This window comes from Pinus tabuliformis, chromosome 4_1 (assembly GCF_031772625.1).
Source record: "Pinus tabuliformis cultivar Carrire ecotype Pingquan chromosome 4_1, CPIR1, whole genome shotgun sequence".
NCBI lineage: Eukaryota > Viridiplantae > Streptophyta > Pinopsida > Pinales > Pinaceae > Pinus > Pinus tabuliformis.
In genome coordinates this window covers 983,685,842-983,757,930 of record NC_142303.1, presented here as the reverse complement: position 1 = coordinate 983,757,930, position 72,089 = coordinate 983,685,842, and positions in this window count along the sequence as shown.

The following is a 72,089-nucleotide window of genomic DNA, read 5'->3' as shown; positions in this document are numbered from 1 at the left end:
AATAGAAAAATTTGATGAATCATTTAGTTTCTGTAATATCCCGTTTCATGGATATCCCTCAAACCCAATCAATCTCTAACCAAGTAATCAAACTCTAACTAGATAACACACATGATACAATAGCCGGAAAGCTCAAGAGACAAAAATAATAGTGATGCAACATATAATAATGTATACACGGAATATAAGCAGATACTCAAGAAATGCAGAGAGAAAAGCTAAGCCATTTTATTATACTGAGTAATGGAAAGAGTACAGGAGGTGATCAGAAAGATAGCACCTCGACTTGCACAAGGAAAGTGAAGAGATACACACAGAATAGTAAGAAAATGACCCTTCTCTGAACTACGTCCAAACTGTCAGAGAATTGATGTGCTACTGCTACTGCTGGAATCAAGTGAGGATTTGGGGCCGTTCCCCTCCTCAGAAAATGCTGAAACTCTGGAATCAACCTCTGCTCAATAAACCCAGAAAAGCCCACAAAGCTTTTATAAAATAGCCGACCCCCGAAAATGACCCTCTTGAGGATCTACGCTGTCCCTCAATGCTCTGCGCTGCCACTGAATAGAGCTCTCCAAAACTATACCCGAAACTCTGCCAAAATCCTCCAAGATGCAAGGGCTGATCCGTTGCTCAATCTCCCAGCTCAAATCCTCTACCAAAACCAAACCCGGAGCTCCTACCAAAAGAAACTGCGTCCTCCTCTCTCAAGACTGCGCAATCATCCCAAAATGCTCAGCGCCTCCTCAACTCCAAAGATCAATCCTCTTGCAAACGACTGATGAAACTACCTTGCCTAAGCAGGCACTTGAAGTCCCCCGGGACTAAGGGTGAGATCTCCGAATGGAGACACTTGATGCACTAAACAATGCTGCAGATAGGCTAAACAGCCAGCGTGCTCTAAGTCAAAGTGACTACCTCAAATGCAACATAATCGAATGCCAAAATGAGGAGGCTTCTCTCTCCTTTATAGCATTGGCCTCTCTCAAACCCTAAGCCCCACCTCCTCCAACATAGCCTCTCTCTCTTGCCACGTGCTCCTCTCCATCTGCACAGTCCCTCTAAGTGTCTACGTGGGCCCCCTTCTCTACGTGGTCTTTTGGCCCCCTTGGATCCCCTTTAAGTTATAACGTTGTGCTACTAGGGAGTGAATTTATTCTAAAAGTGAGTTATGTCCCCCCTTTCCTCACCATTTTATTTATAAGTAACTATAGAAGGAAAAATTTGAGAAAAATCGAATATTCCAATTAGCCATGGCTAATTAGGAATATTACAGTTTCTCTCCCTCCTTGAAGTATGGAGTGGACATTTTGACCAAGTCAAATAATCTCCTTCAAATCTCTTCAAAGGTTATTTATTTTCTCTTGTCTCCATGGGCTTGTCTTCACCTCAACTTTGATCCCATGTTAATTTTCTAGTGTTCTATGATTAACAAAATCACTTACAACAATTATTATTCAATTAACAATCACTTTATCCAATAAATTCAATCTTCCAATGATAGTAAGAGATTGTAGATAGAACAATAATTCAAATGCAATAGAAGACAACAAAGAAATAGAACAAGAGAGACACAATATTTTTCCAAAGACCAAAGAAAAACCCCACAAGGAGGAAAATCCTTTCAAAATTCTTCTTTTGTTAGATTGTCATCAAATGTTGAGAAGATAGATACAATGTTCCAATTCATCAACAATGAGTCAAAGTCAAACCTTTGACTATCCAAAATCAACCAACCAATATCCAATCAACAATGAGCCCGAAAGTCAAATCTCATCAACAAGTCAAGTCTACAATTATGGTCAAAGTCAATAGTAGAAGTAAAAAACCTAACCAGTCAATGGTCAATGGTCAAACCACCTCCAAATCAGCTTGGTCAATAATCAAATAACGCATATTTCTTTGCTAGTCAAAGTCTAGTCAAAGCAATCAACAAAAGCTTAGCCAAAGGAGAGATAAAATATGTAGTAAAACTGTAGCAAATATGCGATCAATTGAGGTTAAATTTTGCAGTCAACTTTGGTCAAATAGCCCATAAAAGTACAGTCTCTTGCTCTATTTTCGCTGCTACAACACCCTCTAAAATTTTGGCCTACATCTAAATTTTAAAGGCTACTTTGTCTTTGCATGCTATCATTTTTAGCAGTAAGAGTCATTCCATGTGTATTATCTAAGTTTTCAAGTCCCTTTTGGAAGAAAACCACAGTGTCGTCTTTTGGCATGGGAATCATCACACATCACAAAAGAAGAGTTATGGTTCATTTCAAGGGGTAACATTGGTGTCAATGAGTCCTATTTGTCATATAGACATGTATTAGACTCATTCCCAAAGTTTTATGCATTATCGCACAAGTGTCGTCACTATCATTACAAAGTGTATCTTAAGTGATGCACTTGGAGGAGGTTGTTGTATTGCCATTGCATTGAGGGGATCATGTTGTCCTTATGTAATGAGTGATCAATGTTGTGTCATCGATTGTTTTGTGTGTGATCATGTTTAAATTTTATCCTTGCTCACTTTGACCTCATTGATCCCACACTTAGTCAAATTCTGAAAAGTTCTTGCCCAAGCAACAATCCATCACTTAGCCCCCTCGAACTACACATTGCACAATGTCAACCGTCAAGATCAACAGTTTCCTCTTGGAAATGCACAATGCGTAGTTCTCGCCTCCAAGGAATGTGCATTGTGTAGTCTCAGTGCTCAACCCTGGCCCCTTGAGCTCCACAACTATGCAGTTCATCCTCCTAGTCAACCTCCTTTTGCGCATTGCGCAGTGGAACTATTCAATCTATCATCCTGACTCCTTGATCTACACAATTACGCAATACCTAGGCCTCTCTCTCCTTGTTAAGCACATTGGGAAATTTCAAGCCTCAAGATTTCCTCGCTGAGCTCCTCAACTGCATAGTCATCACATCTTGACCTCCAGAGCTGTGCATTGCATAGTCTCGAGCCTCATTCCTCCACTCCTGACCTCTAGAACTACGCATTGCACACTATCTAAACCTACCTCTCCGTCCAACATCCAACTCCATCTCAATCATTGATTTTCATGAAGAATGTTAGACTAGGAGTTTTTCGAACTAATGTCATCTTGTCATGAGTGGTTTTTAGTTGCAGGTATTATATCTTGTCATGAAAGGACGATGATGAATGAGAAGAAGAAGGAGACCATGTTAAAGGACATCTATGTAGCTGCAAGACAAGTTGATCATTGAAATAGAAGATGAAGGGATACTAGATTGCGACAATAGATGAAGATCAAGATCACAGTGGAAACTCCCTATCTTCAAGCCTTATGAAGGAGGAATTTAAAGAGCATGTACCATGTCTCAAGAAGACACACAAATAACAACAGAAAGAATGGCTTGACATTTCCACATCATCATTGAGTCCATGTCATCAATGTCATGTCATGTCTTATCAAGGTTTCATGTAAAGATGTTATATGAGTCATCATTTGCCACATCATTTGTGGATATGATTATGTAATTTTTAATATATGAGAAATGTAATGTAAAGTGGAAGTCCAAGAGTCACCTATAGAATGTGAAAATTCATGAAGAAGTCAAAAGGTCATATGGAAGTCAAAGAGTCATGAGGATAGTACAAGAGTCACAAGGGAGGTGAAGAGTCACCCCATTTTCTATATATACACCCTCATAGCTCAAGAAAAAGACGATTCACCTAGGCTCCTCCCACTAGGCATTAGAAAGGAAGATAGTTATTTTGGAGGAGCAAGTAGTAGCTCTAACGCTCCACTATTGGAGCTAGTGGTGTTCATTGTACCAATGTATCTTGGAACTTTTTCTTAATATTTGAAGCTCATTGAGGCAACACAATTTCATGCATATGTCGTAAATGTTGTAAGACTATTATTTGAATGTTTGTGATATATGTTGTTTTCATCTATAATAAATAAATTGAACTATTTCAGTGCCTTTGGTTCTTATATTATTGAAGGTGTGTTGTGTTTGTTTTAATGATTGTTGCTTCCATGTGAACTGTTTCGCTAGTTGATCAACAATTATTTCTTATAAATATGCTAATGTGTCTTTATTAGATTAGTACTATTACTCTTCTCTCAAAGGCTCACTTTTATTTCCCCTTAGATGAAAGAAATTGTTGGGAATCACGATTTTCGTTAGACCAAAACCTGCAGGTTTTAGTCAACGATCGCATCGCTAGAGTTAAGGATCCATGAGAGGTGGTTAATCCATGTCATGAAACACAAGGGGAGCGTTGGTTTATCCAATGTCCAACAATATCATCCCCAAAGCGAGCCAGGTGTATATGGAACTCGTGACCTATGCTTTGATACCGCTTTTTGGTAATCATGACTTCCGTTAGACCGAAACACACAGGTGTTAGTCAACAATTGCATCTACAGAGATAAGGATCCACAAGAGGTGGTTAGTCCATGTCACGAAACACATGGGGAGCGTTGGTTTATCCAATGTCCAACAAAACCTTGATAAATTCTACAACTGAACATTCCACAAGGCATACTCACTTGTTCTTTCAAAAGTACATGTATATTACTCTCTCATGCTCACCATTGCAGCCAAGGAAAATATTTAAGAATCATGGGATCCGGGCCTTAATTCTAAAAGGGATCCTATTCCAAACAGTGCAAAGTCTAATTGGGACTTTTCACTAACGAGACCCCCTTACATGTTGGTGGGATCCAACACCATCAAAATTCTAGAGATAGGAGAGAAGCCACCTTTTTATGGCTTATTACTCACCACATCCTAACAAGTAGACTTCCACACAAGGCAATAACATTCCCATTTCCACTCCAACTCATACTCCTGAGAGAGAGGAAATTTCTCAGCCTAGTTTGGGACAAGCATTTGAGGTTACTTACAATCAACTCCGGACTACCCAACCCATTACTCATTAGTTTGCGAGAGCTATTGGTTTACTCCCTGTTGCTACTATTCTACCTCATAAGTCTGTAAAGAAAAAAACAACTCCCAACAACACATTGGTTTCTTCGGTGGAATATTTGGTTATCGTGACCCTTGAGAAGTTAGTTGATCTCACGGAAGGAACAAGTCACCAAGGGGAACTTCCACCCATTGAGGAGAATTTGGATAGTGAAGGGGAATATTTTTCAGTTTTGACGAGGAACATCCTAATTATATTATAGATTTTAACAATGAAGGAAAAGCCTCTTCAAATTTAGAATAAGAGGAGGAGGAAAGAGACAAAGACATGGTTGATGCAAACTTGGATTGGATGGCCCAAGGGGCACTTATGCTTCCGAATAATCTTCACAAGAGGCCAAGACATCTGGAAATTCTGTTGTCAAAGATTGATCCCAATAAGCAGACCAAAGTAGTGTTGAAGAAAGTGTAACTAGGTTCGGTTTTCATAATGACATGATATTTGTATTAGATGTAATAAAAGGAAATAAATTATTTTTTGTAATCTTGCTACATGGATTTCATGAGAAAGAAGTGTCTCTAGGTAAAAAACTTCTTCTTGATGTCTTTAGGATTTATTTATATGTCAAAGAGTCATGTCATGCATATATAAACTCTTCATGAGTTCATGTAAATATGTACATGTCTTCAAAGTTGTGTAACAACCCTCCAAGACCAAGATCAATGGCTCAAAAGCTAGTCTATCAAAGTCTGCAAGAAAAAAACAAGGGATCTTCAAGTCGGCTAGAAAATGAATTAAATCAATCTCTCTCTCTCTCTCTCTCTCTCTCTCTCTATATATATATATATATATATATATATATATATATATATATCATTTCAGCTTGAAGAAAAGGTCACATCAGTTCAGAAGTTCAATACCCATGAAGGGTCAACGCAAAAAGACACAAAAAAATTCAGATGCCTCTGAGATTTCATATGGAGGAGTAGAGCCACAGGTAGGGTTTGACTGCACCTTGTTTGGGGTTTAGGTGTAGCCAAGACCTCAGATAAATGGAGCAAAATGATCTTAGGTAATAGACGCAATAGTGATGTGAGGTTTGGACATTCTCGACAATGCTATGAATGGAAATCTCGACATTACAGTGGTGAACTAACCTCACATGGCCAGGAGCAGTCTTGACATCAGATCTCGGTGGTTCTCCTGTAGTAGTCTAGGCACATTGGACAACAGTGATAGATCTCTCACTCGACAATCTAATGATGAAGATAATCCAAGTGATGTCTCTATTGCAATCTCGACATAATGAAAAAAGTTCTCAGGATTACACGAAGTGACAAGGGTTACATTATTGGCATCTCTGTCCTAGTATACATAACTATCTATATTGCAACAAGCATAATGTAATTCTCTTGGTCTTGATGTTATCATGATGATGAAATAAATCTTTGTAAGGACAATGGTGCTAGATATACTTGTGAAAGTAAATATATAGTCACAATGATATAATAGTACTTAGATCCACCCTCTAGTGATCTCTATGTGAACATATATCTTAGATGCAGTCCCAAATATGCAGTAATAAAAGAAACAATGATCACCAAAGTAAAGAGGGTTAGTCTCAAAAGAGGTAAAAGACAAGGATCATGATCTTTTACTGCAGTGAAGTGCAATCAAGATCTCAAGGAAGGGGCAGAAGATCATATCAGCCTCAAGGTGCAGCCATGGTGCATGATGCTCTCAAAAACCTTGCAGCAGTGATGAAGTTCTTGGAGGTGCAATAGTGATGACCTCATAGGTGCAGAAAGATGATGATCTCAACAATGTTCAAGCAAAAGGATTGATGTCTTGGTCTTGGAGAGGCAAAATGTGTCAAGGGTCATGGTCTTGGTATTTGTCAAAGGAATCTCTATAAGAAGAATTTACGCATGGGTTTTCCTCTCCAAAAGGGAGGGGTTTTGACCCTTGAAGAAAGCCAAACATTTGTGTTCTTGTCTCTTTTGTTTTTGATAGCAGTTTGATGAAGGAAACACACATACTCAATGAAACATTAAGCTAATATAAATTGTGTAAATGGCTCTCAAATTATTATCATGTTAAAGAAGAATCACCTTAATATGAAAACCCTAGATTCTTCAACATGGTATCAGAGGGATTGGTTTTAGCAGTCAAAGTAAGGGCAGAAAAGAGACATATAAGGAGTCAAGTTTCTACAAAGCATCAAAGCTAGCTGAAGGAATCAAGATCTACATTCAAAAGAAAGCCCTAGACCAAAGAAGCAACCTACAAGATCAGTCTACAACAACAAGGGTTTAGGATGACAACAGTCTTCAGATCTCAGGGGGAACTTAATTCAAAGGCTTATATAGAAGTACATATGGACAATACTCAAATCAGAAGCTGTACTATCTAATGGATCTCTATGCATCATGGCAAGTAACTTCAATTCATCATGTATCAGTAGTTTGTTGGAAGGAAATCTTCCTATCAAAGATCTCATTTGGTGGAAGCATCAAATCTTCCTTCCAACAACCATCATGATCAGGGTGAAGATCTCATCTTCACATATCAAGTAAGTACCTTTTCATTTTATAATCAAATTTGGTTTTATGAATTCATGATTGCAAGTAGACCTATACATTGGTTGGGTTGTCAAAGGTTCTTGCATGGAATGAGAAGGATTGTCATAATCCTTAGAGAAGTCAATACATCAAGGTCTCCTTTGAATTCATGAGAACTCTTAAGGTTCTATAAAGTAAGAAAGGAGACATAAGGATACATGAAATACTAGAGGATATACTCTCTGGAATCCAATGCAGAAGGTGGAAAAAAATTTCTTCATGGGATCTCAACTGAAAGATCTGGGAAAGTGATGAACAGACAATCATCATTGATAAGCAAAGTGACAAATGTCTATGAACAAGAAGGTCACCTCAATCGATACTTTTTGGTCTCTATGCCAGATAGAGAACTGTAAGTTGAAGGGACTCAACTACGTGCAAAAGGAAAGGGAAGTGTGGTCCTAAAACAAGACAAAATAATTAATTCTATGGGAAGATTATGGAAAGAAGCTCATATCTCCAGATGTAGGAAGCTAAAGAAAGGATCAATGAAAGAGGGAGTAATATATCTCAATTATGAATGAGATGGATCTTATCAGAAGTCCTTGCAAATATGATCATAGTAAGAAGATGCATCGTGGCATCATGAAAGCAAGAGCTCGTATGAATCATGAAGGATATAGATCTTGGGAATCTCATTGTACATTAAAGGAAAGGAAGAAGTCATCCAGGACAAATGAAGTATTTGTTAGATAGGGATATACCAGATCTTGAAGATTCTTGGATGGAAATCTCAGTGGAGGATCCCCTAAGACTAGGAAGGCGGAAAGTGATTCATCAAGGATTCCAACTTATGGAAATCATGAGATGAAGGATTGATGACATAATGAAGCAGATCAAGAGATTGAAGATCCATTCAATCAAGAGAGTTGCTGAAAGTAGCCTGAAGGGAAAATGAGGTATGTATGCTTGTATCTGTATTTGTATTTGATATCGTAATGTCATGATATATGGTTGTAGGTAAAATGGATCGAGCATCTCCTCCTCTGAAAGGATGCAAAAAGACATAAGTCAAACTAGATGAAATCAACATAATATTTCCTCATAATGAAGTATGAGGTAGTTGATTACAATTGAAGAACTCCGGGAACTCCTGGGAATGAAAGACACGAGGATGGAAGAGATCGTGAAACATGAAACCATGATAAAGGAACTCGACATCCAGAGGATCAGGAAGACTTGACCAGGAAATCCCCTGAAATGATGTGAAGGCTCTGATGGAAGTCTAAAAAGGTGAAGAACCTTGAAAATATATATTGTTGGGAGATGAGTCAACATGTATGCAGGATGTTGATACCTACAAGAAGATGTCACTGGAAAAAAGGTCATCACCAAAAGGTAATATGTGATTTGTTTTTGCTGTCTGACCTCTTGGAAAATACTGCGTATGTGTGCAGGGCCAAGGTAAGGTGAATTGTGAAGGATGTCACAACTATGTGAATCACCGTTGAAGAAAAGGTGAAGATACATGGCCTTATGAAGGAAGCCCCTGTTAAAATTGGCAACCAGGGAAAAACTTCATGTGGGTCATCTTATTCATGGCTGATAATATTTTTATTAGATTCCTCTCATCGAGAGGTGTAGGATTGATATAAATATCATCCGATTCCGATAAGTATTCATGGAGATATGAATTTATTTTGATTATGGAATTATTATCAAGCCGACCTACAACTCATGTAGGCTCAGAAGCCCAACAGTCGCATCTATTCACCCACCAACTTTGTGTATAAATATAAGAGGACTTTTCCTCATTTGGAATCACTCATCTCATCACATCTCTCTCTCTCTCTACTACGCAGAATGAGTCTCTTCTCTAGTGCGTTGAAATGGGTCTCTCTCTCACACATGTGAAGTCGGAAGCTGTTGAATTTGAAGCTGCAACTGAAGAAGTAAAGATTGACTTGCTTGGCCTAGAAGATATCTTCTTTGGAATTGCACTGTAGGTTCATCTGAACCTCCTTTGAAAGCCGCAACTTTTTGTGGTGGAATGAAGTCAATCCGATGAACGGTTTGCAAGATATCGACTGCCCTAGTTTGAAGCCAGAAACTGCTAAAATTGAAGCTGCAACTGCAGAAGTAAAGATTGACCTACGTGGCCTAGAAGATCTCCTCTTTGGAACTACACTGTAGTTTCATTTGAACCTCCTCTGAAAGCCACAACTTTTGTTGGTGGAATGAAGTCAATCCGACGAACGGTTTGCAAGATATCGTCTGCCCTAGTTTGATAATGAAGTCGCTAATGCTGATGCTATTGATCTAGGGTTTGCTACTGCTGATATGAATCAGATTTATTGTACTATTTCTCTCTGCTGAATTATTGAAGATAAAAGAAGATTTGATCAAAGGGTTTCCCCACACATTGTTGGGTTTGTCCCTGGCTAGCTGCCACATCTTGTGTCTCTTGTCTTGGCTTGTTTTCTGTCGATCGTTTAATGTTCTATCTGCACTTTACTTTATGTATGTGTGGTTGCTAATCTTTGGAATATAATAAGGAAAAGAAGTAAACTGTTATAAGCATAGAACATACCATAACTTAACATGGTATCGGAGCTGAGGTGAAGACAAAGCCCGAGCAAGAGCAAGAGCAATCATCGAAGAGAATATTGGCAAGGCTATCCCAAAAGAACTATGGGGTCCTCAACACTCTTTCTTGTTGAAGACAAGCTCCGTGAGAAAGCTGACTATCTCGGATGGAAGATGTCCATCGATCTAACCCTTGAGAATCAAGGAGTGTTGGATCATGTGAGAGGCAATATTGTTGAGCCTCCATCAAATGCATCCACTGCTGCCTGGAACAAATGAAAAAATGGAGAAGTCAAAACAATAGAAGATCATCCAGGACTCTATCGACAAGCACTTGGTGGCCTACATCTCTGAACTGGACACCTCCAAGGAAATCTATGATAGACTGGTGAGTTTATTTAAAGTTAATGATGCAAATCAAGTTTTATTTCTTAGAAATAAGTTGAGGGAAATCAAGAAGGGTAAAGATGAAAGTATGCAAGCATACTTCTTAAGAATCACCGAGATCAAGAACGATCTCCTATCTATTGGGGAAACTATTACTGACAGAGAAACAACACTCACAACTCTTGGAGGATTGCCATTTGAATGGTATGTGTTCAGGACTACTCTTTTGAACTATAATGTAATTCCTAGTTTCGAGGAATTAATGGCTAGATGCATTCAAGAAGAAACAAGGGAAGAAGTGCAAGAAATGCCCATGCCTAAAGGTCCTCCTGTTGCCTTTTCTTCTCATGCAAAGACAAGAAATAATTCCGGGACTAAATCAAAAGGAAAGACTGGACCTAAGGCTAGAAGAAAATGACGATGTTACATTTGCGATAAAGCAAGTCACTATGTATGAGATCATGAGCATCATGATGAATGAGATCATGGACATAAAGGGCAACATGAGATCATGGACATATAGGATAGAATAATGATGATGCACACTAGTTTGAGCAGCATTATGATGGATAAAATCATGGACATGGGCAGCATGATGATAATCATGATTAGAGAAGCATGGTACAGTATGCAGTGGTGCAACTCGAAATCCCTCTGATGGCAATCAAAGGAATGACAAATTCAACTACAAAGGTAAGAGGAGAGCTGGGAATCAAGGAAGAGGACAAGCATTCAAGAAGGCTAGAAATTCTAGGATGTATTAAATGCACCTGACCTCAAAAGGAACCTAGTGTCCATCTTGGCAATGGAAGACAGAGGCTAGAAGGTAACCTTCAGCAATGGCAAGGTATGTATATGGAAAAATAATGTTAAAGATGCCTTTACTCTTGGGTTTAGTGTTGATTCATTATATCAGGTCGATGGAAGTCCGCTAGGTGTCATGTCTTGTGACACAACTCTTTAGTCCGAACTTTGGCATCGGAGGTTTGCCCACCTTCATTACAAAGCTCTACCCGATGTAAGACAGATGGTAACAGGGATGCCCGAATTCCAAGTAGAGAAAGAAGGTGTATGTCCGGGATGTGCCAAAGGAAAGCTCAAAAGGGGACCATTCCCCTCAAGCCAAGCAAGACCTTCGATATATTACAATTGGTTTACTCAGGCATACCTGAGGTTGGCATTAAGAGGGAGACTACTACACCACATACTCCTGAGCAGATTGGTGTGGTTGGAAGGAAAAACCACACGATGATGGAAGTTGTCCGGGCCATGCTACATGATCAAAGACTTCCAAAGTTTCTATGGGATGAAACTACAATCACCGCCGTATATGTACAAAATCGATGCCCTCATCAAGCATTGGGTTCCTAAACTCCTGAAGAAATGTTCACCACCGGTCAAAGGGAAGTCATGATTAGTCATGATGTCACCTTTGACAAAGATATGGCTCTCAACAAGGTGGACAATCTGCTGAATTTGAGTAGCTCTCAAGAAGCCGACACCAGGGAACCGGAAGAAAAGGATGATGAATCAATGCCTGATGTAGAAGAACCCATAGATCCGATTGATCCTCATCCACATGAGCCTTCCTCTTCTAGGAAGAGACCTTCATGGCTTAGGGGGATACTTGATGATGCTGAAGGACATGCTGCACCCTGAGGAACCTTCCATCAAAGTAAGAAACTTGACAGGTATCAGGGATACCTGACCATCATGAGCACGATCATACAAAATGAACCTTCATCATTCTCAGATGTCATCAAGCATTAACTATGGAAGGATGCTATGACCATAGAATATGAGTCTATTATGGAGAATGATGTCTGGGAAGTAGTTCCCAGACCCTTGACAAGACAATTGTTACTTCAAAATGGCTTTACAAGATAAAGCATGGAACAAATGGAAGTATGGAAAAGTATAAGGTTCATTTTGTTGCTCGTGGTTATCCCAGAAGGGAGGTATAGACTATGATATTTGCACCTGTTGCCAGATATATGACCATCCGCTTGATCATAGCCCTTGTGGCTTCAAAAGGATGGAACCTACATTAGATGGATGTTAAGACCGCGTTCTTGCATGGTTCTATAAAAGAAGAGGTCTATGTGGAGCAACCTGAAGGATTTGAGATTTATGATTGAAAATCTCATGTATGCAGGTTGAAGAAGGCTCTCTATGGGCTGAAGCAAGCACCCCGAGCATGGTATGAGAGGATTGATAGCTACTTGATGAAGCTGGGATTCACTAGGAGTGAAGCTGATCCTAACCTTTACTTTAAGGTTGAAGATGACAAGCCTCTCATACTAGTGTTGTATGTGGATGACCTCTTTCTAACAGGTGCAAACCCTCTCATTCACAAATGTAAGAGGGAGATGGCTTTCGAATTTGAAATGAAGGACCAAGGACTTGAAGTGTGGCAGAAGCCAAGGGAAATTTTCCTATCTCAAGGAAAATATGTGGTAAATATATTGGAAAGATTCGGTATGATGGACTGCAAGCCTATGACTACCTTGAGGATCTTAACTTTTAGAAGTTATATGGTAGTGATGTCGGACCAGACTTGGGAAATGCCTTTGAGTTTCAAAAACTCATTCGCATTGATGTTCTTGGTGAACCTCTGTCCGAACATATGTTTTGCAGTTAGCATTGTGAGCTCATATTTGGTTGAGCCTCACTGGATTGATGCCAGGAATCTTCTGAGATGTCTTCAGGACACAATCTCTCATGGATTAAGATACACTGCCGGAGATATGAGACTACTTGGATATACTGATGTTGATTGGGCAGGCAGTAAGAGCAGTTCCGGGTACTGTTCCACCTTGGGATCTGCTTCGATATCCTGGATGAGCAGGAAGCAGAAGTCGGTGGCTTTGAGCACCGCCGAAGCAGGATATATTGTTGCTAGCATAACCTCGTGTGAGGCAGTCTGGTTGCGAAAGCTCTTAAGTGAGCTGTTTGGATTTACATTGGATACCACTGTGATTATCTGTAACAACCAGAGGTGGGATTCGATTATTGAGGAATCCCGTATTCGTCAATTGCTCCAGCAGATAGACATCATATGGGATATGGTAAGTCGATGAGCAAGGAAGCTCCATCACTTTAAGATGATGTACAGGTTGATACACCTTGTCAAAGCCCCGAGGAAAGATCTAATCTATGATTTTCCCAAACGACTTGGAGTCAGCAAGAAACCCTTGTACAAGGGTCCCGCATGTTGCATACATTGAGCTCTTGGAGCTCTGAGGGCTTGCGTTTCCTACTGGAGCAACATATGACCACAGGTGACTCACCCTCCCCTGGTGGTGCACACTGGAACAAGATGATTCGCTCTCTTGTGGGACAAGATGATTTGCTCTCTTGTGGAACAGGATGATTCGCTCTCCTGTGTAGCATGATGATTAGTTCTCTTGTGAGGCCTGGATTGATGTGTTCTCCATGGCAGCCTGGATTGATGTGTTTTCCACGACGATTGTAGCAGGATTGATGTGTTCTCCTGTGAGGACAGGATTGATTAGTTCTCCTGTCGAGGCATCCTACCCATGCAGTCTGGGACTCATGGGAAGTACCTCTCATCTGATCAATGAGCAGGGAAATGAAGTTAGGGACCATAGTAGTACCGATGGACGCATCATTGTATCTACCATACTCCCTACGCTAGGATGACCTCCATTGATCTGGGATTAATGAGACTGGTCTGGGACCAGTGGTACATACTCCGAGACTGACTTCGCGTCAGTGCAGTACTAGTCTGGGACCAGTGAGAGTGGTACATACTATGACGCTAACTTCGGGTCGGTTGAGAGTGGTCTGGGACCAGTGGTAAACTCTCTGAGACTGCAATACTGGTCTGGGACCAGTGGTAGGAGTGGTAGTTACTATGAAGCTAACTTCGGGTCGGCTGAGACTGGTCTGGGACCAGTGGTACGCACTCTGAGACTGACTTTGAGTCAGTGGAGGATGATACTGGTCTTGGAACAGTGGAGTTGTACTCACTATGACGCTGACTTCGGGTTGGTTGAGACTGGTCTGGGACCAGTGGTACATACTCTAAGACTGACTTTGAGTCAGTATGATACATCCTCGATCATTTCTTCTTCTTCTTGGTCTGGGACCAGTGGTAGGAGTTGTACCATACTATGATGCTGACTTCGGGTCGGTTGAGACTGGTCTGGGATCAGTGGTACATACTCTGAGACTGACTTTGAGTCAGTGGAGGATGATATTGGTCTGGGACCATTAGAGTTGTACTCACTATGACGCTAACTTTGGGTTGGTTGAGACTGGTCTGGGACCAGTGGTACATACTCTGAGACTGACTTTGAGTCAGTATGATACATCCTCGATCATTTCTTCTTCTTCATAATTTGGACAAAAACATAGTAGAACAGAACAATGCAAGAGCATAGCAGAACAGAACAAAACAGTACAGATCAGTGCAGGGTAGATCAAGACAAAGCAGAACAGGCAAAATAGAGTAGAGCAGGGCAAGGGTCAGGCTGTACAAGGCAGTGCATTTTATGGATGAATAATAACGACCGATAGACAGATTGCAGATGAAGTTCTCCATGGTAGAGAGGGAGTGTTAAAATTGGCAACCAGGGAAAAACTTCATGTGGGTCATCTTATTCATGGCCAATAATATTTTTATTAGATTCCTCTCGTCGATAGGTGTAGGATTGATATAAAGATCATCCAATTCCGATAAGTATTCATGGAGATATGAATTTATTTTGATTATGGAATTATTATCAAGCCGACCTACAACTCATGTAGGCTCAGAAGCCCAACAGTCGCATCTATTCACCCACCAACATTGTGTATAAATATAAGAGGACTTTTCCTCATTTGGACTCACTAATCTCATCACATCTCTCTCTCTCTACTGCGCAGGTATGAGTCTCTTCTCTACTGCGCTGAAATGGGTCTCTCTCTCTGACACATGTGAAGCCGGAAGCTGTTGAATTTGAAGCTGCAATTGCAGAAGTAAAGATTGACTTGCGTGGCCTAGAACTCCTCTTTGGAACTACGCTATAGGTTCATCTGAACCTCCTTTGAAAGCTGCAACTTTTGGTGGTGGAATGAAGTCAATCCGACGAACAGTTTGCAAGATATCGACTGCCCTAGTTTGAAGCCGGAAACTGCTGAAACTGAAGCTGCAACTGCAGAAGTAAAGATTGACTTGCGTGGCCTAGAAGATCTCCTCATCTGAACTGCGCTGTAGGTTCATCTGAACCTCCTCTGGAAGCTGAAACTTTTGGTGGTGGAATGAAGTCAATCCGACTGTCTGTTTGTGAGATATGGTCTGCCCTAGTTTGATAATGAAGCCACTAATGCTGATGCTACTGATCTAGGGTTTGCTACTGCTGATATGAATCAGATTTATTGTACTATTTCTCTCTGCTGAATTATTGAAGATAAAAGAAGATTTAATCAAAGGGTTTCCCCACACATTGTGGGGTTTGTCCCTGGCTAGCCGCCACATCTTGTGTCTCTTGTCTAGGCTTATTTTCTGTCGATCGTTTAATGTTCTATCTGCACTTTACTTTATGTACATGTGATTGCTAATCGGTGGAATATAATAAGAAAAGAAGTAAACTGTTATAAGAATAGAACATACCTAACTTGACACCCTCTTAACCAGGGACGAGTTCCAAGTTTCTCTTCACTCAGAAACTTGCTTGATTTCCTTTGCTCATTGGAAATTCCCTAAGCTCCCTCTTACTCAGGGACTCTATCATCAGTACTTTATAGGGTCTTCTAGTTGATTGGTGATCCAAGACTTCAATGTCATCAATTTATTCACATGTAGGGTTCAACCATCCATCACTTTCCTCCGTCATGTCATTCCTACTTTCCTGGAAATTATCCTCCTTGGCTTTACATCTGGGGCTGTTAAGTTATGGTATGTTCTATGCTTATAATAGTTTACTTCTTTTCCTTATTATATTCCAAAGATTAGCAATCACACGTACATAAAGTAAAGTGCAGATAGAACATTAAACGATCGACAAAAAACAAGCCAAGACAAGAGACACAAGATGTGGCGACTAGCCAGGGAAAAACCCCACAATGTGTGGGGAAACCCTTTGATCAAATCTTCTTTTATCTTCAATAATTAAGCAGAGAGAAATAGTACAATAAATCTGATTCATATAAGTAATAGCAAACCGTAGATCAATAGCATCAGCATTAGCGGCTTCATTATCAAACTAGGGCAGACGATATCTTGCAAACCGTTCGTCGGATTGACTTCATTCCACCACCAAAAGTTGCGGCTTTTAGAGGAGGTTCAGATGAACCTACAGTGCAGTTCCAAAGAGGAGAACTTCTAGGACACGCAGGTCAATCTTTACTTCTACAGTTGCAGCTTCAAGTTCAGCAGTGTCCGCTTCAAACTAGGGCAGTCAATATCTTGCAAACTGTTCATCGGATTGACTTCATTCCACCACCAAAAGTTGCGGCTTTCAGAGGAGGTTCAGATGAACCTACGGTGCAGTTCCAAGGAGGAGATCTTCTAGGCCACGCAATTCAATCTTTACTTCTGCAGTTGCAACTTCAAATTCAACAGCTTTCGGCTTCACATGTGTCAGAGAGAGACCCATTTCAGCGCAGTAGAGAAGAGACTCATTTCTGCGTAGTAGAGAGAGAGAGAGAGAGATGTGATGAGATGAGTGAGTCCATCAAATTATGAAGAAGAAGAAATGATCGAGGATGTATCATACTGACTCAAAGTCAGTCTCAGAGTATGTACCACTGGTCCCAGACCAGTCTCAACCAACCCGAAGTCAGCATCATAGTATGGTACAACTCCTACCACTGGTCCCAGACCAATATCATTGATCCCAGATCAATGGAGGTCATCCTAGCGTAGGGAGTATGGTAGTTACAACGATGCGTCCATCGGTACTACTATGGTCCCTAACTTCATTTCCTTGCTCATTGATCAGATGAGAGGTACTTCCCATGAGTCCCAGACTGCATGGGTAGGATGCCTCGACAGGAGAACTAATCAATCTTGTCCTCACAGGAGAACACATAAATCCTGCTACAATTGCCATGGAGAACACATCAATCTGGCCTCACAGGAGAACACATCAATCCTGCTACAATTTCCATGGAGAACAAATCAATCCAGGCCTCACAGGAGAACACATCAATCTTGCTACAATCGCCATGGAGAACACATCTATCCAGGCCTCACAGGAGAACTAATCATCCTGCTACACAGGAGAGCGAATCATCCTGTTCCACAAGAGAGCGAATCATCTTGTCCCACAAGAGAGCGAATCATCTTGTTCCAGTGTGCACCACCAGGGGAGGGTGAGTCACCCTGTGGTTATATGTTGCTCCAGTAGGAACCGCAAGCCCTCAGAGCTCCTAGAGCTCAATTTATGCAACATGCAGGACCCTTGTACAAAGGTTTCTTGCCGACTCCAAGTCGTTTGGGAAAATCACAGATTAGATCTTTCCTCGGGGCTTTGATAAGGTGTATCAACCTGTACATCATCTTAATGTGATGGAGCTTCCTTGCTCATTGACTTACCATATCCCAGATGATGTCTATTTGCTGGAGCAATTGACGAATACGGGATTCCTCAATAATAGAATCCCACCTCTGGTTGTTACAGAGAATCACAGTGGTATCCAATGTAAATCCAAACTTCTCACTGAAGAGCTTTCGCAACCAGACTGCCTCACACGAGGTTATGCTAGCAACAATATATCTTGCTTCGGCAGTGCTTAAAGCCACCGACTTCTGCTTCCTGCTCATCTAGGATATCGAAGCAGATCCCAAGGTGAAACAGTACCCGGAACTGCTCTTACGGTCCACCACATTGCCTGCCCAATCAACATCAGTATATCCAAGTAGTCTCACATCTCCGGCAATGTATCTTAATCCATGAGAGATTGTGTCCTGAAGACATCTCAAAAGATTCCTGGCATCAATCCAGTGAGTCTCAACCAAATATGAGCTCACAATGCTAACTACAAAACATATGTTTGGACAGAGGTTCACCAAGAACATTAATGCGAATGAGTTTTTGGAAACTCAGAGGCATTTCCCAAGTCTGGTCCAACATCACTACCATATAACTTCTAAAAGTTAAGTTCCTCGAGGTAGTCACAGGCTTGTAGTCCATCATACCGAATCTTTCCAATATATTTACCACATATTTTCCTCGAGATAGGAAAATTTCCCTTGGCTTCTTCCACACTTCAAGTCCTTGGTCCTTCATTTCAAATTCAGAAGCCATCTCCCTCTTACATTTGTGAATGAGAGGGTTTGCACCTGTTAGAAAGAGGTCATCCACATACAACACCAGTATGAGAGGCTTGTCATCTTCAACCTTAAGGTAAAGGTTAGGATCGGCTTCACTCCTAGTGAATCCCAACTTCATCAAGTAGCTATCGATCCTCTCATACCATGCTCGGGGTGCTTGCTTCAGCCCATAGAGAGCTTTCTTCAACCTGCATACATGAGATTTTCGATCATAAATCTCAAATCCTTCGGGTTGCTCCACGTAGACCTCTTCTTTGATCGAGCCATGCAAGAACGCAGTCTTGACATCCATCTGATGTAGGTTCCATCCTTGTGAAGCGGCAAGGGCTATGATCGAGCGGATGGTCATATATCTGGCAATAGGTGCAAATATCTCATCATAGTCTATACCTTCCTTTTGGGAGAAAGCTCGAGTAACAAAACGAGCCTTATAATTTTCCGTGCTTCCATCTGCTGCATGCTTTATCTTGTAAAGCCATTTGGAAGTAACAACAGTCTTGTCCTAGGGTCTGGGAACTACTTCCCAAACATCATTCTTTATGATAGACTCATATTCTTTGGTCATAGCATCCTTCCATACTTGATGCTTGACGGCATCTGAGAATGATGAAGGCTCATTTTGTATGATCGTGCTCATGATGGTCAAGTATCCTTGATACCTATTAGGTTTCTTACTTTCACGAAAGGTTCCTCGGGGTGCAGCATGTCCTTCAGCATCATCAAGCAACCCCTTAAGCCATGAAGGCCTCTTCCTAGAAGAGGAAGGCTCATATGGAGGAGGATCAATCGGATCCTTGGGTTCTTCTACATCAGGCATTGATTCATCATCCTTTTCTTTCGGTTCCCTGGTGTCGGCTTCTTGAGAGCTCCTCAAAGTCGGAAGATTGATCACCTTGCTGAGAGCCATATCTTCGTCAAAGGTGACATCATGACTAATTATGAATTCCCTTTGCCCGGCTACATATTCTATAGCCTTTAGTATTTTCACCATAGCCCACGAAAATTCCCTTCTTTCCAGATGCTCCCAATTTATTTCTTTTCTCTTTCGGCACATGAAAGTATACATGGCTTCCAAAAATTTTAAAATGAGAAACATCAGGTTTCTTACCGGTGAATTTTACTTCAGGAGTCTTGGAACCCAATGCTTGATGAGGGCATCGATTTTGTACATATACGACGGTGATTGTAGTTTCAGCCCATAGAAACTTCGAAAGTCTTTGATCATGTAGCATGGCCCGGATAGCTTCCATCATTGTGCGATTCTTCCTTCCCACCACACCATTCTGCTCAGGAGTATGTGGTGTAGTAGTCTCCCTCTTAATGCCAACATCAGGTATGTCTGAGTGAACCAACTGTAATATATTGGAGGTCTTGCTTTGGCTTGAGGGGAATGGTCCCCTTTTGAGCTTTCCTTCGGCACATCCTGGACATACACCTTCTTTCTCTACTCAGAATTCGGGCATCCCTGTCACCATTTGTCTTACACCGAGTATAGCTTTATAATGAAGGGGGGAAACCTCCAATGCCAAAGTTCAGACTGAAGAGATGTGTCATAAGACATGACACCTAACGGACTTCCATCGACCTGATATAATGAATCAACACTAAACCCAAGAGTAAAGGCATCTTTAACATTATTTTTCCATATACGTACCTTGCCATTGCTGAAGGTTACCTTGTAGCCTCTGTCTTCCATTGCCAAGATGGACACTAGGTTCCTTTTGAAGTCAGGTGCATTTAATACATCCTAGAATTTCTAGCCTTCTTGAATGCTTGTCCTCTTCCTTGATTCCCAGCTCTCCTCTTACCTTTGCTGTTGAATTTGTCATTCCTTTGATTGCCATTAGAGGGATTTCGAGTTGCACCACTGCATACTGTACCATGCTTCTCTAATCATGATTATCATCATGTTGCCCATGTCCATGATTTTATCCATCATAATGTTGCTCAAACTAGTGTGCATCATTATCATGCTATCCTATATGTTCATGATCTCATGTTGCCCTTTATGTCCATGATCTCATTCATCATGATGCTCATGATCTCATACATAGTGACTTGCTTTATCGCAAATGTTACATCGTCATTTTCTTCTAGCCTTAGGTCCAGCCTTTCCTTTTGATTTAGTCCCGGAATTATTTCTTTTCTTTGCATGAGAAGAAAAGGCAGCAGGAGGACCTTTAGGCATGGGAATTTCTTGCACTTGTTCCCTTGTTTCTTCTTGAATGCATCTAGCCATTAGTTCCTTGAAACCAGGAATTACATTATAGTTCAAAAGGGTAGTCCTGAACACATACCATTCAAATGGCAATCCTCCAAGAGTTGTGAGTGCCATTTCTCTGTCAGTAATAGTTTCCCCAATAGATAGGAGATCGTTCTTGATCTTGGTGATTCTTAAGAAGTATGCTTGCATACTTTCATCTTTACCCTTCTTGATTTCCCTCAGCTTATTTCTAAGAAACAAAACTTGATTTGCATCATTAACTTTAAATAAACTCACCAGTCTATCATAGATTTCCTTGGAGGTGTCCAGTTCAGATATGTAGGCCACCAAGTGCTTGTCGATAGAGTCCCGGATGATCTTCTATTGTTTTGACTTCTCCACTTTTCCATTTGTTCCAGGCAGCAGCCGATGCATTTGATGGAGGCTCAACAATATTGCATCTCACATGATCCAACACTCCTTGATTCTCAAGGGTTAGATCGATAGACATCTTCCATCCGTGATAGTCAGCTTTCTCACAGAGCTTGTCTTCAGCAGGAAAGAGTGTTGAGGATCCCATAGTTCTTTTAGGATAGCCTTGCCAATCTTCTCTTCGGTGATTGCTCTTGCTCTTGCTCGAGCTTTGTCTTCACCTCAGCTCTGATACCATGTTAAGTTATGGTATGTTCTATGCTTATAACAGTTTACTTCTTTTCTTATTATATTCCAAAGATTAGCAATCACATGTACATAAAGTAAAGTGCAGATAGAACATTAAACGATCGACAGAAAACAAGCCAAGACAAGAGACACAAGATGTGGCGGTTAGCCAGGGAAAAACCCCACAATGTGTGGGGAAACCCTTTGATCAAATCTTCTTTTATCTTCAATAATTCAGCAGAGAGAAATAGTACAATAAATCTGATTCATATCAGCAATAGCAAACCCTAGATCAGTAGCATCAGCATTAGCGGCTTCATTATCAAACTAGGGCAGACTATATCTCACAAACCGATAGTCGGATTGACTTCATTCCACCACCAAAAGTTTCGGCTTCCAGAGGAGGTTCAGATGAACCTACAGTGTAGTTCAGATGAGGAGATCTTCTAGGCCACGCAAGTCAATCTTTACTTCTGCAGTTGCAGCTTCAGTTTCAGCAGTTTCCGGCTTAAAACTAGGGCAGTCGATATCTTGCAAACCGTTCGTTGGTTTGACTTCATTCCACCACCAAAAGTTGCGGCTTTCAAAGGAGGTTCAGATGAACCTACAACGCAGTTCCAAAGAGGAGATCTTCTAGGCCACGCAAGTCAATCTTTACTTCTGCAGTTGCAGCTTCAAATTCAACAGCTTCCGGCTTCACATGTGTGAGAGAGAGAGACCCATTTCAGCGTAGTAGAGAAGAGACTCATATCTGCACAGTAGAGAGAGAGAGACGTGATGAGATGAGTGAGTCCAAATGAGGAAAAGTCCTCTTAGATTTATACACAACGTTGGTGGGTGAATAGATGCGACTGTTGGGCTTCTGAGCCTACATGAGTTGTAGGTTGGCTTGATAATAATTCTATAATCAAACTAAATTCCTATCTCCATGAATACTTATCGGAATTGGATGATCTTTATATCAATCCTACACCTCTTGACGAGAGGAATCTAATAAAAATATTATTAGCCATGAATAAGGTGACCCACATGAAGTTTTTCCCTGGTTGCAAATTTTAACAGAGGGAGAGTTAGACACGACATTATTGTCTTCAGCTTGGAAGAAATAATGGAGGATTGTGTAATCATTTGGCATTCAACACTCTTTGAGGATGTGGTAGGGAATCAAAGACAAGATTGGGCAAGAGGATCGATATTCTTGAGGGCTGGGAACCCAAGATGAGAATAGTCCTAGTAGGGCATACTCAGAGAACACCCGGGTGGGTATGACCCTAAGAGAGACAATGATGATGCGTGTCTATCAATAATTGGTCTCACCAACATTATGTGCTCTGATCTAAGTGAGAGATGGAGTTGTTAGTCAAGGCCTTGCTAAATGGAAACAATGTTGGTTGAAATGATGCTATAACAGATGGATTGCAAATTTGATTCTTCTTATGAGAAATTATTCAGATTGAGAATGACCAAGTACCATTATGAATACTTCCCTAGTTAAGAGGGAGTGTTGAATAAAGTGTAACTAGGTTCAGTTTTCATAATGACATGATCTTTGTATTAGATGTAATAAAAGGAAATAAATTATTTTTGTTATCTTCCTACACGGGTTTCATGAGCAAGAAGTGTTTCTAGGTAAAAGAATTCTTCTTGATGTCTTTAAGATCTATTTATATGTCAAAGAATCATGTCATGCTTATATAAAATATGTACAAGTCTTCAAATTTGTGTAACAACCCTCCAAGACCAAGATCAATGCCTCAAAAGCTAGCCTACCGAAGTTTGCAAGAAAAACAACAAGGGATCTTCAAGTCGGCTAGAAAATGAATTAAATAAATAAATATATATCATGTCAGCTTGAAGAAAAGGTCACATCGGTTCAGAAGTTCATGTCGGCTCATATATACGCTCATCACTATAAATACCCATGAAGGGTCAACGCAAAAAGACACAAAAAAAATTCGGATGCCTATGAGATTTCGTATGGAGGAGAAGAGCCATAGGTAGGGTTTGATTGCACCTCGTTTGGGGTTTAGGTGCAGTCAAGACCTCAGATAAATGGAGCATAATGATATCAGGTAATAGACACAACAATGATGTGAGGTTTAGACATTCTCGACATTTCTATGAATGGAAATCTCAGCATTACAGTGGTGAACTAACCTCGCATGGACAGGAGTAGTCTTGACATCAGATCTCGGTGGTTCTCCTGTAGTAGTCTAGGCACATTGGACAACAATGATAGATCTCTCACTTGGCAGTCTAATGATGAAGATGATCCAAGTGATGTCTCTATTGCAGCCTTGGCATAATGAAAACAATGCTCAGGATTACACTAAGTGACAAGGGTTACATTCTTGGCATCTTTGTCCTAGTATATAGATCTGTCTATATTGTAACAACCATAATGTAATGCTCTTGGTAGTGATGTTATCATGATGATGAAATAAATCTCTGTAAGGACAGTGGTGCTCGATATACTTGTGAAAGGAAATATATAGTCACAATGATATCATAGTACTTAGATTTGCCCTCTAGTGATCTCAATGTGAACATATATCTCAAATGCAGTCCCAAATATGCTGTAATAAAAGAAACAATGATCACCATAGTAAATAGGGCTAGTCTCAACAAAGGTAAAAGACAAGGATCATGATCTTACATTGCAGTGAAGTGTAGTCAAGATCTCAAGGAAGGTGCAGAAGATCATATCAACCTCAAGGTGTAGCCATGGTGAATGATGCTCTCAAAAATCTTGCAGCAGTGATGAAGTTCTTGGAGGTGCAATAGTGATGACCTAAGAGTTGCAGCAAGATGATGATCTCAGTAGTGTTCAAGCAATAGGCTTGATTTCTTGGTCTTGGAGAGGCAAAATGTGTCAAGGGTCATGGTCTTGGTATTCGTCAAGGGAATCTCTATAAGAAGAATTTATGTGTGGGTTTTCCTCTCCAAGAGGGAGAGGTTTTGGCCCTGGAAGAAAGCCAAACATTTGTGTTCTTGTCTCTTTTATTTTTTATAGTGGTTTGATAAAGGAAACACACATACTCAATAAAACATTAAGCTAATATAAATTGTGTAAATTCCTCACAAATTGTTATCATGTTAAAGAAGAATCACCTTAATATGACAACCCTATATTCTTCAACAAGCAGAAGACCATATTGATGACTTCTACATGCATTTACAAAAGCTTGAGGTACGTATTGACGATGTTGCTTGTAGACCCTTTTTGTACACTTTAGAAGGTAGAGCATCTGTATGGTATCATAGTCTTTCGGCCATTTCAATTCATAGCTAGAGGGAGTTTAAGAAGCTATTTTTGGAAAAATGCGTGGACGATAAAACTCCCACCATGTTATTAAAAGAACTTGGGAACCTAAAAATGGGGGATAAAGAAAGAGTTAAATATTTTAAGCAAATATTCACTCATTTTTTGAAAAATTTCCCCACTGATGTACAACCACACGATGACATTACTAAGGATTATTATACAACTAACTTTCCAACTAACATTTCTGTGTTTTTCAAAATATCTTCAAAGAATACTTTGGCCTTAAAATTTTTTGAAGCTCTTGATGTCGAAAAAGATTTATGTTCTATTGGAGTCATTGAAGACGCCAATGGTCCTAAAGACTCTATGGAAGTTGTTAAGAAATGCTAAGCCTTTTCCCACAAAGCTAAAGACAATGGCTCTTTTGATATGGAAAGCTTGACCAAGTCTTTGAAACTGCTCATGAACGAAGTATTAGAGTTAAAGAGAAGATCGAATGAGGCATCGACTACTAGCAGCATGTCTTTTAGGTTGCCTTTCCTTAAAAAAATCAATAATTCTCAACCAACCAAATCTGCTGAAGGTTCTAATGCAATGTTCAATGTCAAATGTTTGGGCATGGATAATTTCTGCACTTTTTACCAAGAGAAACAATCAGAAAAGACGTGACCACAGTGGAATCACAATATCAACACTATGATGACTAATCTGGTTGATACTTCATTAGTGGAAGAACAACCTGAATAGAGTGAAGAAACAAGTGAACGTATCACGATTGAAGAAAGTCTGGGTTTTGGACACTCAGTGAACATGTTTAATATTATATAACATGTTGATAAGCAGAGTGTTGATGAACCGTCAATGAGTGAAGCTCCTCCCAAGTAGTCAATTGGCCGTTATAATTTGAGGTGCAAGTGACCTGTTTCTGAGAATGAACTTAAGAAGCAATTGCTGCGTAGAATTCTACCACCTTCCAATCGAGCTCAGAATTCACAGGACTAGTAAGTAAGTGCTCCTTCTCCCAATAAAACTTCCACCAATAACAATAACAAGTCCACCACTCCTAAAGTGCCAGATAGAGCTACACCACTTGATCCTTCATCAAAACCAGTTAAGATGGAAATTACATTGTTTTTAATGATATGAAAAGAGCTTGGGCCAACATTTCAATATTTGAGCTCGCAAATATAATAGGTCAACGAGAATTGATTATCAAGTCACTCTCATCACATTTTTCGGTAGGTAAAGAAGTTTCTTCTCCTCAGGTAATGTCCGGTAACTCTTTCGATATTATCGAATCTGTAGTTAATGCTATCAATTTAATTTATAACACTCTTCGCCCCTCATTTCTTTTAACTTTTGAAATTTTTAATTATAATGTCCATAATTGTTTGGTTGATTCCAGTGCATCTGCGAATGTTATGCCATTATATGCCGCTAATAAAATTAATGCTAAATGGGATAAAATTGATGCACAAATCATACAACTAGCCAGATCATGTTTCCAAGACATTGGTGAGCTCAACAATCATTAGGGGAATTTTTAGGTCTAAAATGGGCCTCCTAAGGAAATTATAAAATAATAGTGGAAATAATAAGATAAGATTAGATTACGTCATCAAATTTTAGAGGGAAAAAATAAAAAATGATTTTTTCAACTTATCTCCTTATGGGTTTACTCAAATTTTTAGCGGGAACACTCATTGGATGCATAATTTGATTCTTCATCCAATGAGTACCCATGTTGCATACTTTCAATGGAACCTTCTACATGAAAAATGAGAAATATATGAAAAACGTGATTGCAATCACGTTTTTTCATGTATTTCTCATTTTTTGTGTAGTAGGGTCCATCAAAAGTATGCAACATTAGTACTCCTTGGACGAGGAATTAAATTATGCATCCAATGAGTACTCCCGCTCAAAATTTGAGTAAAACCTTAGGGAGATAAGTTGAAAATACAAGTTGAAAAAGTAGTTTTATTATTCTATTAATTTTTAATCTTTTTACTTTTTTACCCCAAACACTATGAATCATCCCCCATGGTTGACATCATCATCTTGAATCCTATTGGTTCTTATAAATTTTATTTTGGTTGTACATTTTTCTTAGAAGGCCCATTTTAGACCTCAAAAGTTCTATTATATGTTTGTCGTTTTACCATAGAGTTCACCATTGCATAAACATTGTAATTGTAGAAATTCTTGAAGCCTATGGTTTATTGTGTTAAATTTTCAGATTGTTCGATGTTGAATCAATTAATTTAGCCCAATTCAATAATTCAATTAGAAATATTTTCAATACCAATTAATATTTCCAATCATCAATGGTAATTTAAGATAGAACAATAAATGAAATGATAAAGGAGACAATCAACACATCAACAAGAGACACAAGGTTTGGTCATAGACCAGGGAGAAACCCCACAAGGGGGAAAACCCTTTGAAATTATTCTTTTATTAGATTGTCATAAAATGTTCAGTAGAGGGTATAATGATCCCAATACAACGTCATCTAGTAAAATAACCCAATAACATTCAAAAATATGTTTCCATCATCAATATATATTAGAGACAACTTTTCATGTCTGCGGTCAACTGCAACCAACTTCAGTGAACAGTCAAATTCAGTCAAACTTTCCAATTGCAGGGAGGAGGAGATATGTGAGCGAATATAGGCTTCCATTCACTCCCTTGGGCCTGCTATCCAACGACTACAGTCGCATTTATCCTTTGACAAGCCAACGAATATAACCCAAAACCTTAAAAACAAATGCGAGCTTCGGACCTTGTAATTTCAGACCTTTGCAAACTTCTTTTGTCAACCCAGCCTCAGACTTATGCGAACCAATCAATGAATAAGAGAATAAGAAGATGCTTGGTGATTTCTAAATGAGCTTGAGGTCACGTGTATTTATAGGCTTCAAAGAGTGACCAATTTACCATTAGGGTCAACCTTCCCAAATATGCATATGTGGGTTTTTCTTCATAAGTACACTTTCCCTTGTCAAAATTTGATGATATTTAGCTCGATTTTGGTCCTCTTGAAAAGAGGAATTCAATGAGATCATCATCTCCATAAAATTATTTGTCCAAATTGGAATTTGGCATTATTTTCCAATTTTAACACTCCCTCTCAATTAGGGGGAATTCCACTTGCATCATGTCATGTATGTCCCGTCATCATATCATGAACCATCTTTGCTCAACTCTATTTGCTGAAACATTCTTGAATATAAATAATAAGAATAATCAGGGATCTAAATATACCACCCTCTACATCATTGGAGAGAACATCTCAATCTGAAAAGAATATCAGGGAGAACATCTCAACCTGAAACCACATCGGGGAGCACATCTTAACCCAGAATCTCATGGGGGAGATAAACATCTACAACCACATATTGAGAAATAGGTGATATAGGGCATCACATCTTAACCCATCTTATTTCCCACTTATCTTCCCAACAACCACCCTAAAGAGTCAGTGGTAGGATACCTGCATCATAATTAGCTTGGTTTGTACACCCCAAGTACACTCTCAACTTGTTGGCCAAATGGGGAGTGGTATTCCCAACAAGCCCAACTTGTGCGTATGATGCCAACTGGGGTATACTATGCAAAGAATAGGATAGGGGAGAAACATCTCCAACCCTATGGGCAAAAAATAGGGGAGCAACATCTATGACCCTATTTTCCAGAGATATCTCAACCCAAAGAGCCCTCCATCTCAATTCCTCACCCTGGGAGCTTAGACAGGTGGGAAGAACTAGCTCAGTGTCCTTGATCAGTGATTCCCTTTATCCCAAGGGGTCACATCTGTCAGTCCAAGATGCTCTCTAAAGACCAAGAACTTTCCTTTCGACAAAGCCTTGGTGAGAATATTTGCAATCTGCTCATCTATCGATATGTGATGGAGTCTAATGACTCCTCTCTATACCATGTCTCGAATGAAGTGATATCAAATCTCTATATGTTTGGACTTATCATGAAATAAAAGATTCTCTACCGGACAAATCCCACTCTTGTTGTCACAATATATCACTGTAGTGTCTAGGACCTACTCAAATAGCTCTCCAAAGAGCTTCCTCAACCAAACTTCTTCGTAGCTAGCTATGCTAGCAGAAATGTAATTTGCCTTGGTGGTACTCAATTCTATGGAATTATGCTTCCTTATCATCCAAGATATCATGGAAAATCTAAGGATAAAACGACATCCAGACGTACTCTTTCTATTGACAATATTTACTGCCTAGTCAACATTAGTGTATCCATGAATTCAAACATTTCTGGCAGAATATCTTAGACCAAGTGTGATTGTCCCATGAAAATATCTCAAAAAGTGTTTGGAAGCTATCCAATGTGCATGGAGAGGCTTGGTCATGAATTGAATCAATGTATTCACTCGTAGAATATGTTCGGACGAGTGTTCACTAGGAACATTGGAGCCCCAATCAATTATCTATACTTGGATGGGTTCGCCAAATCGGGTCTTGCAACCTCTCCACATAGCTTCTTGAAATTCATTTCCAACGGTGTGGGTAGGTGTTAAAATTGGAAACTAGGGCCAAACTCCATGTGGGTCATCTTATTAATGGAAGCTGATATTTTTCTTGGATCCCTCTCATCGAGAGGTGTAGGATTCATCTAAAGATCATCCTATTCCGATAAGTATTCATAGAGATATGAATTAATTTTTGTTATGGGACAATTCATCAGGTCAGCCAACAACCAAATAAACCCCACTTGTGCTCAACGTTTTAGTATAAATAGAGGTGGCCTTCAAGTCATTTCAACACACTTGGGATCTCTTCCTCTCTACCTATCTTTGGGTTTTAGTAGGAGGAGAGATCCTAAGCGATAATGTTGCCCTAATCCAGAGCACAGAAGTTGGAACTGCCGGAACAGCCAGGAAAGATGACATAGAGGGCAAAAGCCGAAACTGCCGGGAATTGCCGAGACTTGTCGGAACTGTTGGGAACTGTTAGAACTGCCGGGAACTACTAGGAACAGTCGGGAACTGCCGAAACTACCAGAACTGATGGAACAGCCGGAACTGCTGGAACTGTTGGGAACTGTCGGAACTGCTGGAACTGCCGGAACTGCTGGAACTTTCGGGAACTGCCAGAACTACCGAAGCTGCCGGGAATTGCCGGGAACAGCCAAAACTGCCGGGAACTGCTAGAACTGCCGGGAACTCCCGGAATTGTCGGGAATTGCCGGAACTGCTAGGAACAGCGAGAACTGCAGGAACTACCGGGAACAACCAGAACTACCAGGAATTGTTGGAGCATCTGTCTCCGAAGCAGAGTAGCATGCAAGGGACAACTAACTAACATTGGGACAGTTGTATGGTACTTAGCAGCAAATACACCAAGCATGCAATGTTATAGCTAGCATGCAAGGGACAACTAGCATACAACAACAAGCATGCTAAGGACAACAAGCAAGCAAGGGACAACAAGCATGCTAGGGACAATGAGCAAGAAAGGGAAAAACAAGCGAGGTGTAGCCAGAGCATAGGTCAGTATGGCAAGATGGTGTAGCAATGGCACATAATGCAGTACTGTGATGGGTATAGTCATGATTAATGAAGCGTGATGGGATGCAACATAGTGATGATGGGTGCAGCATGGTGCAGCGCGGTGAGGTGCAGCATGATGACAAAATACAACACAGCGACAAGTGAAGGAGTCACCTTTGAGAATCAGTTGAAGCAACATGTCTTCAACTGATCTCATGTATAATCTTCTTAGAGATGATCTATGCTCTTATCTAGATAAGTCAAAGTGTCGACTTCTGTTGTAAACGTACTATCTCTCTCTCTCTCTTTGTGCTGAACTATTGAAGAACATATAAGAAGAATTGATCAAGGGTTTCCCCACATTGGGGTTTGTCCCTGGCTAGTGCCACATCTTGTGTCCTCTTGTCTTGGCTTGTCTTCTGCAATTTATGTTTATGTTCTATTTGCAATTTACTTTAATGTGGATGTGATTGCTAATCTGGAAAAGATATTGAACTAACTATGAAAATTGAAATAAATTGCTCTAAGCATAGAACATACCTAAAATTCACAGTAGGGAATTGCATTATGTCATTCCAAATCTCTCCAACAACTTCACAACATATTTTCCTTGTGAAAGGAAAATCTCATTGGACCTTCACTACACCTCAAGGCCTAGAAAGTAGTGCATGAGTCCAAGGTATTTCATTTCATATTCAGAGGCTATCTCCCTCTTAGACTTGATAATCAGGGTCTCACTACCTATCAATAATAGATCGTCGACATATAAAACCAAAATCAATGACATATCTTGGACTACCTTGAAGTAGAGGCTAGGATCGACATTGCTTCTCGGGAATCCGAGCTTCACCAAATAACTATCTATGTGGGCGTACCATGATCTGGGGGCTTGCTTCAAACCATACAATGGTTTATTCAACCTGCAAAAATGTGTCTTTTGATACTTTAATTCAAATCCTTGTGGTTTTTTACCATACACTTCTTCTTGTAACATACCATGGAGGAATGTAGTCTTTACATCCATCTAATGAAAGGTCCATCCTTGACTTGTGGCAAGGGAAACTATTGAACGAATGGTTGTATATCGAACCACACGTGCAAATATATCATCATAATATTATCCCATTTTGTGGGAGAATCCTTGGGCCATGAACCTTGCTTTATATTTCTCAATGCTACCATCAAATCCATGCTTGATCTTGAATAGCCACTTTGAAGTCATCACAGATTTCCTTTTTTGTCTCGGCACAACATCCCATACGTTGTTCTTCATGATTGATTCATATTCTTCAGCGATAACATCTTTCCAAACTTTTTCTTTTACGACTTCTTCAAAGGTGGGAGGTTTGGCTTGAATCATAGAGCTCATGGCTGCAATGTATCCATGGTACCTGCAAGGCTTCTTGCTTTCTCTCAATGATCTTCAAAAATGAACATGTCTCTCATCATCCTTTAAAGTATCACAAAGCCAAAGTGACCTCTTCTTGGCGGGAGGATCACATGGAAGAGGATCTAAGGGATCCATGGGCTCCGGGGGATCATCAACAATATTTGTCTCAAATTCAGGCACGGGTGGACCATCTAAAATATCCATATCATCATTCTTCTCAGGAGGAGGAGGAAGGTCCTGTGCTTTTCCAAGGGTGAAATCTTCATTGAATGTAACATACCTACTAATTTCAACCTTCCTTTGACCAGAAATATATATTCTAAATGCTTTAGAATTTTCACAATATCCAACAAACGTACCTTTTCTTGTCGTGGCATCCAACTTGTTTCTTTTGTCCTTCGGCACATGAAAGTATACGGGGCAGCCAGAGATACGAAGATGACCAACATCATGCTTGACACCTGTGAATAATTCTTCAAGGGTATAGTTGTTTAATGCTTGATGAGGCACCCTGTTTTGAACATATACGACAACTTTCGTTGTTTCTCCCCAAAGGAACTTTGAAAACTTTCATCATGGAGCACGACATGTGAAACTTCTATAATGTACATGTTCTTTCTTTCAACCACTCCATTTTGTTCTAGAGTATAGGGAAAAATTGTCTCTTTCTTGATGCCTTCCTTCTTGCAAAAATCAATAATATCTTTTGATGTTATTCTCCACCATTGTTAGACTTGAATATTTTGATTTTCTTCCTTGTTTGATTTTCGATCAAAGCTTTGAACTCCTTGAGAATTTCAAACAATTCATCCTTGTGCTTCAATTAATATATCCATGTCTTTCTTGAGAAGTCATCAATGAAGGTGATGTAGTAGAGATGACCACCAATAGAATGCATGGGAATTGGACCACATATGTCAGAATGAATGAGATGGATGATGCTATTTGTCTTGTTCTCGCAAAATGGGAATGGACCCCTTGTCTTATTTCCACTGACACAACATGGACATACTCCATTATGTTGGGATTGAACCTTGGGAATCCCAAAGACCAATTTCTCCAACTTCGAGAGAGCATCATAATGTAGATGGGCCGATATTCGGTGCCATATCTTGCTTAGATGATTAATATCATGGACCAATGCTAGAAGAGGTCTTCCAGTAACCATGTAGAGTCCTTCATATCTTGGTGCCAATGTGAATTCATCTCTCATAGGTGATCCAATAGGCTAAGTAAGAACCTTTCCCTTGATGAAGGAAACCCTAATCCCTTTGTCTTCCAAAGTAGATATTGATACCAAATTCCTCTTCAATCCCAATGGTAAAATTTTAGTTGAAATTTCCAGTCGCAGGGAGGAGGAGATGTGCGAGCAATTGAAGGCTTCAAATCGTTCCCTTGAGCCCGCAGGCCAGTGACTACAGTCGAATTTATCCTTTGATGAGCTAACAACTGTAAGTCAAAACCCTAAAAACATATGTGAGCTTCAGACCCTGTAATTTCAGACCTTTGCAAACTAATTTCTTGAACCCAACCTCAGACTTGTGCAAACCAATCAATGAAGAAGAGAAGTAGAATATTTTTAGTGGTGTCCAAATTATCTTGAGGTAACTTGTATTTATAGGCTTCCAAGGGTGACCAATTTACCATTAGGGTTGACATGTCTAAATGTGCATATGTGGGTTTTTCTTCATAAGTACACTATCCCTCGTCCAAATTTGATGATATTTAGGTTGATTTTGGTCCTCTTGAAAAGAAGAATTCAATGCAATCATAATATCCATCAAATGAGCTATCCAAAGTGGAATTTGGCCATAGTTTCCAATTTTAACATACTGTTGAGCAGAGATTGGTCCAACAAATTACAAGGGTACTTTTCAACTGAATGGACACATTCATGGCTTCCATACAAGGGAAGAAACAACAAAATTCAAGAATAAAGTGAGCCTTACATGAAACATATTCTGGCACAACTTGTGGGAAAAAATGAACTAATGGGATTTATATATGTTATTTTCAGAAATTGTTTTCTAGAAGTACACCATTGATGTTATCTGGCACAACCTTCATTGTTTCCACTAGATACACAGTTGGAACTCCTTCCTTGAAATCCAACTAGTGCAAATAAATTTTGTACAGTAGATGTAAATATTTGTAGTATAAGACATAGCCCTAGTATTGTTATAGACATTTTTGGGCCCTACAACCCCAAGCATGAAATGTCCATAAACCAAGGGCTCCTAAGTCCCTAAAAGTGTTGTTCTAACCCCTAAAGGAACAAGGTCAACAGATTACAGCTTCTCCCAGAAGTTCTCCATGAAAAACTGCTCAGAATTGGTCAAAACAGGACCATTTCAGCTGCTCCACTGGCTAAGTGCGTTGCATTTCAAAAATCCCTTCTATGGGGTGTGATGGGCGAGAAATGACAAATGGCAGTGTCATTCCGTGAGGTGGAGAGGCAATGGAAGCTTCTAGAAACTTCTCCTATGACACTTGCCTCACTGAATTCGACCAAGGATGAGCAAGAGACCATCAATCTCCAAGTGGAAGCAAGAACTATCAGAGGGAAGACACTAATCAAATCACAAGCTGACTCATCCCCCTTACAGGTATCTATATATGGATCCCTCATCCCAGAGATCCAGAGGCTGGAATTTTGCATATTGTAAGGAATTGCCGTTGGTTTCTTGAGACAAACATCAGATTGTTGGGTGATCTAAGCTTTGTTTGAGGTGAAGAGGGGCTTCTTTTCTGGGAGGTTGATGCTGGGTTAGAGCAACTAGTTGTAACTCCTCTTGGCTCTTTTCTTGTTTATCAATAAAAGCTATTCAAGTTTTCCTCCATGCTTTTGTGTCATTGATGTTTGCTACATTTGTATGGTCAATTTACATCTGATCCTAGATTGTTTATGATTATAGATCCATGTCTTTGTATAGTGCTATGCTTCTGTGATCTTACAGGTACTTTGTGAAGCTGGGCATGCAAGGGAGAAGGTAGCTGAAGACTATCAAAGAAGAGAGGGACCAAATCAGGAGATTAGCGCAAGACAGAGGTTGGTCTTTCTGTTCCTCTATATCTATAATTCATAAAGGAAAAATGAAAGTAGTTTTTCTCTGTTTGTTTCTAAGGCAACTGTCACACCTTAGTGGGATAGAGCAATTCTATATAGACACTTTTCCCTGTAACAAGTATCGCTAATATTTGGATGTTGTACTTTGATGGTTCACAAACACAAGAGGGATTTGGAGCTATTTTTTTTTAATAGAACCGTAATAGAGAAAACATTTGATATCTTGCCTCTTGGAATTTGAGTGCACCAACAATGTTGCTGAATATTAAGCACTCATTCTGAGTTTGAAGAATCTATTGACCTCAAAATTTGAAGTGATCAAAGAAATAGGTGACTCTGAGATAGTCGAACGACGGGTACGAAATACGATACATTGTGTGTCACCAAATATAAGAAATTATCAACAAGAGGTATGATACTTAATTTCACAATTCCAAGACTTTAATATTATTTTTGTTCCTAGAATTCATAATGCTACTGCTGATACATCAGAAAATGCTACCGCTAGGTTGTCACCGTTAAAGGATGGATTTTCTGTTGAAATTATTTATAAGTCACCTGTTCATGATAATATTAATAATTTTGATTTTTTCAATGACGACCAACATATACTAGACTTTATGGAGAACGCTCATGTATTCAAGGATGTAGCTATTGATGAAGACAAGCATGTGAAATATTTGCAGTATTCATCTCAAGAAAGTGAAGGAAACCCCATGCCCAAGGGTGTGGTGACATTTGAAAAGTTGTATGACCTACAAAATCGCTTCAAGGGACCATTCAATACAAATACTCATAACTCCACTCTGTCGCATGAAAAAGTAAATATTGGTACAAAAGTAAGATCCAAAGTTTGTGAATCTCGATGCTTGTTGTACTCCTCAAGAGTGGTAGGCTTTTATCCACCTCTTTAAGTAGTATCAAGATGTTTTCACATGGATGTACGATGATATTAAGACTTACGACACGTGAATAATCAAATATGTGATTCCTATTAATGAAGGGGAAAAGCCTTTTAAGCAGAAACTAAGGAAAGTTCATTCTACTCTTGAGCCCCTCGTTTAGAAAGAGTTGAGAAAATTGTTGGAGGCTTAGATCATATTTAAATTTTGTCATTCAACATGTGTCTCCATTCTGGTTTCGGTAAGGAAGAAGTTCGGGGAGATACACCTGTGCGTCAATTTTCACAATCTAAATTGCACCTCAGCCAAAGTTAATTATCCAGTGCCGCCAATGGAATTTTTTTTACAAACAATATCGAGGTTTGAAATGTTTTCTTTGCTAAAAAATTTCTCGGGATACAACCAAGTTTTGGTTGTAGAACCCGACAAGCACAAAACTATGTTTAGAACCAATTGGGGTACATCTTCTTTCAAAAGAATTCATTTTGGACTTGTTAACTCAGGTGATACTTTTCAACGTGCTATGGACATTGCATTTCACGATTTAATTGGACAGAGAATTGTGGTTTACTTAGATGATGTAACAATATTTTCGAAAAGGAGATCTGATCACTTACATCATCTAAAGAAAATTTTTGAGCGATGTCGCAAATACGGGATATATATTAATCCTAAGAAGAGAATTTTCACAGTGTCCAAGGGAAATATATTGGGCCATATTATCGCAAAGAGTGGGATTAAAGTGGACCTTGAATGGGTCAAAACTATCACTCAAATTCCCTTCCTAATGAACAATAAATCTATGCAATCCCTCTTAGGGAAAATCAAATTCTTTCGTAAGTTCATGTCAGACTATTCACAAATAGTCAAATTGTTGTAAGAGATGATAAAGAAGGATGTGACCTATAAGTGGAATAAAAGGGAAAATGATGCCTTCACCCGTATTAAGCAAGAAATCACAAAATCTCCAACACTATATTCTATGAGCTTTGGAAAAGATTTCATGTTGTACGCTTTCGCTTCTAATACTTCTCTTGCTTCCGTTCTTATGCAAAATGATGATCAGGATAATGAATGTCCCACATCTAATGAGTTTTGACTTGCAAGGACCTAAACTAAATTACCCTTGCCATTGATAAAAAAGCTTATGCAGTGTACAAGGTGATAAAACACTTCAGGCATGATCTTTTAAAAAATCATGTCATTATCTTTGTGCCTCACCCAATTGTTAGATCGTTTTTTGTTCAACAAGAGGTGGGTGAAAGAAGAGTGACCATGATGACAAGCTTCCAAGAATACAATCTTGATTTCAAGCTAGTTCACATGATAAAGGGCCATGGTCTATTCCAGCTAGCAGCAAAAGCGACAAGTTCACCAGAATATGACTCTTCTAGATGGGAGCAAGAAATGTAAATGTATAACATCAAACAAGTTACCCCCACTGACACATCCACCTCTTGGTATGAATATGTGCTACATTATCTTGAGCATGGTACCTTTCCCTCTCATTTATTGACAATATATAAGAGGGCTACTAGACTAAAAGATTTATCATATCATTTGGTACGAGGAGCGATTTTTAGGAAGCACCATAATGAGGTCCTACTCAAATCTCTTGAAGCACCTGATTCAGAAAGGGAATTGCATGACCTCCATGAGAAATCAACTGGTGGGAATTTCATGGGTGACACTACTATGCACAAGATTATGCGGGCTGATTTATATTGGCCCACACTTTTCAAGGATGCTTGTGCTTATGCCTGCAAATGCCCAGTTTTTAGAAATGCATTGGCTGAGATAAGAAGTCAGCGGCCCCATTGCATCCCATCACTGTAGAAGAACCTTTCCAACAATGGGGAATGAATTTCATCGATGAAATTTTTCCACACTCATCGAAGCAACACAACTACATCATCACTACTACTGATTACTTCTTGCGGTGGACATAAACGGTTCCTATCAAACAAGTGAATGATCAGGTAGTTATCAATTTCCTCAGGAAAAATATCATTACCAGGTTCGATGTTCCGACATCACTTGTTTTTGATAATCTAACTTATTTATCATCGCTTAAAATTTATTATTTTGCATTATAAAATGGAATTGTATTGAAACATTCAACTAAATATTATCCATCGGGTAATAATATTGCTGAGTTAACCAATAAAAACCTTATCTGTATCATAGAAAAGATTGCCTACTCTAAACAAAGGAAATGGCACAATGCTTTGGTGAATTCTCTATGGGTTGACTGTGCCATGACTAAACCTTCTTTGAAAACCTCTCCTTACTTTCTGGTGTATGGAAAATAAGCCATCCTACCTCCAAACATCTATCTTCCAAACCTTCAACTTTTTGAAGAGTCACAGGGTAAACCTTGTTTTTTGGTTCATAGTAGGATATACACTCTCTTGAAGCTACAAGAATAAAGGAGGAAATCAAAACAAATTTTCTCTTCATCCAAATTGTATCAAGAGATGGTTTGATAAGAAGTTTGCGGGGAAGAAGGAATTTAGTGTGGGAGACCTGGTATTGAAGTGGGACAAATCCCACGAAGAGAAGGGGAAACACACTAAGGTTTAGTTGTTGTGGATCATATCATTTTTGTTCGTGAGAAGCTTGGCCACCACACTTATCATCTCCAATATTTAGATGGGAATATGGAATCTCTTCTTGTTAACGACCAAGATTTGAAACAATATGTTCAATAATAGTTTAGGGTTGTGCCCTACCCTATGTATATAGTCTTTCATTTTTGTTTGAATGTCATGTTCTGTATTTTCTATTATCTTTTCATTCTTGTGAATAAGCCTTGTGTGCAAGTGTGTTTGGTTCCAATGTGTGTGGAAAAATGGAAAAGGGCATTGTGACACAACAACATTTGGCTAACATTTAGTCCTTCTTCGTCTTGGTTCATACCTTTTGGTCGATGATGTTTTGATGGAAAATACAATCCTTTTGTAAGGAGAGATTTGTGTAGACCATGGTACCTGTATCTATTCTAGGAACCTCATTCCTATGCTCGGTTCTTTGTGTTTCAGTGTTTTTCACGCTGATCCAATCAAGTAGAGAAGGGCTAAGGGAAAATATTAACAAGCATGCCAATATCAAAGGTATATATATATATTCTTATCTGAAGGAACAACCTCTTCTCCTCTCAATAAGTTGGGATCCGTCTTTCTCCCCATGAAATAAATAAGTTCCAAAGCACAATCCTATAAATAAAAATAAATAAAGGGTGAAAGAAGAGAAAGACTTCTTGAGCAGAGAGGTGAAGAAAGTAACTTCACCAGGGTACTATCCAAGTTCGTTGGCAGTGAAGCAATTCTTGTGTTCCTATAGTGACTCTACCAGAGTACTGTCCAGGCCTGTTGGCACCAAAGTAACACCAGAGATGAAAATTAAGACTTTGAATATCTAAAGCTCGCAAACTCTATTACCCTTCTCCTGAATCAAAACAATTGTGATATGGTTGGCCTGATGAATGTGTTCAACCGAGATAGGTATGAAGGGGGCTATATCTATAACCCGTTAAGTAGGGAAGCTAAAGTAATCTACACGATTAATCAATATTTCATGAGAAACTAGATCCTGCACAAAAGTTAGACCAGGGCAAAGAAATTGGAGTTCTTCTATCGTGTCACCAAGTGTTGTTGCTACTACAATTCCCTCCAAAATTTTAGCCTACATCTAAATTCCGTAGCCTACTTTGACTTTGCATGTTGTCGTTTCTAGTAGTAAGAGTTATTCGATGTGTATTCTTTAATTTTTCAAGCCCCTTTTAAAAGAAAACCAAAGTGTCTTCTTTTGGCATGGGAAAGGTCACACATTGCAAAAGCAGAGTTATGGTTCATTTCAAGGGGTAAATTTGGTGTCATTGAGTCCTATTTATCATATAGACATGTATAAGATTCATTCACACAATTTTATGCAATGTCACACAAGTGTCGTCACTATCGCCACAAAGTATATCTTAAGTGTCGCCCTTGGAGGAGGTTATTATATTTTAAGGGGGTCATGTTGTCCTTGTGTAATGAGTGATCAATGTTTTGCATCGATTGTTCTAAGTATTTGATCATTTTTAAGTTTGATCCTTGACCATTTTGACCTCATTGATCCAACATTTAGTCAAATTCTGAAAATTTCTTTCCCGAGAAACATTCCACCACTCAGCTCCTAGAATTGTGCACTACATAGTGTCAACCCTTAATCTCATCCTTTTCCTCTTGGAAATGTGCAATGTGAAGTTCCTGCCTCCAAGGATTGTGCATTACATAGTCTCAGTGCTCAAACCTGGCCCCTTGAGCTCCACAACTGCACAATTCATCCTCCCAGTCGATCTCCTTCATTGCATTGTGCAGTGGCGAGCTTAAAGCTATCATCCTGCAACCTTGAGTTGCACAATTGCGTAATCCCTAGGCCTCTCTCTCCCTATAGTGTGCAGTGGGAAACTTCAAGCTTCAAGGCTACCTCACTGAGATCCTCAACTACGCAATCATCCTACCTTGGCCTCTAGAACTATGAACTGTGTAGTATAAAGCCTTAGTTCTCCACTGCTGACCTCTGGAACTACGCACTGCGCAATCCTTGAGCTTGCCTCTTAGTATAGCACCTAGTTCCTACTCAATCAATGATTTTCATGCAACATGTTAGAATAAGAGTTTTTTTGGACTGATGTCATCTTGTCATGAGTGGCTTTCAGTTGCAGGTATTATATCTTGTCATGACATGATGATGATGAATGAGAAGAAGGAGACCCTACTGGAAGACATCTATGTAGTTTCAAGACAAGTTGATCATTAAACAAGAATATGAAGGGACACTAAATTGTGACAACAACTGAAGATCAAGATCACAGTGGAGACTCCCTATCTTCATGCCTTATGAAGGAGGAAGTGAAAGAGCATGTACCATCTCTCAAGACGACACACAGATAACATCAGAAAGAATGGCTTGACATTGCCACATCATCATTGAGTCCATGTCATCAATGTCATGTCATGTCTTGTTAAGGTGTCATGTCAAGATGTTATATGAGTCATCATTTTCCACATCATTTGTGGATATGATTATGTAATTTTCAATATATGAGAAATGTAATGTAAAGTGGAAGTCCAAGAGTCACCTATAGAATGTGAAAAGTCATGAAGAATTCAAAAGGTCATATGGAAGTTAAAGAGTCATGAGGGTAGTCCAAGAGTCACAAGGGAAGTGAAGAGTCACCCTATTTGCTATATATACACCCTCATATCTCAAGAAAAGTACTTTTCACCTTGGATTCTCCCACTAGGAATTATAGAGGAAGATAGTTCTTTTGGAGGAGCAAGTGGTTGCTCTAATGCTCCACTATTGGAGCTAGTGGTGTTCATTGTACCAATGTATCTTGGAACACTTGATTAATACTTGAATCTTGTTGAGCCAACACACTTTCATGCGCATGTCGTAAATGTTGTAAGAATATTCTTTGAATGCTTGCGATATATGTTGTTTTCATCTGTACTAAAGAAATTGAACTATTTCGATGGCTTTGGTGCTTATATTGTTGAAGGTGTGTTGTGTTTGTTTTAACGATCGTTTCTTCTATGTGAACTATTTCACTAGTTGATCAATGATTCTTTCTTATATATATGCTTGTGTGTCTTTATTAAATTAGTACTATTGCTCTTCTCTTAAAGGATCACTTTTATTTCCCCTCCGGTGAAAGAACCTTGATACATTTTGAAACTAAACATTCCACAAGGCATACTCACTTGTTCATTAAAAAGGACATGTACATTACTCTCGCGTGATGACCATTGCAACCAAGGAAAATATTTAAGAATCATGGAAAGCGAGCCTTAATTCTAGAAGGGCTCCTATTCCAAACAATGCGAAGTCTAATTAGGATTTTTCACCGGGGATACCCCCTTGCATGTTGGTAGGATCCAACACCGTCAACATGTCCAATGAATTTGGACTTCCAAAATAGAGATAAATTCTGAATTTCCAATTCAAAATGATCAAAATCAACCCAAGTCAAAGGCTGGTCAAACTACCCCAATCAGAAAGTTAACACAAAAAAAAAATTCTTTCTTCCCTTTTCACATGTGAGCTTAAACCTCCTATTTCAGATCTATATGGGCTAATCAAATTAAGAGGGAGAAGATGTGATGATGAGTGATGATGCTCCAAAGTGATGTGACATGTGGTCTATTTATATGCAACTTTGGAGGTTGAATTAGCTTTCCCAGGCCAACTTATACTTTCGTGCACATGTGAGTTTCTTTTAAAAAATAATATTTTTCCTTGACCAAATTAAATTCTTCCAAGGTCTAGTAAGGGCTTCTCTGGATGAGGAAGGGTTCCCAAAGGAGAGAAATCCTCCCTGAGCTACCAAATTTCAACGCCCAAATGTGGAGTAAAGGCCAAAAGAATTTGAAATCCTATACCAAATTCAAATAGACCATTTGTTTCTCGAAAACTATTCTCACTCATCCTCCAACAAAACACACATTAAGTAAAGGGTTAGATCATGTGGTTTCCATATTTGAACACTTTATGTCATAACCATGGCTTTATGGCTTACTCTCCATGTCAACACATTAAATTCATTTAGCTAAAACTGAAACATTGGTTATTTGAATTGAATCAAATCAGTCTTTACCAAGTTGACATCATTGGTAGAGAGCATAGTAAACCTTTCCTTGCATCATACTCGTTGTTTTCGGAAAAATTTAAATATTTATTTTGGAATGGTCTCAATGAAATAGTGTCATCTAGGAAATATTCTTCCATCAGCCCATAGAATATGTATGTGTCAAACCAATTCGATTAATCCAAATTGTAGAAGAAGTTAGCATCTTCAAAAACATAGATTTTTAGATTTCTCCATAATTATGTTAGTCCAAATAACTTGTCCAACAAGAGAACATCTAAAGGAAATGCTCATTCATATCTTAGAAATCAATCACTCTCCTTTTATATGTACAAAGAGGTTGCAAACAATCAAGAACCAAGTATAGTTCACCAACTTTAATATTTTTTCACTTGCTTTTTGTCAGCGATGAATTTGAGAAAACTTGTTGAATGTTTCACTTGTGGAATATTTTACCATGATAACTTCCATCGAAACTAATTTTAAAGGGTAAAGTTGTTCATTTTTTTTTGTATTTTATTAATGGGAACCACATGGGGGCCTTAACTCCTAAACCAACTTTTTTCATTGGGAATAAATTATTAGAAAAGCTACATTTCTAAAATGATTTATCTAGCATCTCTTTCATGAACATAAATAACCATAAGAAAATATGTATTATTATTTTAAGTTCTTGTTACTTCCCATATTGTATATAATGTTGAAATACCTAATCCACACAATATAATTCAAGGCGTGTTAATTTTTGCAACTACAGTAAAATTCCACCTTGGACAACTCAAATGACTGATATGATGTTTTCATTAGATTCCTCTTTTTGAGAGGACCAAAATCAACCTAAAGATCGCCTTATTTGGACAAGCGGAAGTTGAGTTTTGAATTATTTTATTCATACATGTATTATGGAATGGTTCTGCCCTAACCACGTGTAACTGCTTAGGTCGGCCTCAACCCAAAGTGGACCCTCATGAAAGCCTATAAATAGAAGAGACCTCAAGCTCATTTAGACACATTGATCTCTTATTGTCTTGGTTCACACAGGTCTGTCAGAGGAAAGTTCACACAAGGGCTTGAAATATCAGGGTCGAAGATCACACTAATCTAGGGTTTTTTGGATCTCGGACGTTGGCATAGAAATGGACATTTTATTCCTTGGACGTTGACACAAAGTGGTCATGACAACGTCCAGGTTGCCTTGGATGTTGGCACAATGTGTTATAGGAGTGTCGAGGGGTTCAGAGACAGATCAGGTTGTATTAGTCCTTGGACGCTCACACAAAGTGGTCCTGAGAGCGTTCGTACTGCCACAAATGCTCACACGTAAGGCTTATGAGAGTGTCTAGGGCTTGAAGCATATCTGGGTATGTTTGACCCCAGATGTCCTCATCCAGTTCACCTGGAAGCGTCCAAATCTATTTCGGACGCAATCATCCAGTTATGTAGAGAGTGTCCAAAACTCCTATAAACACTCACAAAGCTCCTCCTCCCCACGTCTGGCACTCATAGATGAGATTTATGTATTTTGAAGATTCCTCTCAGTGACAACAATGTTTAGCAGTATCCAACAATTGATGACAGATAGTGACAACACTTTACAGTACTCAGAATCAAGGTTTTGATTATAAGCATTATTAGATTTGTTTAATGGATATCATGGTTGTTTTGTTGCATAGATAAAGTTATGTATCATTGTAATCTATTTTTCTGAATCATTTGATGACAATAGAAGAAGAAGAAGATTTTCAAGGGTTTTCCCCATAATGGGTTTTTCCCTAGTCTCGGACCAATCTTGGTGTCTCTATGTGTGTCCATCTTTTTCTTCTATTATTCCTTTATATTTTGATACATCGATGATGATGATGTTGTTGTTCTTTCTATATAATTGCATAGTGACTGATGAATAATGGTGTAGATATGAATAACATAATGATGATATGGGGTGAACTTAATGTATTAATGAAGAAATTCAAATATCAAAGAAAATAAAAATGTAGCCCTATCAAAAACTAACATGGTATGAGATCTGGGATGAAGAAAAGCCATGAAGATCACCCCGATAATGACACCTTAGATGGAAGAAAGAAGTGGAAGGTGGAGACCTAAAAGAATTCTAGGGTTTGAAGAAAACCTAGGCAACTTGATTATTAGGGTTTGTTGTATGCTAGGAGGTTACGATTGGAGAGATAACCCTGGTTTATGGAAACAATATGAGGTATGGAACCTATCTGGTCAATGTGAAGATGCTCAACCACTTGTCAAAGATTTGATGAAGCCCTAGATGGGATAATCCCTAGCATGCCTAGTTGGATAACTAAAGGCAACATTGGTATATGGACCATGGACATTAATAACTCTTAACTATTGGTTCAAGAGCGAGAGGATCACCTCTCATTGAAGATAAGTATTTCTTGACTTATGATGCCTCTTACTTTTGTTTAGACCTATGAATATGATGATTATGTTTATTACTTATACTTCCTAAATATGTATTTGAGTATATGGATGTTTCTAACCTCCTTGATGAGATGTGATAAGTGAATCCCTCTTAGTATCATTTGAGATGCAGGAAGGATGGCTAGAGTTGGAAAGGGTAAAGAGTTACTATATGAAAATATGTCAAAATGATATGAGCAACTCATGTCTAATGGAAAGGTGCACATGTATTTGAATACAATAGGTATGCATGGTATGTTGTATTTTATTTGTAACATTAAATGGCTCGATAAGCCCTAAGGTATGATGAGAATGTATTTCTTTGATAACTCATACATGCATATGACAGTGACTTGGCTCTATGTTTCCTAGAATAAAATGATGCACTTGGTGTTGAACATTTTGATCTTCTTGAATTATATGAGGCTATCTTGTGTTGATACATTGATACACTTGATTATTGGCTAACAACCATCCATTGGACATATTGATCCTCTAAAGAAGGCTAGCACCTTGACTCTAGTAGATTATTCTCTTGATACTTGTCATGATGGATTTCTCATTGATTCCTATACTTGAGTTTGCTGATAATGCTTGTGATAAGCATGATGAAAGCATATGGAGAGAGAGATTGACACTCTCATTATTTTGGTAAAGTTTTATTGAATGAACCTAATTGCTCTTATTGATCATGATAAGCATGGAAACCTTGATGTTATAGGGATAACTATGAGATTGATATTCTAGATCTCCTAGTACTTGTGGTCACGACTTGATATCTTATGGTAAAGCTGAATGCCCTAACTTGATGGAGTGACCTGATAGAAAGTGTTATTTTTCTCATAATCTCTGAGATATGATGTTGCATCTATATGCTGCTTGGAGTCTAACCTTTGATGAAATATTGATGTCATGATGTTGATAGCCATGATAGCTATATGTTTATGATCTAAGAGATCCATTGTTGCATGACTCTAGTAGAGACATGCTGATGACATGAATGAAGATGAATGAAGTAGATCCCAGTTAGAGGGAGAATCTCTTCTCAAACCACTATTTGCATTATGTACTGTTAAAATATGATTTATGTGCATTTGACATTATTGATATGCAACAAAGTCTCAAATATGAAGCCCGTACAAAAATTAGGGTTTCTGCTCCAGACAGAGGCACTGAACTGGGAAATCTTGTCCTTGGACACATGCATGCTAAGTCCCAGAGAGCATTCATGAAGCTAATGATGCTCCCATGCTAACCTGAAGGGAGCGTCCAGGGGTTTGACTATAGTTGACTATCATCTAAATCTTTCTGAAGATGTCTGAACTCTGAATCAAGATGTTTCTGACATATCTTTCCACTATAATATGATTTTTGAAGTTGTTGGGTTAAATTGATGATATGAAGTATCTTGCTTGAAATCAGATGTTCACCTGGAATATGTCAGTACCTCAGATGTGTTGCAAATAACAAGAAGATCCTAAAGCAGGAAAATCTTGTATATCTTGCATGAACATGCAAACTTAACTTGTATTTGCAGGTGATCAAGACATACATATAGATATGCCACTATGTTTGTGCCACAAGAGGTTGGCATGATTTGGCTTACTGATATACATGAATAGGTATTTTCCATGATGCTTAACAATAACTTTGAATTTATGATTGAAATGTGATTTGACTATAGATCTCTCTACCTGATGCCTAATGATTTGATCTTATGTCAATACTATGTGGGCACAATGACTTATGTGGGTATTCAGAAATTGACCTCCTTGTTCCTAGAACAATGGTTGAGGTAATTATAGTCGTGATTCAGAATGAAAATGGAACCTGCATGACTCATCCTTGATGTATGCATTTACACCTAGTGACATAATGACTTGTATTATGATTATGAGGAAGAATTAATACAGTTAAGATTGATAATGCATGGTTGATGACAACTTGTTGGCATAATAATAAATGAAGTCACGATTTGATATGAGCTCCACCTGTCACTTGGTTGAAAGAATTGATACTATGATGTTGATGACTTTGATAATAGTTTTTATCTGACTTATGAGATTTGATAAGCTGGCTATGTTGATGTGATGGTAACAAAATTGATTTATATTAGGGAGATTATTTTGGATAAGCAAGGAATTATGCTTAGAGAATTGCATGAAGCAAGCTTCCCGATCTAGATATGTTTATATTTGACAGTTGTATGATGAAGTCAGGATGATGAGTTCCAAGGTATGACTTTGATTTTGATTTTGATTTTGTTTGTATATCCCGATGGTCTAATACTTATAGGTGATGAGCCTTTCATGATCTAAATGAAAGGGATATAGATTTTGAAGCTCGAAATGATGTATCATGGCATGATGGATCAATTTCTGGAATTTGGAAAAGAAATTCCATATTGCAAAGCTATTGGAAAATATTTTTGAAAATGAAAATCCTTGGATACTTTGATTTGAAGTTCAAAGATGTTGTTGAAATTGACATACCATCTGACTGTTGATTGAATCATTGATGTTCCGTTTTGAACATCCATCTGTATATGTATGATGTGCATAGAACCTGGATAAATTCATGGTTGAGCTGCTTCATTCAAATAGAGTTGCCACCAAGCATACCTTGAAATATTTGCATGTGATATTCTATTTTTTAGGCTGATATATTTAACATAGTTACCAATCAAATGAGAACGATTACCCGAAAATGGGTACTCTAGCCTAAAAACTCCAAAAAAACATGAAAAAATAACCCAAAAATGAAAATTGTTTATGCTAGTATTTTAGGGTAAATTTTCAACTTTTTTCTTAAATGGAAGTAAAAACAATTTTTGTTTTGAAAAATGGATGAGAAAAACACCCTTAAAAAAATAAGTGTTTATTCTGGAATAACAAAAGAAAAACCGGGTTACAATTTTGACATTTTTTAGTAATGGAGTTAAAGATAAAATATCCGGACTTTGAAATTTTTTAAAATTCCAACAATTCTTGGACATGATGTTAAAGATCAAATGTCATGTCTCAAATCCTGATAATTCCAACTATTTCCATCCATGTTATTAAAGATAAAATATCTTGACTCTAGAAAACCTTGAAATTGTAATTGTTTTCAACCATAGCATTAAAGATAAAATATCATAATTCAGAAACACCTTAACATTTTGACAAATTTTCAACCTTGTAATTAAAATCCTTCAGTTTGTAACACATTTCAACCATGAAATTATGGACAAATTATATGACTAAAACAATTTTTAAAAATGAACAAGTAGCTGAAAGATTAATTATTCCAAGAGTAATTTTTATTTCAAAGGATAAAACTATAGCTCTTTTCAAATTTTAGCCTAAGACAACTTATCATATGTAAGAAAAACCTGAAAATCAACCATCAAAACGAAGTGTTCTTTTTAATGAGACATTCAAATTCCAACAATTTTAAAACTATATTATACCAAATGATAACAATAAATAATATCATGGCAATATCACTGTATAATTAAAAAAATAAACATTAATTTCTAATATTTATTTACTTTTAATAAAATATCAACTTTCATAGATTGAATATCACATACATTAAAGCATATAATCCAAAAAACATAGAAATGACCCATAACTTCATGTAAGATCATATGGGAGTCAAAAATATTTATTTCAAGTTACCATGCAAACATCTCTAAAGACATGAATTTCTTTTAATTAAAACATTAAATCCAACAAATATAGAAATGACTCATAACTTCATGTAAGATAATATGGAAGTCAAAATATTTATTTCAAGTTACCATGCAAACATCATTTACATAAAATGTCTTAGACATTTATTCAAAAGCGTCCATAGGATCTGGCACACCATTCGAATCTACATCTTCAGATGAATGACTGGATGCAGATGAAGATGACACATATTCTTCTCTTTCATCAACTAGAGCCCCATCTGAGTCAACATGCATGCCCACCATTTATGGTTTCAAAAGTATTCTAGATCTACGACTAGGTTCAATAGACTCCCATCTCAACATTGTTCCTTCTGGTAGCAACTTCTTCAAAATATCTATGGTATTGAAGCAAAGAGTTCCTCTCTTTGTTAAATTGAAGTCATAGACAAGTATGCCAACATCCTCCAATTTTAATAGGCCTGTGCAGTGACAATTTATATTTGTACCCTTTCTTTTTCTCTTTCTGCGAATTTGTTTATCAACTACCATCTCTGGCTTGTACACACCATTGAATGGGTGGGTATTTGTGGCATACCAATGTACCTCAATAGCTGTAATATCTTCATTTTATTTAATGAATTTTATAACCTTCACAATCCAAAATGGATAGCCAAGTGGATCTCCATCTGCTAATACTGCTATCATGCAACCCTCCTTAACATCCTGCATAGAACCCCTGTAAAGGTCTTCCATGGATTCACGTTTTGCACACGATATTCTAGAACCAATATAGAATTCTCTTTCCTCTTCCTGTTGAGAATTAATAATGCCTTGAGATTGTTGTTGTTCAACAATGTGTCTTTCCTCCTGTTCATTTGGCATATTTTGAGGCCCAATAAATGGAGTATTCAAAAGTGTTTATTCATTTCCTGATATTGAGATGATATCACTTTGATCATTGAAAAAAGACTCCACACCAAACTGAATCAAAAACATCAAAGTAGTCATATGTATCTCTAATACATTTTTTTTTTATTTCTTCCAGAAATTCAGAATAATTTATCTCTCTCTTATTTCTTAGTGCATTATTGAGTTCAAAAACTGATTTTAATAATATTATCTTTGATGCAAATATTGGATGATCTGGAATGACCTTCAAAAATGCTAAACTCAATGACGACCCCCATTCTGCAACAGATGAATACTTCTTGCCCCATATAAGTGTTTGCCATCAATTTTTTTTTTATACAAAATTGATGCTGGAAGCTAATGTCATTATGTTGTTCAATGCATTTCTCGTCACCATGCGATCCCAAAATAAACCTTCACATGTCAATAGTTTCTTCCAGCACGTGAAAAACAGGCTCTGGAATGTATGCTTTCTTAATGCATTCAATTAATGATGGAAGACTCCCAACATTATTCCTCCTCAATGTTACTGAAAAATGACTAAACATCTGATCAATATGGTCATGAGTGTGCCCAACAAGAAGGAAACCAACCTTTACCTTTTTAAAAATTCCCAATTGAACAAGCATGTTTAGATATCCAAAAATAACTTGATTTTTATTTTCACAGCTTGTGTTGTCCAATTGCAGATACAAAACTTCAGGAAGAATACCAGACCAATGAGAAAGCACATAATGGATTATAGTTATGGTAAGATTTGCATCATTATGAATATTTGGAGCTGTGAATTAAACCCTTGACAACATCTTCCCATTAAATACCATACATCCAACCAAGTGAAACTGAATAAAATTTTCTTCCTGTAAATTTTTTGGTGTGCGGACAAAATGTGGTAGAAGTGTTTTCTTTTGGTCCATACCATCAATTATCAAATCCAAATATTTATTTGGATTATAATAACACTTTTTTCTATGTTTATATAATTTTTGTCTTTCACTTGTTTGCTGATTGCAATGCTCTTGAAGTGCTTTGACAATGGAATCTGCACATAAAATAAAATAAATATATTAATAAATATATTTTCATAGTTGATAACTATCCAATTTTTAAAAATAATGTTATGAAGCATACATTTTTCTTCCCCTTGAAATTGATCTCTTTTTTATTTAAGAGAAGAACATGCACTGCAAATCCCCATCCTTGTCTTCTTAGGAATACAGACATTGTTGAATTCATTCCTCCATATCCTTGTAAAATATGAATATGTAATAAAATTACCATCTCCTTCAGCACCTTCTGCATATTCTCTGTATAAGTTGTAGATTTCTCATCTTGAGAAATTATCTGGAATATGTATTGTGTCTTTATTTGGCATACACTCTCCATGCTTTGAAAAGAAGTCTTTCATCCATGACATTGCAGTAATTGTTGATGGTCCAACCTCTCTTTTATAACATACTTCTGAATAATATGTAGGGTCTTTTTCCAGTCTTTCTTGGATTCTTGACAAATGAAAATTACCAACTAAATGCAACATTTTGAAAGCCTTTCTACAGATCAATACATTCCCAATATGATAATCATAACCTGCAAGTGTAAATTGAATACAACCCACTAAAAATGAATTTTGCATGCTTTTATTCATTGACAAATATTTATTCCTTTGCTTCAAAGCAAACTTGAAATCCATATGTTTCAAGAAATCCTTTTGGCAACATTCACTTGAAATTAGATCACCGATAGAACTTCTACTTGTGAGATATTTTTTCCTAACCCTTATATAATTGGAATATTTTGGATTGATATGAAAAGGCATACTCCTACTTCTAGATACAATATTTTCTTGTAATGTCTCCCTCATTTCATTATTATTATTATTATTATTATTTTTTATTTTTATATTTTATTTTTTACTTTTTATTTTTTATTTTTTTATTTTTATTTTTATTTTTATTTTATTATTATTTTTTCTGAATTTGTCTACTCCTATTTGATACAAAATAATTTTACAAAGAGGCCTCGGCCTCGAGAATTCTAGCCTAGAGATGCGGCATGCTCACATTACATAGCTGAACATTGACCAAAAAGACCTGCTGAAGACCAACTAGAAGGGCTTCTAGGATCATGACCATGACTAGTTCATTGAAACAGAAAACTCCAATATCGAAACTGAAGACTGACCAGAGGTAATTCAACAACCAAAACAGGATACCTGGGCCTAGGCAAGAAAACAGAGAAGCGCTACCCAAATCAAAACTGAAATCAGACCCCAAAAACAATTGTAATCGAAATCGAGACCGAAATACACAGCCAGAAAAATGCCGCTGATGCAGGGGAAACTGACAATTTGACTTTGGAACAAAGGACTCAGTGTGAGAACTGTATAACATATAATGGCGATAAAATAGGAGGGAATTGAGCACCTTCGAGCAACGGAGAAACAAAAACCATTGAACGCAGACCTGATTAAGCTTCATGAGAGGTGGAAGGTTGCTCTTCAATGATGCGACGCCCATAATTGTAGGGGTTTTCATCCTCAGAGGGATGGCCCTATTTTCCTGAAGAACCGCCACCAGTAGGGACGCTTGGACTAGCTTGATTATTCATGACTTGGGTTGCAGTGCCCTTACTCGGACCAGGATCCTTACTCTGCTTGTTGTCAATCTGAGAAGTACCATGCCTATCTTCCGCCCTCGTCTCCAGAGTCACCCCAGCGGTCACAAAAACCTAACCAGAAGTAACCTATAGAAGCTCAATGGTGACTGAAGCTAAGAAGGAGAAATTACTGAGAGTACAGGGGAACTGAAAACGAGCAGTATGAGATGGAGAATTGAGAGAAAACACAGCTAAATTAAGCTGCCCACAACCCCGTCCACGACCACTTTTGGTAACAGGATAGCGGTTAGAGAAGAAGTCCGAGGAGTATGACGAGGAGTTCGTAGTGGAGGAGGAGGGCTGGCAGATAACTCGCCCCCGGGAGATTCCCCTCCTGCAACTCATTCTCTGGCGCAATCTGGGCATAGTGAGAGGAACAAGAGGTTCTAAATGGGCTGCAATACTGTGGAGGTAGAGGGGGATAGAAAGGGGCTTAGCTTCAACACACAGAGGGGCACTGGGAAGGACAGAGGACGGACTACTATTGAAATTGCAGAAAAGGCTGTGAGAAACATGAAGGCCCGACAATAAATCCACACAGCGATCCAGATCCCAACGTTTCCCTGGGCTGGTCCGAGAGCTCGGCTCTGCGACAACAAGGGAATAACGCGAGCGCAGGGGAGGAGCATGAATGAGTCCAGGGAGGGGCACCATGATCGAAGAATTAACAGGCTGGTGTGGAGGGACGAGTTGCATTAACGCAGCATTGAAATTGAAAGCAGAGGAATTAATGACCGTCATTGCGCGAGGCCGAGTGGCGGTGGTAATAAGCCACGCGCCAACCCACCAAGCCGCCCACGTACCGATCACATTGTTAAACACCCGGATCTGGGAGAGATAGATCTTGTTGCACCAGAAGAGTGTAGTCTCATTTGAGTTGTATGTCATTAGAACTGCTCAATGGACCAGAGAAGAATGGGAGCTGCTGATCAGCGCCTTGATTAGCCAGTCTATCGGCTACCTTATTAGCTGTTCACCGAATGTGCTTGAAGGTGATGCTGCGTGGTGCCCTGAGCCATTCTTCAATTTGTTCCAATCTGCTTAGGAGCTGCCAGCTCGAAGCGATCTTTGCTGCTGAAAGTGCCCAAGTGAATCCGAATAGCAACCTCTATTAATATTTGAGAATCCCCTTCTACCTCTTGAGGGAAATTTTTTTCTATTTTTGCTATACAAATGCCCTTCCATAAGCCTTCAAGTTCGACAACATTGTTGGTGTCTCTTCCAAGCGAACCATGATATATGTGTAGAACAGAGCCTTCAGCATCTCTGAAGATACCACCATATCTAGCCAGCCCAGGATTTCCCTTAGCAGCTCCGTCAAAGTTCAGTTTGTAAGAGTGGATGGCAGGAGGAGACCAGAATTGGGGAGACTCAGTGTGGATGGAGGAGCTGGGCTTGATTTGAGCTAAAAAAGTGAGGTCCAGGTTCCAATTGTCCAGAATGAGGCATTCCTGGGGTGAAGCTGGCAAATCTGAGTCTTGCCAGTGTCTTAGAGCTAGAGTTTCTTGAAGGTTTTGTTTGAGAAGTAGCCAAAGAGTGTCAAGGGGCGTGCTGTGATTTTTAAAGATCCTGTTATTTCTTTCCTTCCAGATGATCCAATAGACAAAGCCTGGTAAGAGGTTCCAGAGGGAATTGAGTAGTAGACTTTGGAAAGGATGCCGAGGCCAGTTCCTGATGGTGTTTAAAATATCACCCACACGTCTACCTATTCTTCTGTTGCACTGTGCCGTTCTCTCCCAAATTTGAGCTGCTAGTGGGAAGGTGTCCAAGAGATGCAAGATGGTATCTGTGTGAAGATTGCAATTGGGACATCTGGAAGGCCCAGTAATTCTTCGCTTTTGTAGATTGTCCCAAGTGAGGATCCGTTGTTTGCTTAGTAGCCAAAGGAAAGTAGAGACCTTAGGCCAGATACTTGGTTGCCAAACCTGATCCCATAGCTGATCCTTTATGATCTGTGTGGGTTGATAGAGAAGTTGGTATGCTTCCTTGGTAGTGAACATACCTTTGGGTGTATATCCCCATCACACTTTGTCCTTCTGATCAGAGAGTTTAATTTTCCTAAGTTTGAGCTCTTGATCGATCTCTTCATAAGTTTCCTCTTGCTAGTTAGCCTGCCAGGTGTTAGTTGTTCTCCAAAGTTGAAAACCTTGAGGGGATTACTGCTGCCAAAATTGATGGACATGGATTTGATCATTGTACTGCATAGTTTCTTGCCACTTAGGTTTGTGGAAGAGAGAGGCGAGTTTGGGAAGTTGTTGCCAAGATTCCTCCCAAAATCTTGCTGTGGTACCCGAGTGGATTTCCCAAAAGCTGTGCGCTTGAATAAAGGCACTATGTTTCTTGGCCGCATTCCAAATCAGCGAGCCAGGGGTGGTTGTGCTGATGCGGATGAGATCCTCCATTGGACTGCTTGGAGCATATTTGGCCTGCCAGAGACGTGCCCAGGGAGTGTGCGGTTTGGAGATCCAGTTCCACCAGATGCGGGCGCCCATGGTGTTATTGCTATGGAGGGGATCCCTTAGACCAAGCCCACCAACTGACTTCAGAAGACAAACCTCAGTCCATTTGACTAAAGCCCATTTTCTGTTGTGGCCAGAGGAACCCCAAAGAAAGTTTCTTTGAAGATGGCAGATTTTTTTAAGAACCCATTTAGGGGCTGCCAATATAGAAAATAAGTACAGAGGCATGGCTTGGAGAACGGATTTGATTAGGATAAGCCTACTAGCAATGTTGAGCGAGCGATAGGTCCAAGAGGAGAGCCTGGTTTCTAAATTGTCAAGGAGGGTTCTCCAGGAAGCATGTTTGATGGCTGAATCAAGTAGGGAAGCTCCAAGATATTTTGAAGGAAGCATAGCTATCGAGAAGTCCAAAATCCTGGCTGTATTTCTCTGAGTGAGAATGGGAGTATGGAAGAAGAAGAGCTGGGATTTGGAGGCATTGATAGTGCTACCAGAAGCTTCTGAGAAGAGATTGAGCAGGGACTTGAAGGCAGAGGCCTCTTGGACTGACGGATGGCCGAAAAGCATATTATCATCGACAAGCTGTTGGTGAGAGATGGGGGGTTGACCATGCAGAGAAATTCCCTTTAAGGAGTGTGAATTGATAGCAGAATGAAGAAGGAGACTAAGTCCTTCAGCCATGAGAACAAAAAGGAACGGGGAGAGAGGATCGCCTTGATGAATACCCTGGGAGGGACGAAAGGGCGAGGAAGGAGAACCATTAAGAAGGATGGAGAAACAGGGGGAGGAAATAAGATTCATAATCCAACGAGTCCAGGTAGCATTGAAGCCGAATGCAAGTAACATATGATTAATATAGGTCCAGCTGAGTTTATCGAAAGCTTTAGAAAGATCTAATTTGAGAATCATACCTGGCTTTTTTAGAATCTTGAGTGAGTGGATCACTTCATGTGAAAGAATGATACCATCCAGAATCTGGCGCCCTTCTACATAGCCTGTCTACTCTGGCGAAATGAGGAGAGGGAGAAGAGGTTTGAGCCTGTTCGCCAAGACTTTAGATATGAGTTTGTAGATTACATTGCAGAGTGTGATAGGCCTATATTTATTAGGTGTATTGGATTCTTCCACTTTAGGAACGAGCGCTATGAAGGTCGTGTTTAGGGAAGGAAGGATCCAATGCATCGATCGCGATTCTTCCACGAGCTCCCAGACCTCTGTTTTGATATGCTCCCAGAAAGCATGAAAGAAGTTGGCTGTGAAGCCATCAGGGCCAAGCGCTTTGCCATCCTTGAGTTGGGCCATTGCGTCCTCCACTTCCTGCATAGAGATAGGCTGGAGAAGCATATTGTTGTGGTCCACGGTGATGATTTTAGGAATGTGCTATGTAATAGATCGAATAGCTTGATTTCTGCAGCCCGGGGGCTCCCGAAGAATGTCCTGAAAGTATTCTTTGAATTCCTGTTCCACTTCTTCATGCACCTCCAGACGCTCCCCTTGCTGATTATTAATGAAGGCGATGTTATTGTGCATTCTCCTTTGAATGGTAGACCTATGAAAGAATTTGGTATTTTTCTCCCCATCCTTAAGCCATCTAATCCTGTATTTTTGATGCCACAGGGTATCTTCTTGTTTCCTTCGTGCTTCAATCTTGGTCAAGAGGAACTAATCCTATTGCGCATAGTCTTTCGTTCTTCCCTCAGAGATAATACACTGTTGCAGTGTGTTCATTTGCTGCTCCAGCACTTTCCGATGGTCAAAAATGTTACCAAACTGAGTGCGATTCCATGATTTCAGAACTTGTTTGAGGTATTTTAACTTTTGTTGAAACTAGAACATCTTGGCTCCTTCAGGGGGAGTGTTATAGACATTTTTGTGCCTTACAAAATTGAGCATGAAATGTCCATAATCCAAGGGATCCAAAGTCCCTAAAAGAGTTGTTCTTGCCCCTAAAGGAACAAGGTCAACCAATGACAGCTTCTCCCAGAAGTTCTCCACCAAAAACTACTCAGAAACAGTCAATTCAGGATCAATTCAAATGCTCTACTAGCTGCCTGCGTTGCAATGCACCCCAGTACACTAGCTAGGTGCGTTGCAACGCACCTAAATGCACTACCAGGGTGCGCTGAGCGAGAAATGCCAAATGGCAATGTCATTCCGCGAGGTGTACAGACACTGGAAGCTTCCAGAATCTTCTCCAATGACACTTGCCTCAATGAATTCGACCAGTGATGAGTAAGAGGCTCTCAGCCTCCAAGTGGAAGCAAGAACTGACAGAGAGAAGCCACAAGTCAAAACATAAGCTGACTCATCCTCTCTGCTTACATCTATATATGGATCCCTCATCCCAGAGATCCAGAGGCTGGAATTTTGTACTTTGCAGAGAATTGCTGTTGGTTTGAGATTGAGATTAGTACATTGGGTGATTTATGCTTTGTTGGAGGAGAGGAAGGGATTCCTTTGCTGGGAGGTAGATGCTGGATCGGGACTCACTTGGTTGTATCTCCTCTTGGACTTTATTATCATATCAATAAAATTATTTGAGTTTCTCCTACATGCTTGTATATCAGTGATGTTTTGTTATATTTGCATGTTTAGCTTAATCTGATCCTGAGCTTTTTATGAATGTATATCTATATCTTCGTGTAGTTTCTCTCCCTTGTGATCTTGCAGGAATTCGGTGAAGCTGGGCCAGTAAGGGAGCAGGGAGCTGGGAGCCATCGAAGAGAGGAGCGATTGGATCGACAAACTAGCGAAAGACACAGGTTAGTTACATCCTTTCTCCTCATTTACATTTCATAAAGAAGAATACTCAAGTAGTTTTCCTTGTTTGTTGCTAAGGCACTATCACACCTTAGAGTGGGATAGGGGCATTCTGAATGGATAATTTTCCCAACAACAAATTGGCGACTCCATTGGGGAACGTATCTAGTTAGTTTATTTGTGTTTCTATTGTTGTTCTCCTCATAAACTTAGGAGTGGCGAATCGAACTGCATTTGCCATTTACAAATGCAAAGTAGAGATCTGCTAATCTAGTCCATTCACTGGACCTGTTTATGATCTGAACAGCTGATCCACAAATGATCTAACAGCCCTTTGTGATAGATCTTAGTACTCCTTTAAATCATCCCTCTAATTGTACCTAATTGATAGCTTTTATCCGGCCAAAAACCGTAGATTAAACTGCAAACCGTGACCCAGAACCCAGAGACAATTCTCGTTTCTGCTTCAACGCAGGCTCTGTGAAGAGGTTCTGCATTTCAACGCAGGTCCCAAGAGGGCTACCTGCGCTGCAATTCAGTTTCTCTGTGCTGGGGGTGCGCTGATCAGCCTTTGCCCTGTGCAGCTGTGGTTCTTTGCATCCTTGTGTTCAGTTTTATCTCTGTTTTTTGCAGCCTGTTATCAGTGTGTGTACCTATCTGAAAACCCCTTTTCTTTTCCTTAATTCCGCCTCAGTTGTATAAAAGAAACTGTATTTGTTTTTGTGTATTTGTTACATCATTTGCAGTTTCCCATTACAAAAGTAAACTAGTCATACTGTCGCCCTTAGATCTACACCTGTTGTAAGTGTCGTTTTGATCTTAGGAGTAAGTTTGTTTGCTGTTGACATTTGATTGCGCTTTTACTTTTGTCTTTTGGTTTGAATTTGTGAATTTCTAGTGTCGAAACAAGTGTTTACTTCAAAATCATAAAGTGTCGTAATCGTCTTTTTGATTTCAAAAAGAAACTTGTTTGTGTTTTCACTTGAAATCGAATTCAAATTTGTACAACAACTTTCTTTTTAGGCATCAATATTAAGAAAGTGAAAACAAATACATGCATTTGTGCATTTGCATATTGATAGTTTGTATGGTTTGATTTAGGAAAAGTGCATTTACAGTGTGCTCTTTGCTCTTTGAGAAAAGATTGTGTCTTTCTTTTCCCCTTGTAGCTAGGATTTTCATTGTTGAAAAGAGCTAAAAGCTTGCTTATCATCTTTAGACTGCATTTAGGAATTTTATCTACATCTCGTGGTGATCCAAAGATGCAAACTTCTAAGAAAGATCAACCTAAAATAAATTGAATGAACTTAACAACGCTTTGTAACTTAACGCACAACATAGAGGTCTAGGCTAGAGACGTGTTCCGGCGTCGTAAAACCTGGTGACTGTCGATCTCGCTGATGGTTGGGTGATTCCTCCTGAGAGACGATAAGCGCCAGTACGGATTGTGCTCCCACGTACTGTCGAGTATATATTGGGAGACCCCTATAGGCATAAAACCTTTATCCATAGGAAGCCGTGTCGGCCGCCCTACTGATCGCAATGCACTGAACACAGCATTCGGGAAGATTGACCGCCCGTACCTTAAAAAGTATTCTGCGGTTTTGCAAAAAGTTTGGCACACCCTCTACCTAGAACTCCAGAGCAGTCCATTTCGTTCCTTTTCAGACTCCTTAACGGAAAAGGTCCATCTGAGCACTTGTCACTTCAGGATCATTAAAAATCGAAGGAGACTAGAGTCATCTTTTGCTTTTTCTCGACTCTTTAAAATTGAAAAAGCAAGTTGTGTCTAAAGCGTCTAAAATTCATTTAATTCGGAAACACATTTCCCCTTTTGTATTTTAGTTGATTGAGTAATCCGCAATCGTGGAAGAAAGTCAATTGAAACCCCATCGTTGGCGGAGGCTTACGAGTCAACCATCTTTGTCTCCGGAATCGAAAATAGTACGGACAAAGCGAACTCGTTTAACCGGTTCGAAATCTCCTATTAAAGTTAGAACAAGTGTTCCAACAACATCCGAGATTCTGGTTACTCCAAACATTTCTGGAAACCCTGCCTCTACAGAAGAAGGTCAACAGCCACAGAGGGACAGTGATACTGATCCTAGTCTGAGAGCAAACACTTGCGTTACTGAACCAGTTCCATCTGCACTCGGTTCAGAGAGTCTTGCTCCTCAAACATCTGTCGCTGTCGATTCAACCCCTTCTTCGGCACCAGAAATATTTTACGGACCTGACGGTCTTCCCCTTCCACCTGGTTTGATTGCGATAGAGGAAATTGTAGAAGATCCGCAAGCAAGTACTCCAACACATTTTGGAGTCGGGGTCACTCTATTTCCTTCGACATCAGAAGTTAGTCTACCACCAGTGGAAGTTCCTGTAGAATCGCTAGGTAATCTTTTGGATAGAATCAAAATGTCTGAACAACCGTCAACATCTAGGACTGTGTCGAATGACACAGCGACAGCGGAACTCCCTGCCGTCACTCCGACAATGTTTGCCGGCGTACCATCTGTCCCGACTAGCTCACAACCGCTAGAAGGAGTCCATCCAGGGACTATTTCGACAGTATGGTCCGTTCCTGTTTGTTCCTCCGGAATAATATCCGGCAACTCTTATGTTGAGACTCGCCAAATTGATCCATTTGGAGGTCAATTTGGGAAATCCAGTCCCCAAAGGCAGACAATCCCTTTGAGTTCCGGATTGCCACCGTATGGGGGGCAGTATGCCCTTTCATTACCCCCTCCGGGAGGATATCCATACGGGAGTTCACAACAGTATTCAGGTTATACTGGAGTTACATCAAGTGGTTGGGTACCTATACTACCCTAACAACCAAGGGTTGTGTATTCCATGCAACAATGTGTACCTATGTCGAACATCCCGACTACACCAGCTATTGTAACAGTGTCACAAGTTCAAACGCTCCCTGTTGTATGTCAACCTTAGATTTCTCAGGTTGTAATGCAACAGACCCTTGACCCTGTGACTCAACCACAATCACCAACTGGTGGGACGACACAGGTCCAAACGGGTACAATTACCCCACACCTTGGTCCAACGGTTAGTATAGCACAACAGAACATGGCTTCACAACCGTGGCTGGTGCAATACCAACAACCACAATTCCAACAAGTGTACCAAGGTTCTGAGCAGTAGATCTTTGCGAACAGTGGACAGCCGTACATTCAAAATGGTCAAAATCAACCACTTTATAGTGGTCATGTCCACCAACTGTATCAGTCGTACCAGCATCAACTACATTATGATGGTGTGCAAAGGCCAACTGCTCAGGCAATTCCATCGTATCCTAGGTATGCTTCACCTAACCTGAATCAACAGTTACCATTCGTGGCAACTTTAGAGTTACCAGATTTACACCGGTTAACAAACGATCCAATTGCTTACGCCCCTTGGTGGCCAGCGATTCCTCATAAACTTCCATCAGATATTCCTAAATTTAATGGAAATCCAGGTGAAGACCCATCGAATCACGTGATGACATTTCATCTATGGTGTTCATCAAACACCCTAAACAATGATTCGATAAGGCTTCGCCTTTTTCAGAGGACGTTAACGGGTCCAGCGACAAAATGGTATATTGAATTGCCTAGAGCTTCGTTCGACAATTTCAGTACCTTAGCCACGACTTTCTTAACCCATTTTCAGTTACCGATAAGGTATGAAACGGGAACGAAAATCTTAACCAAATTCAAACAGACAACGGCCACTCACATATCTGATCATATACATGAGTGGCGACGTCGTCGTAGGATGGTAAAAACGTACGTTCCCGATCAGCTATTAGCTGAATGGTTTATCAAGTCGTTACTTCCTGCCATAACGGAAGATGTGGCGAAGGGGGGAGTCGTAACAGAAGAGAAAGTTATCGCTCGTGCACAATATCTAGACTTGGTCTATACTCAGTCTGGCACGCTCTACGACAAAATACCTGACGCCCCTAGACCGGAATTTTCAATTCCTCCTCCTCCTAAATCAAACAATGACTCTCACGCCGGCGATGGCGTGATTAGCACGAAAAACGTGAAATCGACAAAGGCTACGTCCAAGAAAGCCCGTAAGATTTCAGATCAAAATGCAAAAGACGAAATTCTTGCTTTGGAAGTAAATGTCGTATCGACAGATAAAGGCAAAGAAACCAAACAACCAGGAAGCAAGAAGAAACAAAGCAAAGGGAAGAAGAAGAAACAGGGTGAGTCATCTCCTGAAAAACCTTCTTCAGACCCTCCTGGAAATAGGAAACCAAAAAATCCATGTTATATATGTGATGAAGATCATTGGACAGCAGAATGTCCGTACAAAGCTGAGCTTAAAAGATTCTTTAAGAGTTCGAAAACCTCAGCTGTGTTAACTGATCCGTTTCCAAATCCAGGAACAAATCTGGTTGAAAGTGGAAATGGTTCCCCGTCGCAAGTGCTAATGTTGTCGATTTCGAAGCAGCAAAATGATGCCTTGATTTCGACAAGGAACAAAGATTACGGGAATCCACAGTTGTAAAACGACAAGGATAAAGATTAACCAAGTAGTTCGACAACAACTTCGACAGAAGTTGTACCACCCATCATTCCTGAATTAACAATAAAACCGCCAAAGGGAGTAGTACACAAGTCGACGTTTAATCCTCGCGCTAGAGCAGCGCAGAATTATAACATAGTGGAAGATTTGGCCCAATCGCCATCCGCTATGTCGACTCTTGAGGTGCTAGAAAATTGCCCATCCCAAAGGCAGGCTTTGTTATCAGCCATTGGTGGGGTTGATCCAAAGGATTCCAATCTTGTATCCTTCGACCACAAAGGATACGATCCTCAGTTACCAACTCAACTAGCTTTCCTTATTCAAGTGAAAGCCCTCAACAAAACTGTTCATCGGACAATTATTGATGAGGGGGAATCTACATGTATTATGTCGATGAGTTGCTGGAAAATTTTAGGATCTCCAACCTTGTCACGATCTTCGACAACATTAAAAGCATTCGACGGAAGGACATATACCCCATATGGTATCCTAAATAACTTGAAAGTTGAACTAGGGGGAAAAACAGTAGAAATAGATGTTGAAGTCATCGATGGAAATCTTGACTACAACATCCTACTAGGAAGACCGTGGATATATGCCATGGCAGCTGTTGTGTCGACCTATTTTAGAAACATTGCATTTCCCTTCCGAGGAGGGATTACAATCGTCGATCAACAAAACTTCCTCCCTAATGGTTCTCAAGTTACAGGAAGCATTCCCATGATCCATGGAAGCCCCCATTCGCTTCAGAATATCGGAGTAGGCCTACTAAAAGATCCTATACTAATGGGAACTTTCGCTCTTCCACCTCCAATCAATCTGGCGGAAGTAGCGTCAATAGAAACCTGCAATATGATATCTTCCACAAAGATTTCAGAAAACGATATCGACATGGATCATGAAATGGTTTTGCCCCCAAGCCCAATAGAAGTATTATAGCAATCAATGTTTCTAGCATGGGAGGCAAACCCAAATCAACGCTAATCAAGCGTTTGGGTAGATAGGTCTAGAGAATATGGTACCCCTTTAGATCCTTGGTCGCGAGTGCATGGAACCGACGAAGGAATTGTACAATCGATGTTGATTGAAGGGGCACCGTGGGATGATTGCCACCATCGTTCCCTTCTTCCTGATTATGAAGAGGATACTCAAGATGACCTTTATCATCCTTCAGTTTTTGAATTCCTTTCAAATAATGTAAATACGGTGGATCCCGAGCGAAACTTATCTAACATTGAAGAGACTATAGCCATAAATATCTCGACTAAAACAGATGTTGTAGAGAATATTTATGTTGGCAAATGTTGTTCTCCTTCAGAACTAGAAATATACAACGCTCTTTTTCGCGAATTCAGAGATGTCTTTGCTTGGTCATATGATGAAATGCCAGGCATTGACTCGAGTATCGTTGAACACGAAATTAAGATGTATCCAGATGTCAAACCGGTATGACAACGGCTCAGGAAGGTGCACCCCAAGAAAGCCGCTGCCATTAAGGCAGAAGTTGAAAAACTTCTCCATGCTGGTTTCATCTACCCGGTTCCTCTAACCGATTGGGTATCGAATATTGTCCCTGTTATGAAGAAACAAGGGACAATCAGAGTGTGTGTCGATTATAGCGATGTAAATCAAGCTTGTCCAAAAGACAACTACCCTACACCCTTCATCGACCAGATAATTGATGAATGCACCGGATGCGAAATCTTTTCATTCATGGATGGATTTTCCGGGTATAATCAAATAAATATCCGCCCACAGGACCAGTCAAAGACTACATTCATTTGTCCGTGGGGCACATTCGCATATCGAAAATTACCCTTTGGTTTAAAGAACACAGGGGCGACCTTTCAGAGGGCAATGAATTATGCCTTCCATGACATCAAGAACATCGTTCAACCATACCTCGACGACCTTCCGGCTCATTCGCGAAAGCGGACTGATCATCCGCAGCATTTAAGAGCGATATTTCTACGTTGCCGACACTACAAGATACGACTCAATCCACACAAATGTGTATTTTGCGTCAGTTTTGGTCGTTTACTTGGCTTTGTAGTCTCCAAGGATGGGATTCGTCTCGACCCGTGCAAGGTACAGGCAATCATAAATTTGCCTCCACCTTCAAATTTGCTTCAGATTCAGAAACTCCAAGGGAAAGATAACTTTCTGAGGAGGTTCATTCCAAATTATGCCGAACTTGCTAAAGGTTATACACGTCTTTTGAAAAAGGAGGTACCATTCGTCTGGGATCAGGTTGCGCAAGCTTCCTTTGATGCTTTAAAAGATTCCTTAATAAAAGCATCATTAATGTACGCCCCCGTTTATCAAAGAGATTTTAACTTGTATCTGGCTGCAGCAGATACAACCATCGCAATGGTTTTAATTCAAGAAGTCGATGGAATTGAACACCCTATATATTATTTAAGTAGAAACTTAAATGATACAGAAAGCAAATATTCTTATGTTGAAAAACTAGCGCTTGCAGCTGTTCAAGCGATTCAAAGATTTCGACACTATGTCCTCTTCCGGAAAACTACCATTCTGTCTGATTGCAACCCCATGACTTATATATTGTCGCGACAGTTACTGGGGGGCAAATATTCAAAATGGATAGCAATCCTTCAAGAGTTTGATCTGGAATTTGTAAAATCCAAATCAAAGAAAGCTCTAGTTTTTGCAGAATTATTATGCGATCTCCCATCGTCGTCCAACGATGAAACATCCGAAGAATCAATCGTGGATGAGAATCTGTTTCTGATATCTACAAGCAATGAGTGGTATGGAGATATAATAATTTATCTCCAAACCCAAAAGTTTAGGCCTAACACCTCTCACTCGGAACAGAAACGTATACGATACCAAGCAAAAGACTACATGATCGTCGGTGACACACTTTACCGTCGTGGTATCGATACAGTTCTGAGAAGGTGCCTCACCCATGAGGAGGCCGAGAAAGCCCTGAATGAGTGCCATTCAGGAGCTTGTGGGGGACATCAATCTGGATATGCTACAGCACAAAAAATCTTACGAGCAGGATACTTCTGGCCAACAATGTTCAAAGATTGCATAACCGCAGTCAGAAGTTGCCATGCTTGTCAAATTTTTGATAGCAAAACCAGAAGACCACCCGCACCTCTATAGCCAATAATTGCTATTGGGCCTTTCGCCAAATGGGGCATCGATTTCATGACATGTAACCCCACCTCGACCGGGGGGCATGGGTATATCATAGTCGTCATTGACTATTTTACCAAATGGGTCGAGGCGATGCCTACATTAGATAACACTGGTGAAACAGCTGTCCTTTTCTTTTTCAATCATGTAGTCGCCAGATTCGGCGTACCACAAGCTATAGTCACGGATCATGGATCGCATTTTCGCAATCACATGATGCTTGAATTAGCTGCCAAGCTAGGATTGTCTCACGACAGCTCTACTCCATATTATCCGCAAGCCAACGGACAAGTTGAAGCGATCAACAAGGTCCTGAAGCGTATGTTGCAAAGGATGATCGGAGTTCACAAAAGAAGGTGGCACCTAATCCTGTACTCAGCCTTGTGGGCTTACCGAACATCGGTAAGGAATGCAACTGGGTTCACACCCTTCCAATTGGTATATGGCCTGGAAGCAGTCTTACCAGTCCAGTGCGAAATCTCGTCTCTTAAACTCGCAATCGATCTCCTCCCCGGAACTTCAGAAGAAGAGGATCGTTTCTTGGAATTAATCCAATTAGATGAAACCCGTCGTGATGCCGCTTTGGCTAATGAAGCCCATAAGAAACGAGTCAAGGCGCAGTTCGACAAAAATGTAAAACCCCGTGTCTTCTCAGAAGGTGACTTGGTTTTGCTTTACGACCAAGAATCCGATAAATTGGGAGCAAGTAAATTTAATTCTTTATGGATGGGCCCCTATATTGTTAAACGAGTGTTAGCAAAAGGAGCCTACGAGTTAATGGATCATGACGGAATTCCACTGGCGCAACCTCGTAATGGGTTGTACCTCAAGCGTTACTATGCTTAAATAATAACCAATATGCTTTTGTTATATTTTGTTTTCGCTAAAGTGTTCATTTTGGTCGAGTAATCCACCTTTTTACATTTATTTCAGATGTCAAACCTTTTGGAGACATGTGTGGGATATGCCGACGGAGCGAGTCGTAGTTCGCGGAACTTGTCCTTCGCAGCCTAGGCCATTTTTTATCCAAGCGGTGAGTTAGTAAGTTTCAGAGGTGTATGTATTGGTCAATCAACGAATAACATCGCTGAGTATAGCGCGTTGATAGAACTTCTCTCTGATGCCATCACCCATGGTATACGCCGACTAATCGTCAGGCTAGACTCACAACTCGTAATACTACAACTCAATGGTATATATTCCGTCCGAAACCATCTATTTATCGCATGTTCCTAAGGGTTAATATTTTGGAAAGACAATTTGATTTCATTCAATACCAACATATTTCCAGAAACCTAAACACATTAACCGACTCATTAGCAAACTATGTGTTAGATAGACATTTGCGACGTTTTTAAAAAGAAACACATCATCAATGTTTTACATATGGATCATATAGCTCAACCAGAATAAAACCCGAAAATCAAAAAATATATATATAGCTGTTTATGGTTTACACATAATGTTCTGTAACCAAGACAAATTCGGTCACATGATCCGAAAACTCAAAATGCTAGGGGACACCCTAGTCTAATGATGCTCGTGATAGCAAGTCACAGCCTGTGCGATCATGCGTAAGAGACGAGTCCATCGTCTAGGCACACCAGTAGTATGTCACTGCAACTGCAAAGGTAGCTCGTCGATCCTCACATCGGGAATACCGAGAGTAAGGCTCTCAACCTGCTCCTGCACAGCTGTGAGGGTCTCAGCCATATCAAGGTCACGAAGAATAACCCTCCCAGCAGCCTCTCCTGCTGGGGCAACGGCTGGCACTCTCAAACGGACTACTGGACGAACAGGACCAACATCTGCATGTACACAAGAGTTTGATTAAAAGTCTTGATAGAATAAAGCACAAGGACATTATAAATAAAAATAGTAAACAGTGATATGGTCAAAAATTTTACCAATAGCGCCCCACTGCTCGCCATCCGGCAGTACTAAATCCGGATCACCCCGGAAATCCATGCCAACATATGGATACTCGGAATAGACCATCTCCTGACGATCAAACCACCTGAAGAAGGTATCAGAAAAAGAAACCTGAGATTGACCAGCGTGCCTGGACATATGGTCAACCCATCTCTGCATGCGTGGTTCAGTGGGAGAAGGCAAGTCAAGAGCAATGTACTGCGGCTGCATCAGTGGTATCTTCTCCAAGGCAAAGGCGGTCAAAATAGAACCGAACCCAAAGTTCTTCAACCTCCCGTCCTTTATCTTGGTCAACTGACTTTTCATCACAAGAAGTACTGCATCACACCAGTTGAATATTTTCGGTTGAAGACATTCCAAGGCATGCTGCATATAGGATCTGTTGGCTACATGAAGAGACGCACTTCCGGCCATCCTACCAAAAGTATACAGGATAGACCTAAGGGACCTGTCAGTAACATCACAGATAATGATCTTGCCGTCTTTACTCGGCTGAGATCCTTCCCTGCAATACTGGCGGACATAATTTCTCACAGAGTCACTCCCTCGGGCCGAACCTGACAAAGAGATGGGGGCACCCCGCCTCGACAAGCCAGTCAAGAAGAAAATGTCTACTGCAGTCAAGGGGATAGATTTGCCCCTAATATGGAAAACTTGATTGATAGGATCCCAAGCATCGAGCAAATACTGCAGTAGGTTGATCTGCTGTCTCATGCTAGAGATGCGGAAGAACTTCAGCAGACCACAGTTCCGCAGCGCGTTCACCGTAACCGGATCATGTAGGGCAATCATGCCCTCTTATTCATGTTCTCGTTTTCGCCATGTAAGGGTCATTTTGCTCCAAGATCTCTGAAAAACAAACATGAGAGGAGTTAGATCCTGGTTTTGATGAGAAACAGGCAAAAATTTTCATCAAAAACTGTGCAACAAAATCCTTTTCTGCACCCAGTGCACCTGCACAGTGTTCCACTTGCGTTGAAGGTCAAACTGCCTTCATACTGCTTGACATTCAGCGCAGGTTTCGAGTGCCCAAGGTGCGCTGATGGCAGAACGACCCCATCAAACCCCAGGGGCTCAGAAAAGCAGGGAAAGAAGCATAGAATGCAGAAAGGAAACCATGAAATGAAAGAGCTCAGGTTTAGCTCCTACCTGGTCCAGACGGCGCCGAGAATCGTCCACAGAACCTCCCGAAATCAGCTGATGAAAATCAAGGGGGAAGAGGCACCTCCAAAGCTCCAACAAACCAAGTTCAAATGAAATGGTAAAATGAGAGGTAAAAACACTTTTTAATTGCTTTTTGCGTAGTTCAAAGTGAAATATTAGCGTTTTAATCTCATTTTCAAGCAAATGTTGTTCATTTCTAACTAGTTTGATGCAGCAATTGAGCATACAGTACCATCTTTTAAAAGGCAAAGCTATTTATGGTAAAAAATCAAAAATAGACCAAGTTATCGAGCAGTTTTAGCACATAGTTCATGCTCGTTAAAAAATAAACATAAGATCGAGCAAGTGTTTCAACCCGCGTTTAAGCTCGTTAAAAAATTAACTATCCTCCGGTAAATAACCACCGTGAATGTAACATTGTCAGCCATTAAAGCCTTGGTCGTGTTTGCACCATCACCTCCACTTTTCCATTGGCCGATCATTCACCTCCATTTGATTGTTTACCCATTTTGAGGAACAGCTGCGAAGAGTGATTTCACTAGCCATCCTTGTGACGCTGCTGTGCTTGGAAAATTCCAACCCTTACCTGGAATCAGCTGCTACCCATTTTATCACTCGTTCCTCAAAAGACAAGTCTTCTTTAAGCTCTTTTCATTTGACTCGTAAAATATGAAAAGATTGCCGAGCTTTGGCCTTCCAGCTCGTTAAAGCAACCGGAAGAGCTATCCCTCCTCTAGATTTTAATCTTTTTGGACCTGAGGGATTATTGCACAAAAAGATCGAGCGCTTGTTTTGTTCGGCTCGTTAAAACTATCGAAAATTCATCCCTTCTGTATTGTTTTATACTTTTTTGGACTTAAGGGATTAGATGACGAAAAAGGAATTTCGGAGTTAACTTTACGTACCTTTTCAGGCTCTCTAAAAATGAAAAGGACCGAGTTATCTTTGTCGTTAGACTCGTTAAAAACATTAATAGCGACAAACTTGTCTTTAGACGAGAACGAGTTTCACTATCGCTAGGCTCGTTAAAACATAGCGATGGGTTTGCCTGAAGGGAAAATTATAGAACATGCATATGTTATCCTCCTCAAGCTTGACAAAAATAAAGAGGTACTGGTCAGCAATGACTAGGGAAAAATTGGGAAGAAACTCAAAGAACCTTTATTGGTAGCAAGTCGCTCTTGAACATGACACTTCCACTCCGTGCCTGAGTCGGGTTGGGTTGTTTCATTCACTGGTCACATCACCATGGTCTCGCCATACCATCCACCTTTGGGGTAAATGCTACCAATCCATCATATAAGTGTCGCTGATATGTTCAAGAGAAGTCATCCAGAGAAGTCAACCGTGTCCCATCCACTACCATACATTACACTTCATTCTTTCATGACCGCCACCCTAAACCATATATCATCAGATCGTTTTCACCTCCATCAAAATCATTTGCTCCGTTCCGTGTCATTGATGTGGGATTCATCAAGGCCCTCCTTTGACAGATCACTTCTTGTCGACATCAGCTCATTATCCAAGAAGTTGATCTAGGAACACCCCCTTCAGTACTTTGAAGCTTGCATGCCTCAATGGCAAGTTTCTCACTTCTGGCGACAGGTATACATCAATGACCTTCGACCGAAAGATTTTGCGTGGTGTTCGACGCCAAGTCCTTTATTCACACCACGTGAATTGTACTGCAGTACCTTGAGGGTCATCATCATTATCGGTGATTCCTCTCGCACTTGTTAACAGTTTACATCATTGACTGGTAATCAAGCGATGTCTTTCCATGTTCGACTTCAAAATATTTCTCACATGGATCGACTTGTACTTAGAGTGAAGATCGGACGAGATTGAAGACCCCGGATCTAGTTTCATCCATCCGGGCTGTGATATATATTCAGGAAAAATAAAGACATTGACATGTACAACATTGCAGCACAGACAATCATCCTACCAAAGGGATGATGATTTCAGCAGGATCATCAGTCTACCATCAGATGATTGTCTATCCTATGTACATAAAAATGAATTTATAAAGCTGAGCATGGGAATGCCCGCCTCAGCTAGATCATGAAAGCAGTATGAAAAATAATGTATTGTATTGTATCTTATTACAGGTCTCCTCCCAGCATTGAATGAACTTCGGATCCTCCTAATAAAGCATTTCACCCGATAAACGGCCTCATACTTTAGGGGGCAACTGTTATAGACATTTTTGTGCCTTACAGCATTGAGCATGAAATGTCCATAATACAAGGGATCCAAAGTCCCTAAAAGAGTTGTTCTTGCCCCTAAAGGAACAAGGTCAACCAATGACAGCTTCTCCCAGAAGTTCTCCACCAAAAACTACTCAGAAACAGTCAATTCAGGATCAATTCAGATGCTCTACTAGCTGCCTGCGTTGCAATGCACCCCAGTACACTAGCTAGGTGCGTTGCAACGCACCTAAATGCACTACCAGGGTGCGCTGAGCGAGAAATGCCAAATGGAAGTGTCATTCCGCGAGGTGTACAGAGTCTGGAAGCTTCCAGAATCTTCTCCAATGACACTTGCCTCAATGAATTCGACCAATGATGAGTAAGAGGCTCTCAGCCTCCAAGTGGAAGCAAGAACTGACAGAGAGAAGCCACAAGTCAAAACATAAGCCGACTCATCCTCTCTGCTTACATCTATATATGGATCCCTCATCCCAGAGATCCGGAGGCTGGAATTTTGTACTTTGCAGAGAATTGCTGTTGGTTTGAGATTGAGATTAGTACATTGGGTGATTTATGCTTTGTTGGAGGAGAGGAAGGGATTCCTTTGCTGGGAGGTAGATGCTGGATCGGGACTCACTTGGTTGTATCTCCTCTTGGACTTTATTATCATATCAATAAAATTATTTGAGTTTCTCCTACATGCTTGTATATCAGTGATGTTTTGTTATATTTGCATGTTTAGCTTAATCTGATCCTGAGCTTTTTATGAATGTATATCTATATCTTCGTGTAGTTTCTCTCCCTTGTGATCTTGCAGGAATTCAGTGAAGCTGGGCCAGTAAGGGAGCAGGGAGCTGGGAGCCATCGAAAAGAGGAGCGATTGGATCGACAAACTAGCGAAAGACACAGGTTAGTTACATCCTTTCTCCTCATTTACATTTCATAAAGAAGAATACTCAAGTAGTTTTCCTTGTTTGTTGCTAAGGCACTATCACACCTTAGAGTGGGATAGGGGCATTCTGAATGGATACTTTTCCCAACAACAGGGAGTGAAGGATTTCCAGGCATCGCTAACTACTTATTTGAAGTTAGGATGAGAAAACCAAAATGATTCAAAGCAAAAAGGTCTATTGCACTTAGAGCCTGGACGCAACCACTGTAGCATTATGGGCCAATGATCAAAGCCCACTTGAGGCATGGTGGAGGCATGAAAGTCCCCACCCAGGTGAATGGCATTATCCGACATAAGGAATTGATCCAGCCTGGAAGCTATATGCTGTGGTCCCCTTCTTTTATTGGTCCATGTATACATACCGTTAGAAGTCTGTAGGTCATTAACTGATTTCTATGGATGAAGTATTTGAAGCCGATGCCATCACCTTCCAGCCTCGATCATCCTCCTGATTTTTCCTCCAAAGTTTTGATGATGTTGAAGTCACCACCACAGATCCAAAGGGGAAAGCTCTTGACAGAGTTGAGAGCTGTGAGAGTGTCCAGCAGATCCAACTCTTTTTGTAAATCTTGTGGGAAATACACATTAGAGAGATGACCATGGATATTGGTCCCAATTAGGTGGAAAGTTGTCTGAATAAAGTAGTGTGAGGCATGAAAATCATGAAGGGAGAGAACTTGAGGGTTCCACATGATTGCTAGCCCTCCTGAAGCCCTTGAAGCATCCATTGAGACTGAACGGAATCCCGACCAGGCTTTGTTTAGAATCTTTTCCAGTGCAGTGCTATTGCATTTTGTTTCTTGCAGAAAGACTAATGAAGGCTTATCTTGCTAGATCATATTTTTTAACATTCTGTGTTTTGCAGGGCTGTTAAGCCCTATCACGTTCCATGAGATGAGCTTCATGAG